A 72,089-nucleotide genomic window follows, 5' to 3' on the forward strand; every position below is an offset into this window, starting at 1 on the left:
CATCAAAGCAGCTTTCAGATGGTAAAGACGAACAACCTGGCCTCTATTTGAACAGCTAGCAGCTCTTCAAACTGTCTAATTCTCAAGCTTATTAAACAGAGAGAGAGCTAAGAAATAGAGGACATGGCAAGTTTTAGGAAGAAGTGCAGAGAAAGGAGATCTGGACCGTGGGTGCTTCTGCCCCTGACCAGTGTCTCCCAAACATCAGTGTTCCTACCTTTAAAGTAAACCATTTCTAAGTGTTACACCATTGCAGCCTGCAATTTGAGTGAATCATGATTTGGCCAAGGAGGCATATTATGCTTTAAGAGAACGATGTATCAAGTAGAGATTTGTCAAAAAATAGGGAGAAGGAACACCCGCTGGAGAAGAACTTAAATAAAATAACACAAGTAAATGGGTTTTTAAATAAAATTTAAATCCACTGGAAAAGAGCTCAACAAAAGATAATTTAGTAAGTAGTCAGTCATAATCTTTATAATCTTGTTCTTCTGACTTATGATATCAACCTGTTTTTATAATATTATTTTTCATTAGTAACACAAAATAATTGGAAAATAACTGAAAACAGTTCTTGGTATTTCTCCTACCCCTCCCCACCTAAATTTTTATATGAAAATCTTATGGTCTTTCATTAAGACACTAAAACAATCAAAATAATGAAGTAGGAATTGCTAAAAAGGTTGATTCTATAATAGATTAATAATTACCTTTGAGGAACAAAGGTAATTTGTTCCTCTGTGTTGAGGGTAATGTGTGAAGAACTAAACATCAGTACGTGTCATTAGCCAGTAATCAGTCTTGAAGTGGAAGATAAAATGCATCATCAAACAATATACAATAATAAAGTGAACTATACTAGCACTTCACAGAACAAATAATCAACAAACATATGAAAACACCCATTGCCAGAGAAACACAGTTTAAAACAATGAGACATCATTTTTCTCTTATTAAATTAGGGGAACAAAAAGAAAATCAAAAGATTGATAGCATCTAGGGCTGGCCAGGATATATGAAACTGTCACTTTCATACATTATTGGTAGGAGTGTAAATTGTAATAGCCTTTTTTCAGGAGAAGAAGGAAATTATAGATGCTATAAATTTTAAATGCATGAATTCTAAGGAATAGATAAGAATCTCAGTAACTATATCTGAGATATTTTGCTGAATCACAAAAACTCAGTCTCAATCAATTCAAGGTTCTTCTCTTTCTCCTGGAGTATTTCTAAGGCTGATGTCATGTTAAGATGTTGGTGGGGGATGGTGGGAGAGGCGTGATCCACATGGCATTCTCCAAGGAAGCTATTGGCTCAAGTCAGCCTCAGCTGTAATCCTAGACAGGTCCCTGACGAGATGCCCCTTGTTTCTGGTGACATGGTTCCTTGCAACTTCCTCTGCTCCCTTCATGCCATGCTTGAGGGCCTGGGAATAATTTCACTGCTTCTCCGCCAAGCTGGGACCTTGGAATCTTAGCCACATTGTCTCTGGGTAGATGTGTGTCTGTATGACACACAGAATTTCTTCTCTAGGACCCCTACCACCTACCCAGGGCTTCCTCTCTGAGATTACAACCTGAGAAACCATAGAGGACGGCCAGCTGCTAGGACCTTACAAATGCCTCCACTGTCTTTACTTCCCCTCCATCGCTCCTCCTTCTCCACCACACCAGGGAAGCTTTTTCTAACCTGAAACCGAAGTTCTGCAGTCTTTCATGGTGTCTCTCCCACACACCCTGTCCTTGCCTGGGGTTTTCTTCATTCCCGTAAGGGTGTTAGTTTTTGAAATCCAAAGCCCTAAAGACTTTATAATTTCTTCTCTCTGATTTCAGAATTAGAACATTCCTCCTCAGCGACAATACACGTAGAAGACCTCAGCTGCTTAAAATGTGGCAGAGGCAGGAGGAAGAGAGAAAACACATTGGTAATATTTCTCAAATATCAAACTTATTACCAAACCATCCACTACTGGAAATCTATTTACAGAAGTAATCCCATAAATGTGTGAAGAGAGAGGCACAGAGATGATTATTGTAGCATTGTTTATCATGGTGAAAAATTAGAGATAACTTACATGTCCACCTGGAAGGGGTATAGTTAAATACGTCACAATAAATCTTAAAAAGAATGTGCATATCTTTCTATACTGACTTGGAATGACCTTATGAATATTGTGAAGTGAAAAGAACAAACTGCAGAATGATCATAAACATGATGTGTTTTCATTCATTTAAAAAACAGTACCCTATTTCTGTATGTATTTGTTAGAATTAGCACAGAAAAAGACAGCAAACATTAGTGGTAATAATTTCAAAGAAGTGAAATTAGAATGAGGAATAACTCTTTCTTTTTTACCTTACAACTTTGAAAATATTTGATTTGATTTAGCAAGCACCTACTACCTTTAAAGATTTTTTTAAAGGTTAAAAAAAGATACACTGTAGCACAAGTTAATTAACCCTAGATAGGACTTTTCTATTTTCAAAGCACATATAATCTTTTGAAGAATTAGGAGGTAACATACAAAAGGGAGACCTTCCATTTACTGGGTTTATGGTTTAGTCTCAAAAATTAATCACTTAAGACCTGACAATGATTATAACAATTATTTTATAAAACCCTAACTAGAAAGTAGATTCCTGCTGTGAAATACAATAGATCAAAATTTAAACATAATCATAGCAATTTAAACACCTTATCACTCCCTGACAGGCTCTATGACTCAAATAAATGTAGGAGATATTATTTCTAACAAATGATAAAGTATAAATATGATCCAAGTTAATATATGTGCTAATTGTTCTTTGCTATAATCTCCAATTCACATCTTCCATTATCCGCAAAATTAACTGCTTTGTCTTGAGTCAAATCTGGGAATAGCGTCTTCTGCCATGATACCATTTCATTATAAAAGGAATCTGATTATTCTGAAACCCAGACCCAAATTGAACACACTTGGCCTGACCGGAAGTGTTATGATGACATAGCAGAGGATAAAATTATGAGCTCGGTGGAAATGCTTGGCAAAGCATTATGGTATAACTATTTAATGAACGATGTTGATATCACAGTTCCTGAACAGAGTCTCATATGTTGCACGTATAGATAATGCAAAAAGAAGACCACACAAGATACTATTTTTGCTTCAAATGTAAAGATACTATCAAATAAGAAAATAGCGATAGTTTTGAACCACCTTCAAATGAACCTTCTCATTCCCGTAACTGCATATCAATATAAAAAGTTTAGATCACCTCAACAGAAAGGGTTTTTCAAACATTTCTAATGATTATTTATTCAACCAACATTTGTTGAATGAATACTATGTACCAGAAACAACTAGCATTTATTTAGCACTTACTATGTCCGAGGCACTGTTCTTATTTCATAAAATATCTAATTTAATCCTCATACCAACTGTAAGAGGTTGGCATATTGTTTTTCAGATTTTACACGGGAGGGAACTGAGGAGATGAGCATCTCACCCAAGTTCACACACACTGTCATTGAGATTTGAACCCAAGTGGTCTGACTTCAGAACACTGCTTTTAACTCTACAAATTCAGCTAGAAAGATAACACATTCTAGTGAAAGAAACATAAATGTTAATAATAATAATTGAAATGCAATGTAATGCTGTGGGATCATAAATGTAGAAATGAATAGAGAGAAACCACAGGTGTCAGGGTTGAGTTTATAAATATTATGGGAATGTGTGCGGGGGAGAGCTGGAGAGCAATTTCTCTGCTGTTTGGAACCCATGTGAAATACCTCTTCATCAATCTAAATTACAGACATACAAATCTATGAATTCTAATCTCCCAAACTGGGTGTTTCAAAGAGTACTTAATATCTAATTTTAGTAGACTGAAGTACCAACTAAATTTCTTACTTTTGTAAGAATCACTTTGTAATCCTGAGGGAAAATATTGCAACATTTAATTTGATGGAATCAAACTCTACATTGGAACAGCATATTTACGTTTAACCCTAATATGTGAGGGCCTAAAAGATTGACCCATTGACCTTTGAAACTCTGCCCTTCCCTCTTTAGAAATCCTGCCAATACATGGAATTTTCACTTTCCTCTAATTACTCTAAACACACACACTCATTTTGCATAGATGTTGGTGTGTCATTGGCAAAATTCACTTGTTATGCTATTTCTATTTATTATCCTTATACCTGACCTTGTCCCAAAATAGGCATGAATAAGATGCCACATATGTCCTCTAGCACTTCAGGAATTAAGAGCATATGTTCAATAAAAATGGAATTCCCATGCCTTCAGACTGTAATCCAGGAAAGATGTCCATTGTAATGTGGCTATGAGTTCTTTCTCAGTCTCAGCTTTTGTCCAAAGCTTGATTAAATATATCAAGATAAAATTCAGTTGTACAACTCAGAGCTTTTAAAGGCTCAGTATATTAACCCATTCCAAAATCTCTACAGAACAATGACCCTGCAAAAAAGTCAAGTCACAGAGACAGGTGAGAGAATAAGCATTTCTATTGAAATTAAAATAAAAAAAAAACAATGAGTTTTCATTATGGGCCCGGTACTGGGAACACAGAGATGAATATGACATAGGCCCTGCCCACATTTATCACAAAACCAAAGTTTAGAGGAGGTCAATTGGTCTGCTTTATGTTAATCAGTTTTTAGAGTATATTTTTTAAGTACCTCCTTAATTCATGCTTATAATCCCAGGGACTCAGCAGGCTGAGGCAGGAAGATCATTTAAGATCAGCCTGAACAACCTAGTGAGACCCTGTCTCTACAGAAAAAAATTTTAAAAATAAATGAGATAAAAAATATTTTTTTAAAAAGGAAAATCTTTGTCAAATAAAGACATCAACAGCATCTGACCCAAGACCAAGGGCCAGATTCCTTCCCGCAGAATCCCCAGGGAACTTTTTCTTACTATTAGATGAAACATATTTAGCCAATATGTGGGTTTCAGCCAAGGTAGTATAAAAAGACGAGTCCATTAAATGTAACATCAAATCAGTCACTTATAAGGTAATAGAATAATCATCAACACAACAATGACACTTTCAGGGAACAACCGTCTGCTGGAAAAAAAAAAGAAGAAGAAGAAGAAAGAAAATTTAAAGGTCATTTCATTTCAACTGAAAAGCTGAATTGTAAAAATTATGGTTGGCAAAGTGATATCTATTCAATCAAAATAAAACATAAAATGATCCTTACTAGGCCAACAGCAGCTGTCCAATCATAATAAACAAAATTCCTCAGCGGATGTCTTTTTCTGGACTCATGTTTTCTTCGCCTTTTATTTTTTCCTCAAAATATTAAATGGAAAGACCCAGGGATAGGGGTGAAGAAAGAATGACATTTGGGCCCTGTTCTTATGCGTGTGTTGGATTATCTGAGACACACAGATAAAATTGGATGTAAGCCTTAAAATAGTGCAGAGTGTCAATTTCAAAATAAATAACGATAATGGTATTTTCAAGATCAGGTCTTTATTCATGCTCTGTGCCAAAGCATTTAAATACCCTGTGCTACTCATAACATAATGTGGGTGGTAAAAGAAAAAAAAGCCAGCCCTACTTCGACATGTTATTCCTAAAGAGTCTATTCGTGTCAGTGCTGCTAAGATACAATTAATTTATATAACCCCAATATCCCAATGCTTAAATACAAGCACATGAAGCAAAACATTCCCTTATTTTGAAAAGAGAAGAATGAACATAAACTCTGCTTCATACAATTGCCCACAGCTATTTTAGATAAATAATGCAATAATTTTAATTAACAAATTATTCTAGTAAACCGTTTTTATCAGACACTTAGCTCTTTTTATAAGTCTGAAGTTTGAGCCCACACAGGCTTTTTTCCCACGGGACTTAACAATTGCAGTGCTGGCAGTTTTGTAGAATTTGAGATGATCCAGGCCTGGCCCTCCTTAATTCAGTCTAGATGGTGACGCTTATCATATAGTTAAATGATTAGTTTCAGGTATTTTTTTTGACCACACATGTCATCTGTGTTGCTGTACTCTGCTTTGGAGATACTTTTTTTATGTAAAATTTACCTTTGGGCCATTAAAATCTAGTTAGCTGAAAACATCAAAAACATCGAAAACTTAAACTTTTTATCTAATGTAGTTGATATACAAGGCTCTTCTATTTCTTTTGAAGAACTCTAAATAACAATGAATCAAGTTATTTGTTTTCAATAGCTCTTTTCCAAGTGAAAAATAAACTCCGTTAAAATAAAATTCTCAAAACAATTCAGTATCTAACTCTTCAGACAAATGGCACATTTGAAGTTCAGTTTGGAACATTTTTCAAACCAAAGTATATTTTAGTTACACCTGTAAATAACAGGAAAGAACTCTAGTCTTGGCTTAAAACTGGATTGCATTTTAAATTTTAGAGCTGCCTCAATAATTTGAGTTTATTGATTAACTACTGAACCTTATCGACAATGTATTAGAGACTCTAAAAAAAAATTTTCTCAGAAAACATATATTTTTTCTTATTTGTTTTTGAAAGAAGGCTTATGAATTTAAAAAGCACACATGACTATGTGTGTGTGTCTATACTTGACAGTGAGAGAGAGAGAACACCCATGAGTGTCCAAAACATGTATTTAAATATCACCAGTTACAGAGGCATTCCCTACACTTAACATTCATGCATAAGCTTTGTGTACACATTCAGGTGGGGCCAACAGAGTCTTTGTGTAAAACAGGGCAGGACTGCTGGGAACTGCTTCCCCCTGTGACAGGTCATGCTACTTGGGTGGACCACATCCAAGAGAAATCAGATAGGGACAGTATGTGAGATGGTATCATAAAGAAGTCAGAACTGTAATTTCCTTAAGGCTCCAACATGTGGGGATGAGACAGGAGAAAGATAGCTCCAATTCCAGAAGTTACTACCAAGAGTAAAAGGTTTTATTTCTTGTAAATGTTTATTTATTCTGAACTCCATCTTTCTTTCTTGTTTCTGATAAAGAGCATCTTGCCACTGACACCAACTTAAGCAGAAGCACTTAAGTAACACAGTATATACAAAGGAGAAGTCAGCGTTCACAGCAGTGTGAGGGGTTGCCACATGTCTTGATTAGTTGCCATGTGTCTTGATTAAAACAGAAAGAATGAAAAAGCTACTAGTGAAGGCTCCAAGCAGCAGGATTATTTTCTTTCTTATATCCCACCCACTAACACGGTGTGTGTGTGGAGGTGTGAGAGTGGCAATAGTGCACACACTGAGCTGTCTGGCGGAAGAATGCTAAACACTCCTTATCCATGAAATCCCAGGGGAATGCTATGGTTTGGATCTGGTTTTGATATTTGTCCTTTCCAAATCGCACATTGAAATCTGATCTCCAGTGTTGGAGGTGGGGTCTGGTGGGAGGTGTTTGGGTCATGGGGTGGATCCCTCATCAGTGGCTTGGTGCCCTCCTGGAGGAAATGAGTGAGTTCTTGCTCTGTGAGTTCCCTTGAGAACTGATTGTTGAAAAGACTCTGACACCTCCCTCCCCTGTTTCTCTTGCTTCTCTCTTGCCATGTGATCTCCACACTCTGGTTCCCTTTCCCCTTCTGCCATGAGTAGAAGGAGTCTGCAGCCCTCACCAGAAGCAGATGCTGATACCATACTTCTTGTACAGCCTGCAGGACCATGAGCCAAGTAAACCTCTTTTCTTTACAAATTACCCAGCCTCAGGTACCTCTTGTAGCAATGCAAATGGAGTAGGACAGGGAATAAATCCTAAAGACCAAGAGTTGGGCAAAGGAAATGCCATGGTATGGTATAGTGGAGAAGGCAGGAATACTCAGGTTTTAGTTTTTACCAGTTAATAGGTGTATTAATGTACACAAGTGAATTTGTGGCATTTAGCCACTATTTCCTCTTCTCTACTATAGAGATGATGGTGCCTACTTCATGGGGTTCATTGTAGGAACTGAGTGGCATAGCGGCCCTTAGTAGGCATTCAGTGGATGTTGCCTCTGCTCTCCTGCTTAATAAACAAAAATTATTAAGAAATCTAAAAATAGGGACAGGTGTAGTGGCTCATGCCTATAATCCCAGAACTTTGGGAGGCCAATGTGGACAGATTGCTTGAGCTCAGGAGTTCGAGACCAGCCTGGGCAACATAGCGAAACCCCATCTCTACAAAAACTACACAACTTAGCCAGGTGTAGTGACACATGCCTGTAGTCCCAGTCACTCAGGTGACTGAGGCAGGATTGCTTGAGCCAGGGAGATTGAGGCCACGTGAGTTGAGATTGCGCCACTGTGCTCCAGCCTGTGTGACAGAGTCAGATCCTATCTCAGAAACAAATAAATAAAAGAAATCTAAAAATGATCACCTCCTAGCATAAGACAACTTTACTAAAGAACTTCTCAGGTGTTTTTCATAGAAAAGGTATCGCTTCCATAAATGATTGCTTTAACATCGTAAGAATTTAGTTTATTCCGACTTTACAAAGTTTAGTGGCTTCACATGGATATGTTTGTTCATCCCCATGTTTGTTCTATAAAGACAGGAGCAATGTCCCTGCTGTCCTATTTGCAACCCAGCTCCGAGCTTGGCACATAACACAGGTTTTTATGAAGTATTACAGTGAATAAAATAAATGAAATGAATGTATAACCTACCTCCACTCCCAACAAGGGGAAAGGCCAACAGTAAAGCCTTCAAAACTCTTCTTATTTCAAAACAAAAGACTGAGACAAAGGTAAGTCAACATGAAGAAAGGAAAGCTCATCTCTGCCATATTTCTGGAAAGCACTGTTACCGGTGCTCACCTATTGTCTCGCAGGCAGGTACCTGTGTAGCCATGAATCCCCCACTTTTCCACTTTATCTTAAAAATAAAGGTATATGCTGGGCATAGTAGCTCACAACTGTAATCCTAGCACTTTGGGAGGCCAAGGGAGGCAGATTACTTGAGGTCAGGAGTTCAAGACCTGCCCGGCCAACATGGTGAAACCCCATCTCTACTTAAAAAAAAAAAATGCAAAAATTAGCAGGACGTGGTGGCACAAGGGTGTAGTCCCAGCTCTTCAAGAGGCTAAGACAAGAGAGTTGCTTGCACCCAAGAGGCAGAAGTTGCAATGAGTTGAGATTGCACCACTGTACTCCAGCATGTCTGACAGAGCGAGACCCTGTCTCCAAAAAAATAAACAAATAAATAAAGGTATAGTGGAAAGAGTATCAGAGCTAGAAATTTGAAGATCCAGCTATTAGTTCTAGTTTTATCCACCACATGATCACTTGGGTAAATCATGTTATCTCTGTCAGTCTTATTTTATCTCATTTTTGAAATGGGAATAATTCTTTCCTATATTAAATGTGTACTTTATGAGTTCACTGTGAGAGAGGATGAGAAAAGATATACAAAAAACCTGAAACACTGCACAGTTCTATACAAAGGTAGCAAAACTGTCATAATTAACATGTGCTTAGAAGTGAGCACTATGGGGGCTGGTGCAGCAAGGGCAGACATGAGCATGCCTAGTCTAGGTCATAATACCAATAGAGCTATTCTAGAAAGAAAGGTCATTTTGATACAGGAGGCAGAAAGACATTATTTAGGCAGATGGAGGGCAAAAGAGTCCTCAGAAGAGCTTCTTTTCTAACAAAAAGCAGCCCCCCCCCCCAAATCATCTCTTTTCTAGCAAAGAGCAGCCTGAAAATTTGAGCTGCAAATGTAAATACGGAAGTTAGAAGCTTACACGGGGGAATGCTGGCAGCTGAGCCAATAAGAAAGGACTAACTGGGGGCCAGGTGTGACCAACATGGAGGCTCCATCCTCCCTTTTTTTTGTTACCACAGGGGTGTACAATAAGAAAGAAATGGGCAACGTGGAAGAGCTCAGGCAGAGAACCCACCTGCATAATAAAAGAAAAGGGTAGGGGATACCACAGATCGCACTCTATGCAAATAGCACATCTGGCCTAACCAGTCTTTCATGCCCTATGTAGATCCTACACCATCTCCTCACCAGCTCATCTATGAAACCCCCTGCATTTCACCATGGATTTGGCAATCTGCACCTGGCTCAGAGGGTCCCATGCCCACAGAGCCTCCCTCATTGCTACCACAGCAGTCTGAGATCTACAGCAAGCCTGGGGGAGGGGCACCCACCTTTGCTGAGGCTTAAGTAGGTGTACAAGGTGGCCAGGAAGCTCAAACTGGATGGAGCCCACTGCAGCTCAAGGAGGCCTGTCTGCCTCTGTAGGCTCCACCTCTGGGGACAGGGCATAGCTAAACAAAAGGCAGCAGAAAGCTCTGCAGATGTAAATGTCTCCGTCTGACAATTTTGAAGAGAGTAGTGGTACTCCCAGCACGGAGTTTGAGATCTGAGAACGGACAGACTGCCTATTCAATTGGGTCCCTGACTCCCGAGTAGCCTAACTGGGAGATATCCCCCACTAGGGGCAGACTGACACTTCATACGGCCAGGTACACCTCTGAGACGAAGCTTCCACAGGAACTATCAGACAGCAACATTTGCTGTTCAGTAATATTCACCCTTCTGCAGCCTCCGCTGTTGAAACCTGGGCAAACAGGGTCTGGAGTGGACCTCGAGCAAACTCCAACAGACCTGCAGCTGAGGGTCCTGATGGTTAGAAGGAAAACTAACAAACAGAAAGGACACCCACACCAAAACCATATCTGTCCATCACCACCATCAAAGACCAAAGGTAGATAAAACCACAAAGATGGGGAAAAACAGTGTAGAAAAGCTGAAAATTCTAAAAATCAGAGCACCGCTCCCTCTCCAAAGGAATGCAGCTCCTCGCCAGCAACAGAACAAAACTGGACGGAGAATGACTTTGACGAGTTGAGAGAAGAAGGCTATAGATGATCAAATTTCTCTGAGCTGAAGGAGGAAGTATGAAGCCAGTGCAAAGAAACTAAAAACCTTGAAAAAAGATTTGACGAATGGCTAACTAGAATAACCAATGTAGAGAAGTCCTTAAATGACCTGACAGAGCTGAAAACCATGATATGAGAACTATGTGACAAATGCACAAGCTTCAGTAAACAACTTGATCAACTGGAAGAAAGGGTATCAGTGATTGGAGATCAAATGAATGAAATGAAGTGAGAAGAGAAGTTTAGAGAAAAAAGAGTAAAAAGAAACGAACAAAGCCTCCAAGAAATATGGGACTATGTGAAAAGACGAAATCTACATCTGATTGGTGTAACTGAAAGTGACGGGGAGGATGGAACCAAGTTGGAAAACACTCTGCAGGTTATTATCCAGGAGAATTTCCCCAGCCTAGCAAGGCAGGCCAACATTCAAATTCAGGAAATACAGAGAACACCACAAAGATACTCCTTGAGAAGAGCAACTCCAAGACACATAATTGTCAGATTCACCAAAGTTGAAATGAAGGAAAAAATGTTAAGGGCAGTCAAAGAGAAATGTCAGGTTACCCACAAAGGGAAGCCCATCAGACTAACAGCAGATCTCTCAGCAGAAACTCTACAAGCCAGAAGAGACCAGGGGCCAATATTCAACATTCTTAAAGAAAAGAATTTTCAACCCAGAATTTCATATCCAGCCAAACTAAGTTTCATAAGTGAAGGAGAAATAAAATCCTTTACAGACAAGTAAATGCTGAGAGATTTTGTCACCACCAGGACTGCCTTACAAGAGCTCCTGAAGGAAGCAGTAAACATGGAAAGGAACAACCATTATCAGCCACTGCAAAAACATGCCAAAATGTAAAGACCATCAATGCTAGGAAGACACTGCATCAACTAACGAGCAAAATAACCAGCTGACATCATAATGACAGGATCAAGTTCGCACATAACAATATTAACCTTAAATGTAAACGGGCTAAATGCTCCAATTAAAAGACACAGACTGGCAAATTAGAGTCAAGACCCATCAGTTTGCTGTATTCAGGAGACCCATCTAACATGAAGAGACACACATAGGCTCAAAATAAAGGGATGGAGGAAGATCTACCAAGCAAATGTAAAACAAAAAAGGCAGGGGTTGCAATCGTAGTCTCTGATAAGACTTTAAACCAACACAGATCCAAAGAGACAAAGAAGGCCATTACATAATGGTAAAGGGATCAATTCAACAAGAAGAGCTAACTATCCTAAATATATATGCACCCAATACAGGAGCACCAAGATTCTTAAAGCCAGCCCTTAGAGACTTACAAAGAGACTTAGACTCCCACAAAATAATAATGGGAGACTTTAACAATCCACTGTCAACATTAGGCAGATCAATAAGACAGAAAATTAACAAGGATATTCGGGACTTGAACTCAACTCTGCAACAAGGGGACCTAATAGACATCTACAGAACTCTCCACCCCAAATCAACAGAATATACATTCTTCTCAGCACCACATCGCACTTATTCCAAAATTGACCACATAATTGGAAGTAAAGCACTCCTCAGCAAATTTAAACAAACAGAAATTATAACAAACTGTTTCTCAGACCACAGTGCAATCAAACTAGAACTCAGGATTAAGAAACTCACTCAAAACCACTCAACTACATGGAAACTGAACAACCTGCTCCTGAATGACTACTGGGTACATAACGAAATGAAGGCAGAAATAAAGATGTTCTTTGAAACCAATGAGAACAAAGATACAACATACCAGAATCTCTGGGACACATTTAAGGCAGTGTGTAGAGGGAAATTTACAGCACTAAATGCCCACAAGAGAAAGCAGGAAAGATCTAAAATTGATACCCTAACATCACAATTAAAAGAACTAGAGAAGCAAGAGCAAACACATTCAAAAGCTAGCAGAAGGCAAGAAATAACTAAGATCAGAGCAGAACTGAAGGAGATAGAGACACAAAATCCTTTCAAAGCATCAGTGAATCCAGGAGCTGGTTTTTGAAAAAAAAATCAACAAAATTGATAGACTGCTAGCAAGAAAAAGAAGAAAAGAGAGAAGAATCAAATAGACACAATAAAAAATGATAAAGAGGATATCACCACTGACCCCACAGAAATACAAAATACTGTCAGAGAATACTATAAATACCTCTATGCAAATAAACTAGAAAACCTAGAAGAAATGGATAAATTCCTGGACACATACACTCTCCCAAGACTAAACCAGAAAGAAGTCGAAACCCTGAATAGACCAATAACAGGCTCTGAAATTGAGGCAATAATTAATAGCTTACCAACCAGAAAAAGTCCAGGACCAGATGGATTCACAGCTGAATTCTACCAGAGGTACAAGGAGGAGCTGGTACCATTCCTCCTGAAACTATTCCAATCAACAGAAAAAGAGGGAATCCTCCCTAACTCATATTATGAGGCCAACATCATCTTGATACCAAAGCCTGGCAAAGACACAACAAAAAAAGAGAGATTTAGACCAATATCCCTGATGAACTTTGATGCAAAAATTCTCAATAAAATACTGGCAAACCTAATCCAGCAGCACATCAAAAAGTTTATCCACCATGATCAAGTGGGCTTCATCCCTGGGATGCAAGGCTGGTTCAATATATGCAAGTCTATAAATGTAATCCAGCATATAAACAGAACCAAAGACAAAAACCACATGATTATCTCAATAGATGCAGAAAAGGCCTTCGACAAAATTCAACAGCCCTTCATGCTGAAAACTCTCAATAAATTCGGCATTGATGGAACATATCACAAAATAATAAGAGCTGTTTATGACAAACCCACAGCCAATATCATACTGAATGGGAAAAAACTGGAAAAATTCCCTTTGAAAACTGGCACAAGACAGGGATGCCCTCTCTCACCACTCCTATTCAACATAGTGTTGGAAGTTCTGGCTAGGGCAATCAGGCAAGAGAAAGAAATAAAGGGTATTCAAGTAGGAAAATGGGAAGTCAAATTGTCCCTGTTTGCAGATGACATGATTGTATATTTAGTAAACCCCATCGTCTCAGCCCAAAATCTCCTTAAGCTGATAAGCAACTTCAGCAAAGTCTCAGGATACAAAATCAATGTGTAAAAATCACAAGCATTCTTATACACCAGTAACAGACAAACAGAGGGCCAAATTATGAATGAACTCCCATTCACAATTGCTTCAAAGGGAATAAAATACCTAGGAATCCAACTTACAAGGGATGTCAAGGACCTCTTCAAGGAGAACTACAAACCACTGCTCAATGAAATAAAGGAGGACACAAATGGAAGAACATTCCATGCTCATGGATAGGATGAATCAATATCGTGAAAATGGCCACACAGCCCAAGGTAATTTATAGATTCAATGTCATCCCCATTAAGCTACCAATGGCTTTCTTCACAGAATTGGAAAAATCTACTTTAAAGTTCATATGGAACCATAAAAGAGCCCGCATTGCCAAGACAATCCTAAGTCAAAAGAAAAAAGCTGGAGGCATCACGCTACCTGACTTCAAACTATGCTACAAGGCTACAGTAACCAAAACAGCATAGTACTTGTACCAAAACAGAGATATAGAACAATGGAACAGAACAGAGCCCTCAGAAATAATACCACACATCTACAACCATCTGATCTTTGACAAACTTGATAAAAACAAGAAATGGGGAAAGGATTCCCTATTTAATAAATGGTGCTGGGAATACTGGCTAGCCATAAGTAGAAAGCTGAAACCAGATCCCTTCCTTACACCTTATACAAAAATTAATTCAAGATGGATTAAAGACTTAAATATTAGACCTAAAACCATAAAAAACCCTAGAAGAACACCTACGCAATACCATTCAGTGCACAGGCATTGGCAAGGACTTCTGTCTAAAACTCCAAAAGCAATGGCAACAAAAGCCAAAATTGACAAATGAGATCTAATTAAACTGGGCAACCTCAAGTATTTTTGAAAGTCAATGATTCTTCATAAAAATGAGTTCTGTAAAGAGCCCTCAGACTTTATTTCTACATCTACAACCATCTGATCTTTGACAAACCTGACAAAAACAAGATATGGGGAAAGGATTCCCTATTTAATAAATGGTGCTGGGAATACTGGCTAGCCATAGGTAGAAAGTTGAAACTGGATCCTTCCTCACACCTTATGCAAAAATTAATTCAAAATGGAATAAAGACTTAAATGTTAGACCTAAAACCATAAAATTCCTAGAAGAAAACCTAGGCAATACCTTTCAGGACATAGGCATGGGCAAAGACTTCATGACTAAAACACCAAAAGCAATGGCAACAAAAGCCAAAATTGACAAATGGGATCTCATTAAACTAAAGAGCTTCTGCACAGCAAAAGAACTACTATCAGAGTGAACAGGAAACCTACAGAATGGGAGAAAATTTTTGCAACCTACCCATCTGAAAAAGGCTACTATCAAGAACCTACAAAGAACTCAATCAAATTTACAAGAAAAAAACAAACAACCCCATCAAAAAGTGGGCAAAGGATATGAACAGACACTTCCCTAAAGAAGACATCTATGCAGCCAACAGGCACGTGAAAAAATGCTCATCAACACTAGCCATCAGAGAAATGCAAATCAAAACCACAATGAGATACCATCTCACACCAGTTAGAATTGCAATCATTAAAATATCAGGAAACAACAGGTGCTGGAGAGGATGTGGAGAAATAGGAACACTTTTACACTGTTGGTGGGACTGTAAACTAGTTCAACCATTGTGGAAGACAGTGTGGTGATTCCTCAAGGATCTAGAACTAGAAATACCATTTGACCCAGCCATCCCATTATTGGGTATATACCCAAAGGATTATAAATCATGCTGCTATAAAGACACATGCACACATCTTTATTGCAGCACCATTCACAATAGCAAAGACTTGGAACCAACCCAAATGTCCGTCAATGATAGACTGGATTAAGAAAATGTGGCACATATACACCATGGAATACAATGTAGCCATAAAAAAGGACGAGTTCATGTCCTTTGTAGGGACATGGATGCAGCTGGAAACCATTATTCTCAGCAAACTATTGCAAGTACAGAAATCCAAACACTGCATGTTCTCACTCATAGGTGGGAATTGAACAATGAGAACACTTGGACACAGGAAGGGGAACATCACACACCAGGGCCTGTTGTGGGGTGGGGGAAGGGGAGAGGGATAGCATTAGGAGATATACCTAATGTAAATGATGAGGTAATGGGTGCAGCACACCAACATGGCACATGTATAAACATGTAACAAACCTGCACATTGTGCACATGTACCCTAGAACATAAAGCATAATAAAAATAAATAAATAAATAAATAATGAATAATTGACCCCTTATTTAGCATATCATCAAAAAATAACCATAAAAATGGGCAACCAGCAGCCCTCAGGGCTGTTCTGCCTATGGAATAGCCATTCTTTTTATTCTTTTACTTTCTTAATAAACTTGCTTTCACTTAAGAAAAAAAAAAAGAAAAAGTTCTAAGTCAGATTAGCATATTATAGTTGGATATGAAAAATAATACTTCTAATTTGCTTGACAATTCTTAATGTTACTTTAAAAAACAGATTGTTTTTTAAGTTACTTTTAAATATCTGCCCCCTCTCACCGAACTATCTTGTTTGGATTGTTGTTTTATACTTTCTGTGAAGAAAACATGTGCTAAGTGAAATTTTAAGCCTAACACCTATCTCAAGAGACAAGAAATTCTAACCCCTTTGTACAAAACTACCAGTCTCATTCTATTGATTTATTCTTCAATAGCACAATTTAGTGACATGTTGAGCCAGCTAGCATGGATTCACAAGTGCTAATTTTGTGCTTATCTTGCCAATTCCACTTTCATCAACACTGGTAGTGTGAGAATTTATACCATAGAAACTGGCAAGTTAACAAATCAGGGGGATTTTTCCTCCTAAAAGCCAGTTGTTAAGTATTTACCAGCACACTAACTTTCATGATTCTCCTGTCTAGTTGTTTAATTTTTCTATGTCTGGCATTCCTTCTTCCACAATCACATTTCCAAGTCTCCTTTTCCTAATTACTTTAAGATTTCTATTTTCTAAATTGGTTGATTCAAAATATTGGTCTAGAAAACAGATTGAATCATTTTTGCCTTCCATAAATCTTCTTTGGTCTTTCTTCTTACTTCTCCTTCTGTATTTTAAATTTTTCCTCAACTATAATAATAGTTAACCTCCTCTTCTTATACACTATCTCCATCCAGCCTCTCCTTCCTGAGCCTTTCCCTTAAAACTGGCACAGTAAAACTAAACACCCAAAATAGAATCACAGTTTAAATCCTTTTTGTTTTCATACACATAACCAGTGCTTAAAAATTATTTGGGGAATTACAAGTAAATGAAAGGATGTGCTTTTATCTGCTTTATATTTTACATGCATCCACATTTTGTCATATTTCTCATCTAGGAATTCTTAGAGGGAAGAGACTGTCTTGTGGATTGGCTAAAATACAGTAATAAACCTTATTAGTCATTCCCATTCAAGCCCTCCTCATTAACAATGATAGACCTAGTTGGGAAATTGATGTCAGTTGAAATCTCATTATAAGTGTGATTGGACATTTTCACCATTTGGCAAACTTGATTCAGCTTCATAACTCCCTAGCTATTACTTAGATTAGTTACATAGACTCCATGAGCCTCAGTTGTCTGTAAAATTGGAAGAATAAAAGTAATGTCCATTTCGCAGAACTATTGGGAAGGTCAGTGATGATAATCATACAGCCCTTGGTACAGTACTATAATCATTATTATTATTCATCTGGAAAATGTTGTTACATGGAAGCTATGTTATTTTGCAGCCTACTGAAGAATATCACTTTCTAGATAAATTTTTCCTATTCTTTATCATTAAAACGTACTGTGAAATGATCAAAAATTGATTTGATTTTATTACACAATTATACATGTGAATTTTTAAAAACATTTTTTAAAATGTGATTTTAAAAATGCAAGACAAAGCTTATTCCCCAAAGAGTGTTAAATATGCCTTCAGGCTTTTAAAAATGCAGATAGTTGTAAAAATGAAATCATATTATACGTACTGTTTTGTAACCTACTTTTGCCACTCATCATACCATGAACCTCCATTTCATCAACAAATGCAGTTGTGGAGCAAGATGTTAACATTCACAATGTGTTCTGATTTATGGCTGTCACACCATCCATCAGAGAGAAAGTCCAAACATGCAGCTTTTAGGAAAATGTCCGGGATCCCTTTCCCAGTTGCCTAATGGAGAAAGTCATTGGCCAGACCGTGCTACCTCTTCTGAAAAACTAAGTGGAAAGCGATTAGTGTTGGATACTTGTCAGATCTTAATAAAGGGGGCAGGGGGCAAGGGGCACAGGGCAGAAGGGAGTGAGATGAACTAGTAGGATATAGCCCATTGGCTCTAACACAGAGTCAAAATTTCCTTAAGAGGCTCTTAGAGAAAAGAATCAAATGTGGGGATTTGGTTCCACCTTCCCCACCCCCTGCACTCCCACAAAGGGGAGGAACACATTTCATAGCTGTGCCCTAAGACTAAGTGTAATGGCCATCTCCAGCAGATTGGCAGCACAAGGGCTATTTTTGTTGCCATTTGGCCTGTTCATCATTTTTTTTTTTCTGGGTTTCTGAAAGGAAGGAGGAAATCTGCAGGTGATTAGATTTTTAGGGTAAGCCTCTAGGCTGGTGCTAATTTAGGGCAGAAACTAAACAGCACAAAGCAGCAAGAAATGTAGCTCAGCTCTATTCACCCAATTCTCTAAACCATTTTTCCTTACAGTTTGTTTCAAGACATAAAAGAAATAATTTGAAATGTTCAATGTGGTTGAGAAGAAGTAGGTAAAATTTTTCCTAATTTGAAAATTAATGTTAGAATGATCAGATGTTTCAAAACTGCTGTGTTTTGAGTCTGTGTGTGGGAGTTTTAATGAACTTGGTCTTTTATGCAACCAATTGCTGCTAGCAGCAAAACATGAGTTATAAGAAGGAATTTATTTTTTAATCAGCACATCAAAAGATAGAAAGCTATTATTACTCAGAAAAGGAAAGGAAATGGGGCAACTGGCTTATTTAGTAGATGTGTTTTTCACATCCTTTTGGATGTAAGCACAAAATTGCCAATGGTGTCTCTTAGCAAAATTGAGTTGAGACACTTAGTTGGAAAAACCAGCCATAATATTACCCTTTCTTAAATTCCCCCAAATCACTCATTGGCACCATCTTGGACAACTGCCTTGACTCCCAACCCGTGTCTCTGCTCACTCGTTCCCTTCTGCTATTTGGCTCGAGAGCACTCACGAAAGAAAGCAGAGAAAATACTTGTTACTCTGAGCATGATTCACTTCCATAGCAGAGTCCTGTTTGTGAATTGCTGGTCCTCCTTCTGTGTGGTCATCCCTCCCTTCTTTGCAGCCCTGGGATCTACAGCAGAATAACTGCTTTAGGACCAAAGGGGTTTCTATTCTTTCTTAAGAGTTACCATTTCCTCCCAACAAGAGTGGTTAATGAAAAAACCTCGGAATGGTTGTATTTGTTGTGCTTCAACATTAAGCTGCTATTTAAAGGGTTTAAAATTAGGTTGGTTTCTGTTGCAGCCTTTCCTGTAGCCAGTTAATGACAGGATTCTTTGCCACACTGAGGCCAGAATGGGGATGGCACATGCAAGAAGCAAGGAAACCACTGATTACAGGCCAGGGAGCTAATGTGCTTACACAACATGATTGTTTAAAACACTTTGAACATTGTTTTATTTGTTTTTAACCATCCTTTACTCAAGAATTGTTTCTCTAGGGCACAGCACTGGGCCTCGCATATTTCTTAATGAGTAAATGGATTCCTAGTTTTCCCTGGAAAGGCTGACCAAAGTAATAACAGGCTTTTGCTTGGACAAATCAAAACTGAAGTTTGGGTTGGGGAAGCTCTATACTCATCGCTGTACTTAAAATGTGAGGGATTTCTGTTGTTCTTCCTGGCTGGGCTACTGTGACCCACTGATGATAATATTACAATTCAGAAGAAACTCAATACACTTTTTTAAAATTAATGAAACCTGTCAAAATGATATTTTAACGAAAAATTTGCCAATTGCATTTGCATAAAGTGCAGTCAGATTTAAATTCCAACTGTAAATATGCAACTTGACTTTTATTAACTCCAAACGTAGAGAGAATAGAAAAAATTGATTAATTATTACCTCAGCTTCAGGTCTACTAATTTCTACCCCTTACACATACTCCACCACCACCATCAGCACCATTACCACCATCACCTGCCTCCACTCACATCCAGCTTACTTTCCTAGTTATCTTCCCCACCTGCCATCTCCTCTCAACTCACATTGCCCTGTCATTGTATCAGTAAGAAATTCTTTTTGCTTCAGAATCTTAAAATGCACATAAAATATTTAGTGTCATTCATAGGACTGAGCATCAAGAACTCAAGAGTTCTGACTTGCTTCTCTATTCCCACTTGCTGTATACCTTTAGGCATGTCTCTAAATCTCTGTGTCTCAGTTTGCATCCCTATAAAGTAGAGACAATTTACCTGACCTATTTCATAGCGGTGTTGTGTTGAATAGCTAATTAGTGATTATAAAGTATATTGAAAACACAGTGTACTAGATAAATACTCATAAATAATAATGACATTATAGAATTGGAAGACTGCATTAACCCACTTTTATGTATAAAGAAATTAAAATGCAGTAAAGTTTTTCAAATCATATCCAATGTTACAGATGATAGAAAGAAAATTCTTGCTTACCTCCTTAACACTTTCATCATCCTGCCTCATTGACAACCAAAGGGGTAAGAAGCCTAATGTGCCTAAAGTGTAGCAACAAGACCAAGTGAGAGCAGTAGGGATATTAATCACTGATCTTCTGTTTTATTTTACATTTTATGGTGAAGAAAAAAAGTCAATAAAGATATCAAGCCAATCAAGAACTTTCTATGGCTGTGGCAAAGCTGTCACAAAACTTAAAGCTAATTCACATACTTAGTACACCAAGAATATTTTAATAATCCTTGAACGCTGATGTTAAGTTCCGTTCCATTGAATTGTCCCATAAAATAAGAGCTTAAGACTTGTCATGGTGGCTCATGCCTGTAATCCCAGCACTTTGGGAGGCCAAAGTGGGCAGATCACTTGAGGTCAGGAGTTCGAGACCAGCCTGGCCAACATGGTGAAATCTCGTCTCTACAAAAAATACAAAGATTAGCCAGGAGTGGTGGCATGTGCCTGTAATCTCAGCTAATCTCTGAGGCAGGAGAATCGCTTGAACCTGGGAGGCAGAAGTTGCAGTAAGCCAAGATAGCGCCACTACACTCCAGCCTGAGAGACAGAGAGAGACTCCATCTCAAAAAATAAAAAACAAAAACAAGAGCTTAACCCCACTTCTGTTCCCTCAAACAGTATCCAGTGCTATAGTCATTTCACTACTTTTGAAGGAGGTTTACTCCCGAAAAATGAATACAGCCAGACATACCTAATCCTTTCATTCACCAACTTTGCTGATGATTGCCAGAAAATGTTGTCATAACCACTCTGATGCATGACCCACCGTCTGGTGTGAGGACTATGTTAATGACAGATATGATCTTAATTCTATGGTAAGATGGAAAGAGAAAAAAAATTTAAAAGAACAAGACATTTCCAAATTATGCAAAGTTTAAGCAAAGATACAAAATTACTCTGACTCATAAAAACATGAGATTTAAGCAGAATTAGATGTTCTTATAAGGCAAAAAATGTGGCTACATTTGAAACAAAAATTAGGACCAATGGACTGGAAAATTAAAGACTATAAGCCAATTGTAATACTATTAGGTTGGCTCAAAAGTAATTGCGGTTTTTACCATTGCTTTTAATGGCAAAACTGCAAGTACATTTGCACCAACCTAATAACATAAATATATTAATAAATGTTCTGCTATATAATTTAAACATATTATAGAATTTCATTCTCACAACAACTTTTTGAGAAGTTTATCCATTCATTTAAACATATTTATTTAATCTTCTGGTTTCCAGTAGAAGACAGTAGATGTCAAGAATCACTATTTCTGCTATAGCAACTTTAAAACACCAGGTACACTGTGAAAAGTTGTATTTTAAAAGACCTTGGAAAATCAATGAATCAAAGAGAATTTAACAAGCCATAAAGGGAAGAGCCTTTCTGAGAGGAGCAGTCTGTGACTGACCATTTTCTTCTGAATTGGAAAGATTTGCTAATTCTAGACATGGGCTGATGACTGGACTTGGCCCTCACAGAGGGGCTTCACTGGGAAAATAAGAAATCAGCAAAACTTTTCCTGATCATATGTAAACTTACACAGTTAATTTTCTCCACAGTATGCTAGCTGAGTTTTGAAACTAGGAAACTTCTGTAATGCAAACTGAAATATCCTCTAGTACCATTGTAGTTAAGAGACAAAGTCCCATTTGAGGATGGGATTTGCTTCAAACACAGGGCTGGACTCTTCCTCAAGACATTTGCCAAAGTTGGAAGCAATTGAAGCAGGAGGCCAAAGATCAAAGTCCCAAACCTCTGAAGGACAGACTGAATCTCAGTCTCTTAAGGCTAAGATGATGGATACTTTGAATAAAAAGACCTGGAAGAACATGCCTAAGAAACAGAGGTGAACTGATTCAAAGTAAGTCTATATATATATCCAGTTCTGACTCACTTTAATGAATGTGGAAATGAGAAGACCAGCCCCTAACACTACCTTTCTAACGTGGAACCCTCCTGGAAGATGATATTATCCGGCACCTCTAAAGATTTTTGTGTATAATATTTGACATACAATTTAAAATTTCTAGGTTTGTGGAGAGACTGGAAAATGTGGCTGATAATCAAGGAAATAAAACATAATGGTAGGAGATCTTAGATGATTCAGATTAAAATTAGGATATAAGGGCTTTGAAATAATCAGTTCCAATATATCAAAGAAATTAAAGGAAAATAGATGAAAAGATGGAGAATTACAACAGAATATTGGAATTTACTATAAAGAACAAAATTAACAATCTATAACTACAAATATAATAGCTGAAAATAAGAACTTGAATAGTGGCACACTGATGTACAAAAGACAGCATAATTGAACTAAAAGACAGATAAATAGAAAATATCCAAATTGAAACACAAAGAAAAAAATATTTTTAAATACAGCTGAGTATAGGAAGAAATGTATCCAGTGTAAATGTTGAATTTACATGCCATTGAAATCCTAGAAGGAGATAAAAATGGAAAAGGAGAAAATGAGGCAGAAGCAATATCTGAAAAGGTAATATCCAAGATGCAAAGCTGATTAAAAAAAAAAAAAATCAACCTGCAGATTCAATAGTCCTAAGGAGTCCCAAGCAGGAAAATACAAAGAAAACTATACCTAGGCACATCATGGTCTAACAGCTGAAAACCAACAATAAGAAAATATTAAAAAACAGCCAGGGCTGAGTGTAGTGGCTCATGCCTCTAATCCCAGCACTTTGGGAGGCCAAGGTGGGTGGATCACTTGAGGTCAGGAGTTCAAGACCAGCCTGATCAACACGGTGAAACCCCATCTCTGTGAAAAATACAAAATTAGCCCAGTGTGGTGGCAGGCACCTGTAATCCCAGCTACTTGGGAGGCTGAGGCAGGAGAATTGCTTGAACCCAGGAAGCAGAGGTTGCGTGAGCCGAGATTGTGCCATTGCACTCCAGCCTGGGAAACAACATTGAAACTCCGTCTCCAAACAAATGAACAAACAAAAACAGCCAGAAGAAAAACAACAACAACAACCCCACACACAACCTTTAAGGAAACAACAACAACATTGACAACTGACTTTGCAACACAAACTAGAGAATCCAGAAGAAAAAAGAGTAACATCTTGAAGCTGCTAGAAAAAAAATTTCAGCTATCCGAAGGCATTGACATATAATTTAAAAGGCAATGCAGGGCATCACATAGTGAGGCAGCTCACAACAGACAGCCAAACTGGCTTTTTAGCAGATTCACGCTCATAATAATTAGCCCACTCCTTCGATAACTCATCAATCCATGAATGGATTCATCCATTCAGGAATCAGAGCCCTCTTGACCCAATCACCTTCCAAAGATCCCACCTCTCAACACCGGTGTACTGGGACCAAGTTTCCAACACACTTTGGGGATGCATTCAAAACACAGTATATATGATAGAAGTAAAATATGTGACAACAATTACCCAAAGGACAAGAGGAGGGAAATAAATGGAGTTCAAGTATGGTAGTGGTCTTGCATTATTTAGGATGTGATAAAGTTACTAATTTTGGATAGACTATAGTAAATCAAAAATGCATAGTTTAATATTTATGATAGCCACTGAAAATTAATAAAATAATCTGTAACAAATAGGCCAATAAAGAAATAAAAATGGGATAAGGAAAATTTTTATTAATCTAAAAGTGGAGAAGAAAGGAGGAATGAAGGAATAAAGAAAAGATGGGGCAAACCAAAAAATAGTTAAATAGATATCTGAATTCCACTGTATTATTAATTACATTAACTGAACAACAAACTGCAAAATCTAGGAAGAATACGAAAACTACTGGTCTGCGTAAAAGGAATAAGTCTCAATTATATGCTATTAACAGAAGGGACAATTTTACTCTAAGGATACAAAAAGAAAAGTTTGCAGATAAAAGAATGAAAATGTATTATTTTACTTTTTTGAGATGGAGTCTCATTCTGTCACCCAGGCTGGAGTGCAGTGGTGCGATCTAGGCTCACTGCAACCTCCATCTTCCAGGTTGAAGCAATTCCCCTGCCTCAGCCTCTGAGTAGCTGGGATTACAGGTGCCTGTCACCACACCTAGCTAATTTTTGTATTTTTAGTAGAGATGGGGCTTTGCCATCTTGGCGAGGCTGGTCTTGAACTCCTGACCTCAGGTGATCTGCCTGCCTCTGCCTCCCAAAGTGCTGGGATTACAGGCGTGAACCACTGTGCCTGGCCAAATGAAAACATATTCTATTAAAAAATTAACACAAAGAAAGTTGCTGTAGCTATGTTACTATATGACATAGTAGACATTAAGGCAAGATGTATTATGACAGAAAAAGTTGAGCATTTCATATTGATTAAATGGTCAATTGAACAGAAAATTACAGTGACCCTAAACTTGTATATACAAAATAACGTAGCTTCAAAGTACATAAAGCAAAATTTGACAGTGTTAAAGAGGGATCAAACATATATATATGTTTTCATATATATTAAACATATATATATATTTAGCAACAGATAAAGTGCTGAGAATAGAATGTTGGACAGGGAAACAAGGTCTTGCACTGAAGGAGTCTACTGTGTAACATAATAATGTTTTAACAGGTAAACATTTCCTACCACATTTGAATAAAAGTACTGTTCTAAGCACTATCATCATTCTAATTTTAAACAGAAGTTGAAGAAGTCTAATTGAGACATAATATCACTTGACTAACAATTGACAAAGTCAGGATAAGAAATAAGATCTTTCTGACTTAAGATGAGCTTTTAACCATTATATCAGCATTCAAATTCCAGAGACAATTCTCTTTTCAATTGGGAATGTATATAGAATGGTCAACATTTTATTTATTTAAATAAGAGCTTTAAAAAAGTAACTACTATCTGTTGTCACCATGATTTGGGTACAAAAAAATATGAAGGATATAATTTCAGGTGGAAAGATAGCAATCCTTCCCTCCAAAATGATATTTATCAACATTTTACTGACATGTATAAATAAACAAATAATTTCTCCCTTTACTTTATCACAGACCAGTGAAAAGTTTACAACAGATCAACACTAATTCATTCTCTGGCTTTAGGGAACTGACCTAATGAACTATCAAAGGGTAAAATGCAATCAAAATTACATCATAATGCCTCAGCTAATGATAATGTAGTCAAATATAACATAAGACAACTTAAAAATACAAAGAAATACAGATTGAGGCCTACTACCTAATGGAAAGAAAGACAAACAATTTCCAAGCATTTATTCATTATTCAACATATCAAGTTCCTGCTCAGTTAGGAGAATAACGTTTAATAAGACTGACCTTAACTCTGCCTTCATGGAGCTTATTAGGTTTCATAGTCTGCAATCTTCAGGGTATACTATCTAGTGGAAATCAGGTAAACTATTGGAACAGAACTTTGCCGTTTATATTACTCTGGCCACTTGAGCAATTGCTTGCAGTCTCAAAAGAACTGAGCTATGAATATCACTAAAATAATCACACTAGTTGAGCCATGGATTCCAACACCACCCAAAGCAAAAGTCCCTATATATTTACATATTTTCTATGTGTATATGTGTGCATGTGTGTGTATGTCATTTGCTCCTGTTTCAACTGTCATCTCGCTTCTCTAACTTGTCATTCCAGCCTTTCTGATTGATTCAAATGTCAACTTCATCAAATAGTAAATTCCTATATAGACTTGAGTTTACTCTAAACTCCCTTATTTTGATGTCTATTTTGTGTCAACACCAAATTGCACTAATTCCTATAACTATATAATATATTTTAAAATTACTTAGTGTAAGTTCTCTCTTAGTGATATCTTTTCCAAATTTCCTTTGAAATACACATGTATTCATTATTCTGTTGGGTTTCTTGCTGGAATTGCCATTAGTTTAAAAAGTAATTCATAAAGTCTTAGCAATGTTCTTCCTGAAAATTTTTGTTACAGGTACAGAAGGTTATTTTTTATTAACTTTTTGCAGACATTTTATTATTTTTTTAAAGATAATGATATAATATTAAGCTAAAATTCCATTAAGATAATTCTTCCTTGTACCAGGCTGAAGCAGTTCAAATACAGACACCCAGTGACTAAGGGCTTTTGTTTTCTTTGAGAGAAAGGTCCAAACTGGGGAAGGCTTCATGTCTTTTCTCACAGTCATGCCTGATCCTCTCCACCAAATCTGCACACAAAAGAGGCTCTCTCTGGTACCCTGCCCTGACCCTAATCCTTCTCATGACCATCCATAAAAGATCTAAGGAAAAGAACCTGTCAATGAATATGAACCCCCATACTCGACCTTTAGAAATGCATTAATATTTTAACTGATTTCTTCTTTTCACTTGCATCTTCCTTCTATGCTTTGGCAAGCATAGGTAGGTCAATCATGGCATCCTTTCTTTCCAGGGGGCGGGTGGTTGTGAAGGTGCCCCTATTTAGATTTCGGACCACCTAATTGTTCCATAACCTCAATTCTCTGATGGCCTCAAGAAAAGCTGCAGTTTTATGGTTTATCTGACTTTTTCTCGTTGTCTCATTATAGAGGTAGTGTTCCTTCCAGCTTTCTACATTCCAGGCAAAAAAAAGACCTCTGCCTCATTGTTTTGATGGATACAGTCTCTCATTGCCTCATAAATAACACAAAGATATTTACATTTAGGCTATATTTGCTGATACAGTTGTCCCTTGGTATCTGTGGGGGATTGGTTCCAGGACCACTGCAGACATCAAAATCTGTGGATGTCCAAATTCCTCAGTAGTACAGTTGGCCTTCCATATGCATAGGTTCCGCATCTGTGGATTCAGCCAAGAGAGGATCGAAAATATTTGGAAAAAAGAAAATTCCACAAAGTTTCAAAAAGCAAAACTTGAATTTGCCACACTTCGAGTAGTACATTGAATCCACATGAATGAAGTGATATCTAGGGATTGTATTAGGTATAGGTAATCTAGAGATGATTATGGGACGATGTGTGTAAGTTATATGCAAATATTATATTATTTTATGTACAGATTTGAGCATACTCAGGTTTTGAAATCCACAGCATTTCTGAAACCTATCACCCACGGACACTGACAGATGACTCTATTTGCATATATAAATACACATATCCTCCCCTATACCTTAAATAATCTCAATTACTTATGATACTTAATACAATGTGTTATGTAAATAATTGTTATATTGTGTTGTTTTTATTTGTATTATTTTTATTGCTGTATTATTTTTATTATACTAATATTATTTTAAAATATTTTTTATCCATATTTGGTTGAATCATGGTGGCAGAACCCGTGGATACAGAGAACTGCTTGCCATTTAGCACACTAGTCTGTTGGATGTACTAAGGTAAACTTATTTTTAAATCAATGTCACTTATCTATTAAAATAAACATTATGTAGAGCCACAGTATACAAAAGAAACCAAAGAGAAGCTGCCTCACTGAACAAGGTTGAGTGATCAGACCCACCCTCTCTACTCTTGTGGTGACCGCAGTGCTCCCTACATCTCAAAGAACATGGTATGAAACATTTTGCGTCACTGAAATATACCTTAGAAACTGGTCAAGAGGAACTGAGAACTAAGCTTGAGCATAGTCATTTCCAAACTTTTCTTGATTCCTCACCTCTATGTATGTATATGTACAACCAAGAAATATTTTAAACATAGGATATTTTTAAAAATATAATAGAAGTTCTTGCGCTGTCTTCCCACCTCTCATTGGAGTATCTCCCACATTCTCTGGAGGACAATCACCACCAACTTTTAGCAAATGTTTGTCAGATTTACTCTCTGCAGTAGAAGTAGACTACTTCCTCCTTCCATATGCCTCTGTTCCTCTCAGTCTTACAATACTGGGCCTATTGATTTCTCCCAAATGTAGCCCAGTCCAATCTAAAGAACTGGGCCAATAGGGTCTTGGATGCAAAGGAAGAAAAGCAGCCTGGATTCCCTCACTGGTGGAATGTAGAACTGAATTGACTTCCTTGGGGTGGGCTTCTATATTGTGCCCTGTGATATTCCTGCTTTCTGACTAACTGATGCTGACCACGCCTCCCATGCTTCTGAAATTTTATTCCATTTCTCATTGATAGCCACTGCTGGTAAGATGGAACTCAAATGGGAATTTCTGAACACAATTCAAGGAAGGAAGAAGGAAAAAGCAGGTGAGAGGGACAACAGATGAGAATGAGAATTCCTTTTGACATCAGCTAATTCCGCAGATTTTATAGAAGAGACATCTGTAAGTATACTACATAAGTCTGAAACCACTTGTCTTAGAATTTTACATCTACTCAGTTTATCATTGTCTATTTTACAATGGAAAAAGCTATAGTTAAAATAAGCTGGAGACTTCCTGCTATAGTTTAAGATGCATTACAGGTCAATCAGGCAGCTCTCGCAGAAAGGATGTACCCAAAGTGTGAACCATAGAACAGACTACTGTGCAAAATGATTGTCAAGGACAGCCTAAATAATAGATGCTATGATTTCGGAAAAGAGTAAATTATAAAGTTACAACAGGAGAACAATATCTGTCAGTCATAAATAGGTAATATTTTGGTTTAAAGCCACTTAGGAAATGGAAAAGACTTTTCAGATTAGTCTTATCCTGAAACTTATTCATTTCCTCCAGAAGATAAAGAAAGATATCATTGTATTCACCATGGCAGCACTGGGAAAATCAAAGGCAGTATGTATCAGTGGTCAGAGCTGGCATGTACAGTTGTGCACTCTGTTCACTGAACAACTCTAAGGGGACTAATTTCCACCAGAATTGTATGCATACCATATGACTACATCATGGTTCATATGTGTGCTATTGACTTGAACAGAATATTTTGGAATCCTGGCCTGCCCTCTACTAATCCTATAATCTTGGGGGAGTTATTTAACCTCTCTGTGCTTCTATTTTATTATCTATCAAATAATAAGAAAAATTTCCCTTATAGGCTAGTTGTGAATATTAAATGGAATAATAGTAAAAAAAAGGTTTTTTCTACTTTTTTATTTAATTTTTATTATTATTATTATTTTTGAAATGAGTTCTCGCTGTCGCCCAGGCTGGAGTGCAGTGGCGCAACTTTGGCTCACTGCCTGCAACTCTGCCTCCCAGGTTCAAGTGATTCTCCTTCCTCAGCCTTTTGAGTAGCTGGGATTACAGGCGTATGTGACCACACCTGGCTTATTTTTGTATTTTTAGTAGAGACGGCGTTTCACCATGTTGGCCAGGCTGGTCTCGAACTCCTGGCCTTAAGTGATCTGCCCACCTCAAACTCCCAAAGTGCTGGGATTATAGGCATGAGCCACCACACCAGGCCATAAAAAGTTTTTAATCCAGTGCAGTGGTCAGAATAATAATTCCCCCAAAGATATCCACGTCCTAATCCCCTGAACCTGTGATATGTTATATTACAGAAGGAAATTAAAGTTGCAGATGAAATAAAGGTGGCCAGTCGACTAGCCTTAAAATAAGAATATTATCCAGGATTATCTGGATGGGCCCAGTATAATCATGTGGGAAGCAAACAGGAAAGCAGAAGAGTGGGTCAGAGAGAGAAGCAACAAGAGAAAGAGGGCGAGAGATTTGAAGCATGAGAGGGACTCAACCTACCATTGCTGGCTGAAGACAAAAGAAGGGGCCATGAGCCAAAAAATGTGGGTAGCCTGTAGAAGAAAGGTGTCCAGTCTTTTGGCTTTCCTGGGCTACACTGGAAGAATTGTCTTGGATCACCCATAAAATACATGAACACTAACAAAGTTGAGGAACTTAAATTAAAAAAAAAAAAAAAAAGCAAAAAAAACTCATAATGTTTTAAGAAAGTTTACGAATTTTTGTTGGGTTACATTCAAAGCCATCCTGGGCCACACGCAGCCCACAGGCCGTGGTTTGGACAAGCTTGCTCTAGAAGCTGAGAACCTTCCTCAGCTAAAAAGCCAGCAAGAAAACAGGGGCTTTAGTCCTACAATTGCAAGGAGCAGAATTCTGCCAAAAATCTAAGTGAGCAATGAAAGGGATTCTTCCCCAGATCCTCCGGAAAGGAATGCAGTCTGCTGACACCTTGGCTTTAACCCAGTGAGATCTTTTTTGGACTTCTGATCCAAAGAACTTTAAATGCATATTATTGTAAGCCATCAAGTTTGTGACAATTTACAGTAGCAATAGAAAACTAAAACTATACCCATTTATGTGATTGCTACTATTGTTGTTGTTTATTCATTTACTCAATCTTTAAAAATATCCACTGAGAGTCTACTATGTGCTAGGCACTGTTCTAAGCACTGGGATACCACAAGAAACAAACTGGTGAGAGTCTTGCCATTCTAAAAATAGCCTCTCAGTACAATATAACCATATAACTAGAGCAAGGGGCAGGGAAGCACAGGAAGTAGCTGCAGGCAGCTTGCTGAGTATGCAGTTGGAGTATGAGTATCCTCCACATCTGCAGGATTCACATCTGCAGATTCAACCAATCACAGATTGAAAATATTTTTGTAAATGGATAGTTGTATCTGTATTGAGTATGTACAGACTTTTTGGTTTCGTCATTATTCCCTAAATACTATAATAAACACCTAGTTACATAGCATTTACACTGTACTATGTAGAAAATAATTTAGAGATAAAGTACATAGGTTGTATCCAAATACTATGCCATTTATATAAGACACTTGAGCATCTGCAGGTTTTGTTATCTTGGCAGGGGTGGGAGGTGGTTTTGAAACCAATTCTCCCATAGATACTGAGAGACAACTGTATTATCTAAGAAAATAAACCTTTAGAAATAAAGGTAATGAATGGTGAGCAATTGTGGACAAAGAAGTTGAGAATTCTCTAAATTCAGTTTCTTAAAGGCACTAATACCAGTAAGTGAAAATATTATAACAAAAAAAAGTATAGGAAGAGGATTATTTCACAGTTTGATAAATGAAGAATGTGGTCTAGTCAATGCAAAGACATTTCAGTAAGATTTTACATGGATAAAAGTGACAGTAAGGTGAAGCTATATTTTATATTGAAGAGTATTTACAGTTTATTGGGTGTTTAATTAACCTTAAGTTAATTGCTTCATAAAGTGTAAATAGTTCTCATTTTATTTTATGAATTTTTTCACTCCAAATCATTTTGCTTTAATTGAGTACACATTTTTAAAACTCCTCAGAACCATTATAGATTTCAATTCACTGAGTCAAATCACAGAATTATGTTTTGTCTAGTCTAAGCATTTGCATATGTGTTATGTCCTTGTATTTTCACAAACATTCTGTGAAATATTTTACCTCCATTTTACTGATCAGAAACCAGGCACAGTTAGAAAGTGAGGAATGATTCAAACAGATACTGATGGACATTTCACAGTTTACACTAAAATTTTGAACTTTGTAAAGACAGGAAAAGGGGTTTCATAGTGACCAAGGATATCAGCTCCTTTCCTCTGGAGCTAACTTCCAAGGTAAAAAGCAAGAAAATGCAGCACAAGTGATCACTTTCATCTCTACTAAAAGCTATGGAGATGCCTGCCAAAATAAAGAAACCCACCCCATTCAATGCTGCAAATCTTTCAGTTTAAACTTCTGGTGGCAAAGGAAACAGCACCAATTTGCAACATTCCAGTGCTCTGAGTTGGTTTCTGGAGTCTATGTTGGCTCTGCAAGGAGAATGAATTGATGTCATGGTCCTTCGTTACTTTTAATAAACTCTGGAATTAATAAAGGATCTTGAGAAATGAACTAATGGTGAAGGTTTGGAAGGAGGAAGTCGTCAACCTAGAAGTTAAGTAATCACAGGCTTACTGTTGTCTTATGTTGATGGAATATCTATGTATTAACACTACAAGGCAACACAAGAAGAATGTTTTCACCAGATATGTATACTTTTCTCTCTTTTAAATAAGAAATTGTTTTCTTTGGACAACTTGGCAAAAACTAATCATCTGTCAGTGATGCTATAATGGGTGGTTTGGGGACATGTTTTTAAGGTTAGGTTTCTTGCAAAAAGTGACACTTGAAGAAACTTTTAAGCAAGCAAGAGAGAATTACTTGATGGACAGAACATGATAGATTTATCTTAGGTCTACAAAAAGCAGAGGGCTCAGAAAAGAAGAAACCAGAAGGAGACCATTTTGCGCAAGTAAACTGTATAGTATTGTAAGCAGAGATTGAGGAAATTGATGCAAGTATTTTGAAAGCCCATGAGACCACCTAAACATTTGATGGTAGGAAATACTTCAATGAAAGCATATCCATTTTGTGCAATATTATATACCATTAAAATCATGTTTTTGAGGATTATTTAATGGTACTAGAAATTATTTATGATATAATGTTACTTGAAAGAGAAAGCAGGATATACATTTCATATTCAGGATAACAGCAGTTTTATTATACATATGCCCACCCACCAACATGCACACATGCATACCTTATCAGAAGGTGTTACAAATATACAAATGAAACATTAATCTGTCTTGAGCAGGATAGGGAATGTATTGATAATATAACTGAACAATTCAAGGATAAAATTGGCTTCAAAGGTTGATCCAAGTCCAAATGTGGTGCCAGGGCTCCATTGCTCACACTGTATTTTTCTGCTCTAGTTTTGTGCCTTTGCTCTCATTTGCAGGTAGGTCCTGCCCTAAAGCATAGAAAGGCTGCACGTACTCTCATTCAAGTTAGGTGGGGAAGAGGGTTTGAACAGGGTCCTGGTTTGTTTGTCTTGTTTCTTGTTCCCAACCCTGAACCCATCCCTGTAGCTAAGAGGGTATAACACCTCTTACCACCCTCCCCAACCAGAGGTGAGGTAAGTTCCAGCCAAATCACATGGATAGGAGATTCAGGTGACCTTTAAGAAAGGGGAATGGAAGGGTGGGTGGCGAAGCAACAAACAAATGTTTGCTACTCATACTCTCACACAGGGAATAATTGGAAGAAAGGATACCCCAATTTTAATTGGTTGCCATGGATTATACATATACACAAACACACACACATATACATATTTAATGTGGATTACAGATGATTTTATATGACTTCACAAGCTTATTTTTAAGAATATTCCAATAATTACATATGATCTGAGAAATAAATTACAAAACTCCCTAAAACCAAAGGTGCACATTTCTAGCTTATCAATAAAGCCAGGTCATTTATAGATTTATAGTTTTAAATACTTCTATATGGATGTATATTGTTTTATGCATATAGTTTTATAACTGTACATATAGTTTTATACGTTTTTATATGTGGACAGATAGATATACATTATTTATAAAATAATATACATTTTAAAGTTCAGGACCAAGTAGTAAAAGGTTCTGAAAAGTGTTTGAGATCATGGGAGAGGTAGTGAAGAGCGTGACTTCATCAAGCAATAGTGGAGAAATGTTATTTTTGCAGTATGTTTTTGATTAATGTTAATAGGTATCATTAATCATAATTAATATTTTGTAGCAAATGGTTAAATAATTATAGTCAGGAACTTCAAAAACTTTATTTAAAAAAAATCACTCAGAGAATGTCATGTACTGGCCTGTGCCTGGGCTTTCCCAAGCTATTTCTCCTCTAGTCCCACCTGTCTCTATGTCATTGTTAGCCCGTTGCCAATGGTCTCCCCACAAAAGAAAGCAACACACACACACACACACACACACACACACACACACACACACCCTAGTAAGGTAGTTTTATTGGAATTCTTGTGGACAAATGGAGAATGGAGGTCTATCACATAGGACGGCTTTATAGACATTCGCATTTACCCTTCTCCACACATTCCCAAAAAGTTCTCTCCCTTGGCAGCTGTCTCATCCCTTCTAGCTCACTCAACCTGTCAGTCTGCATCTATTTTTCTTTTCTTTTCCACCTCCTCCATCTCTTCTGCAGCCACATGGCTTCAGCCCCTACCACCCTAAGACACTTCCTCTAGGTTAAGAGTCAAAATGCAAATGCCTACAGGAGCCAGGTGGGCAACATAAAGAAAAGAGCAGAAATTCCAGGTACCAAAGACTAGCAGGGACTATGGCAAACCAGACAATGAATGCCTCATAAAGCACTTGGTGCCTGTAGGGTTGAGGATCCTGTATTCACTGGTTCCTGACTGTCAAAGAGACACTGGAAATAGGATCTTTAACATCTTTGAAAAATACCACATGGTCGGCTGGACGTGGTGGCTCACGCCTGTAATCCCAGCACTTTGGGAGGCCGAGGCAGGCGGATCACGAGGTCAGGAGATCGAGACCATCTTGGCTAACACGGTGAAACCCCATCTCTACTAAAAATACAAAAAGTTAGCCGGGTGTGGTGGTGGGCACCTGTAGTCCCAGCTACTCGGGAGGCTGAGGCAGGAGAATGGCGTGAACCTGGGAGGCAGAGCTTGCAGTGAGCAGAGATGGTGCCACTGCACTCCAGCCTGGGTGACAGAGCAAGACTCTGTCTCAAAAACAAAACAAAACAAAAAAAAAAAACCGCATGGTCAAGGAAAATGAAATGTATTTGCCAGCCAGATGAAACCCATGAGCTACCAGTTTGCAACCTCGTCCCTAGATCTCTCCATTTGTCTTCCTAAGTGGGCCAAGTTAGCCCTCTCTTGGTGTCCTTCATTTTATAAGCAAACATTAACCACTGCTCAGGGTAAATGTCAATGACTCTCACTTAGCGTGTGTGTGTGTGTGGGGGGGGGGGGGTGGCATGGCAGGTATAAGGTTATAGACACCAAAACTCTCCAACACAGCAGTGCATCTTACAGCAAGAATAATCTAAGGATCAGGAAAGCTGGTTCTACTTCCTATTTAGCCACTTCCTAGTTTTGCTCTTCTATCCCATGCCTATAATACCAAGGTAAATGCTGAAATGCCTTAAACACTAAAATTAAATGTACTATGTTGTACACATTTCCTTTCATGTCCTTTGTTTCCACTGGGGTGGAAATACACTAATGAGCCAAACATCATTCTATCATCAATGATTGGTGGGATCTGGGAGGTATCAGTGTGTGTCCAAGCTGCTCTGATGGACATTGTATGAGTGAGGTAAGACTGAAGAATCGATGCCCAGAAGCAATGGCTTAAAAAATTTTTTTTGACCACGTATCAGTCAGGATTTAGTCAAAAAAATAAAAATCGCATTAGGTCTTCAAACAGAGGAATTGGTTACTTGAGTATGGAAAGGCTGAAAGAACAGAAAAGGAACACTATAATAATATCTAGAGATAACAGCAGGAATTAGTCCATGCCTTGAGAAAGAGGGACAGAAAGTAGAAGGTGGGTTACTGTAACCAGAAGATGGAGGGGCTCCAAAGAGCTGATGTTTATAGCTTTGAAGAGGGAGTGGCATGTGACTTCTGTTGGTATCTCTGCTGCTAGAGGTCTGACAGAAGCTGAAAGGAGTTGAAAGAAGCTGCAGTCTGCAGTCAGTGCAGCTGCTGGAAACATGCTGAGGGAAACAGAAACATAGAAAGGAAGCCTCTTCTCTTTCCCTGACCTTCTCCTCCACCTGCAGAAAGAACCAGCTGGCAAAGGAGGGTCCCAATGCCAACATCACAGAGCAGTGTAGAGAGGTGTGGATTTGGAGTTGAGAGACAATAGGGAGATAACCGGCACAGATAGAGCCGCAATAAAAAATGTAGATCACATCAGGACTCGGCGCACAGCATTTGCATGCATGTCCAACTGAAACAAGCTTCACGAACCAATGGGATGCACTGTATCTTATTTTCTATTCTATTCTGTGCCATTTTAATTATTAAAATGCTGGTTACGCTCCCCTACGTGATTTCATAATCCACTAATGCCTTAGAGGAGTCTCAAATCTAAAAAAGAAGTGAAAGATTCTGAGGCTCCATGAACGCAAAGTGTATGTGGTCAAGATGAAGAAGGATGTGCATCAAATTCAAACAAAAGTCTGAGCAACTTGAAAAATGCAGGGAAAGTATGAGAAGATTTGATTTTCTAATTTCAGAGTAGTCTTTGCAAGAAAACAGAGAATATCATTGTGGTAAAGTCAGCAAGATCACATTTTAATTTTGACCCTGCCTTCCTCATCAACATTACAGATGTCAGTTTGCAAGTAACATATGACATAGATGTTTACATGCTGGGTGGTACTGAAATACTTAATGTCCTTTTTAGAGTCAGCATTTATCAGCATGGCGACACGTGGAAATTAGGTTTGTTTTCTTTAGTTGGTATTAGGAAAATCACAGTGCTGTCCACCGGATGGCATAAAAGTCACTAAAAACAGATTCTTCTTTTTATTTCTGGGGTAATTAATCTAAAAGAGTAGACTCGTATGGCCCAAAAACACAATAGGATTGCATTATTTCCTTTTAGTTATTATTAGCTATTATCTAGTATAAGTCAATCTTTCATATATATATATGTTCATTAATAATTCAAATACTGAATTTGATCTTTATGAAGAGATTTGGATATCAATACTATTACAAACACAAACTCTACCATCCCCCCAAAAGTAGACCAGAAATTTGGAGAGAAATCCAATTAAAATATGCTATAGCAAAGGCAAATTAAAAGCAACATAGATGGTTTGACTCATAGAGTTAATAGAGTCGTTTATGTTTAAAACCTGGAAGACTGGGCACGGTGGTTCACACCTATAATCCTAGCATTTTGGGAGGCTGAGGTAAAATTTTTTTTAAATATCAACACAAAAGTTTCCAACCATCCAATTAAACAGATAATCTGTTTACGTTGGGGAGGAGAAGAATGCCGTAACTCTGATGTGTGTGTGTTTATACATGCATGTGTAAAGACAGTGTGTGTAGGCCAGGCACGGTGGCTCGCGCCTGTAATCCCAGCACTTTGGGAGGCCGAGGCGGGCAGATCACGAGGTCAGGAGATCGAGACCATCCTGGCTAACACATGGTGAAACCCCGTCCCTACTAAAAATACAAAAAATTAGCCGGGGGTGGTGGTGGGCGCCTGTAGTCCCAGCTACTCAGGAGGCTGAGGCAGGAGAATGGCGTGAACCCAGGAGGCAGAGTTTGCAGTGAGCTGAGATCGCGCCACTGCACTCCAGCCTGAGCCACAGAGTGAGACTCTGTGTCAAAAAAAAAAAAAAAAAAAAAAAGAGAGTGTGTGTGTGTACATGCGTGTGTAAAATAACACCGGTATTCAAAGGAACAGGTACAAGTTTAGGAAGAACAGGCCATGTTCACTTGGTGGTATATACCCAGACCCTGTTTGTTGATGTCAGTAAACTTAGTACCTTTTTTCCTTGGGCCAGAGAAGATGTCATCAGACTATGAATCTGAATTGCTTTTTCTCTTTTTCTTATTGATATTTAAGAATATGAAAGAAAAATGTCTTTGTATCCAAAAGTATTGTGATGAAGCTTAGCTGTAAATTTCAAATGCTGGTATTTCTCAGCTGTTATGTTTTAACAAAATCTCTATCAGCCAACCTACTGCTCACAAATCAGCAATATCTCTTGTATAAAATAGTTCCTGAAGCAAAGAAAAAATTTAAAATATGCAATCTCTTTAGAGGTTTCACATCTTACTGTATTTCATTGGGTTTGTGACATCATTTTGTGCCCTATTTTAAGATCACATTAGAAAAACCAAAAAGGAAAAAAGATTGTATTAGATATGTATATATGTAAGTACATGATAATTAAATTTGACTTACCCCAAATGCTTTGAGATAAGGGATGACAAAATGAAGAGTAACAAAATCAGAGTTCAGAGTCATGTCCCTTAGAAAGTTACGGGACGTTTTGGGCTTCATTTGCCGTATCTGTATGAATTGTAATACTGCTTTTGTAAGTTTGTTGTAAGGATTGAATTGTAAAACATATGAAGGTCCCTGGCTTTGTTATACCTTAAACAATTTTCTGAGATTCACATTTATTGCTTTAATAGGATATCAAGAAAAATGAAGTAATTATCTGAGATGCAGAATGCTGTTGATCTGAGCATGGACATTTGTTCCTCCTCCCCTGAGAGGTCAGTTCTTATTTTTCTCATGAATCAAATCTATTTAATTCCCATGACCTCTCTCTGATTGGAAGAGTGTACTTACAGACAACAGCAAGGAATTATGGCATCTCAGCTATTATCACATTCTAATCATAGCTTCTTGCATTTGAGGCTTATGATACAAGGCAGAATTAGAAATGTCAGTTTCTTGAGGTTCAAAAATCAGTTTCATATTTGCTGTCTTGGCAGCAGCCAAAAAGGACAAATTAATAAAACATTATCTACAGTACTAAAAAATTGGGGGGTGGGCAGAGAGTGGAGATTTACGTCATCCATTAATCAGTGACCTAACCAGAAAAACATTAGTGAATGATTAAAGAAAGATGACCCTAAGGGACTTCAGGGGGATTCAGACAGGCTTTTGTCAAAGCCCCCAAATCTAATGTAATTTCAGGCTGGCCTCAAAATTCAATTTGTGTGGAACCTCTAAGTCATCTATTCCGCAACGACATACAGCATAATTGCATTTGAACAGCTTCCAGCACAGCACTGAGAAAATGTCTTGTTCCGGGCCCTCAGTGCCCACGAGGAAGGCGGTCCAGATGACCACACAGGAGGACGGGCTCAGTAACAGAGTCTGCTGATCCCACCTGCTGACCGTTGCCCTCCACAGGAAGCACATGTTTCTGCTTAATTCCTGCCAGCTTTTGGCTGTCAGGTAGGGCATCTGCAACAGGCAGTTCCCGAGGGCTGCCACCTGGTGCTGTCAGTCGGCTTCAGACCAACAAGGAAAAGGGGAGGCATTCATCGATGTGCTTATTTTTCTGTGTTTAGAGTATTTCTTGGGACTTAGAGTTTTCACTTGGCAAGTTAACTGGTCTCTTTAGTTAGGAGAGAAAAAAAGGAATTTTGCTTGCTTTCCCTTAACTCAGAGTTCCCTTCTTTGGAAAAGCTATTTTGTAATACCTGGTTCACCCTCATTAAGTGTCTGCAGCTTCTCCACAGTACTGAATGGTTGCTTGAAAATATACTTAAAAGTTATATTCTAATCATCATAATTTGAGAAATTGTCATTAAATCCCATTATTTTTTAATGTGTAGTTACAAACAATCACAAATAGTCTATTACAAAGTTAGTGTTTCAGTCCCGTTGGAAAGATTAGACAAAAATAAAACAAAAATAAATGTCGCAGGAGGAAGATGGAACATTCCTTAGAAAATACCATTTTTGGCTCCTGTCTCAGTAGTTTATAGCATGCAAAGAAATAGAAGATGTTCAGTGAATGTCAACAGTTAGATGGTATTTCAACCCCAAAAACACTGCTTGTTTTGATCCAAAATCAACTTATATTCAATTTTCACTCGTACCTTTCATTTTACATCTACAAATGCAGTACAACTTTCCATAAAGCCAATTTGATGTAGTGAAACTGATTGAAGAAGAAGCATGATTTGCTTTTACCAGACTGCTTTAAGTAGTAGCCTAACTGTGAATACGAATTAGCATTTGGATAAGAAGGAAACTACTACCCTGAAGTCTTAGTCCGTCTGGGCTGCTAGAACAAATGCCATAGACTGGGTCATACAGACACAATAGAAATGTGTTGCTTACAGGTCTGGAGATGGGGAGGTTCAAGATCAAGGTGCCAGCAGATATGGTGTCTAGTGAGGGCTCTCTCTGCTTCAATGATGATGCCCACTACTTGTGTCCTCATATGGCAGAAGGACAAAAGGCCTCCCTCAAGTTTGTTTTATAAGGATAAGAATCCCATTCATGAGGGTTCTGCCCTCATGACCTAAACACCTCACAAAGACTCCAATCTCTTACTACCATGGCCTTAGGGGTTAGTTTTCAACATATGAATTGTAAAGGGCACAAACATTCAGACCACAGCACCTAGTTTGACACAGATATTTTCATTAGTGGCTTTTTGTTTGGCTTATCCCACCCACTGATGACTGACAAAACTGATAATGATAATAAAATGTTTAAAGATGTTGGGTTAATAATAGTATCAGTAGTAATAGGAAAAGTTAGATGTACTCAAATACTGGGTTTAGTTTTTATATCTAAGCACCTATAGGGTTTTTTTTTTCTTTTCTTTCCAAAAAAGTATGTGCCCAAGCACATATTTACATTGCTGCTAGAAAAATTAGCTTTATCTCTTTAGCTTCATATATTTCCCATTGGAGCAAATCCTTCCATCATGTGATGTTTTTTGATAACAGGGAATATTTGAGGAGCATAGCCACCACACTATGGCAGAACAGACTGTTCTGAACTTCAAAAATATATTACTATGGAAATAGGTGTCCAAAAAGTCAAGTGGAAATTGCCATGAGTGTATGTCTTGTTTAATGACATTTTTAACGCTGGAAAGAATCACAGAATTCTTTGTGACAGAATTAGAGAATCCTATATCAGCATATTTGTGGACATTTTCTAGTAAACATAAGCACTCCACTGCCTTTATTTTCATGGCCATGTTTTTATTCTACCTGTGTATTTTTAGGAAGTTCAATAAAATATTTGCTCAGAAAGTATTCCGGACATGTAAAGGTATCAGGTGCCAAGTCATACAGAGAACTGGATGCAAGAGAGGAACAGGAAGTTGAATGGGTGAAAAGTGGTTGGGCAGAGAAGCACAAAAGGAATTTAAAAAAACGTAGAATGACCCTTAACTTAAGAATCAGAGGAATCAGACTATAAAGTTAAAAGCCGAAACTGTTTTCATAACTTCTTGTTCCCATAAATGGTGTCTTGATTATCTTAAACCTCTGGCAAGCTGCCTGTGCTCACTCATACTTTAGAGAGAGGCTTGACAATGAATGAAGGTGATTTTAGCCCATTAGTCCATTAGAAGGTTTCAGAAACATCCTCTCTGCACTTTTTAACTTCCCATCGGTGCCCTTACCATCGACTCCCATGCAAAAACTGGGAGTTCCTCTAGGTGTGTGTTTGACATGGGCAACCTCATCTCCCTCGGGGATGCTGAGGGAGAGAGAGAGTGGTGGCCACAAGAGGATGCAGCCACCATGTACCTAAGCATGGGACTCTAACTCAACAACAACTGGAATATTCAAGGAACTCCTTCAAGGGAAATTCTGTAACTACACATGTTTGTTAAACCAAAGTGATTTTTCTGAGCAGTGAGGGCATCTGCCAGGCTTACAAATTGGGAAAAAGTTTGACCTGCCCCTTGATACCTCCTTCTCAGTTTTTGGGTTGAGCTGCTGAGAACTCCCCTTGAACAGGTAGGACAGCTTGCTGTGTGTGTACAGCTTTTTCAAAGAAGTGTATGACTACAAAGATTTCCTAAGCGTCTAGGCATATCCTATATTCATGTTCACAGAAACAGTATTCCACATTGATCGTCTATCATTCAGCTGGTTCCAAAGTGCAAACACTCGTTTTCCTGTGTGCACCGTGAGAAATTCCTAGATTTTGTTTCAAGTATTTTTCATGGAAAGCAAAACAGTTTTGTTTTTTGTTTTTTGTTTTTAACAGAAGACATGTTGAAATGCCTTGAACTTGCTTTGGGTGTTTGATAGGATCGGTTTTCTGTAATGTTTCTTCCCACCCTCCTGTTCTTCTCTCATCTAAACCCCAAATCCTTCAGCCACTAGCCTGTTCAAGGCCCTGGTTTGATAACCCAGCAATTGGAGAGTGGAGTGGGAGGAGAGGCCTCATACCTTTGTTTTTCTGGTTCTCCCCAACACCCTGGTGGCCTACTTGGGTGTCCCACAAGCTCTCTGTGGAAAATAGTGCATCTCATTTAGCAACAATTCCACCTAGCACAAGTCTCTGAGCTATACTTAAACCGGTGGGGAGAGAGTGTTGGAATGAGTAAGGCCTGCATTTGACTGTACAAGAAGAACCATTTTCTCTTCATGGTGGTGGGCCACAAAGTAATTTCTGCTTCTACTTTCACAACCCACAGAGTAGAGGAAGTGAATTCATGCTTTTTTCCAGTGTGACAAAAATGCAATAGGTGTTCAAAGGTATGTTTTTAGGAGAAATTTTCAACAAAGTTATAAGGGCTTTTGTGAAGTTTTTTATATGATAAAAAGAATCGAAAAGAACATTTTTCTGTTTCCCAGGCTCTCTCATAAGGTTGGAATTTCTCTTTACGTGGAAGATAATGATGTAGCTCAGAGTATACATATCTTCCTAGCTGTATCAAATGAGCACACTCTTTATTATTTCTTTTTCAAAATAGCCACTGTGTTTTATGTTTTGTAGTATTTATGGAAAAACAGGAACAACTTGATAGTCCAGCCATTTAAGAATCTTGGCTATTTAGAGTGTGCTAAGGGATGTAGTGTGAATTGGCCAACGTTTTCACCTAGAGTACTGAGTTGAATATACTGTCTTCTTCAGTAATCAGTATGTAAAGTAATCAGTATTTAAAGTCTTCAGACAATTTTTTCTAAGTTGGGGATGACTAAAATGTAACATTCACAGCCATCCAAAAGAGTTCTGTGAAGTGAAAGACTACTCACGGGTTCTGGCTTCCTTCTAACATTTCAAAACCATCTTCTGCCTTCACCCTAGTGTTATTGACCTTCTTACCTTTGTGTCCCATGGTATTCAATACCTATGTCTATCATTTAATTATATTTTTATATTTCTTATAGCATTTTATTGTATAAATTACTGTCCTGATTTGTTACATGTTTGTCCTGAATTTAAAAACATAGAGCCCTGAAGTTCCATAATAGTATCTCAATCACCTTAAAACTTTCGGACCAAGGACATACCTAGAACTTAGCGATAAATGTTTGTTGAAGGAAAGATTTAATGAATAATGGGAAGTTGGAGCTGATGTAAAACTATCTACTTGAAAGGACCCAAAAGAATAAATGAAGGCACTTTTTGCATAGAATTACAAGAAGAGAAAAATAATTTCTTGGCCTTATATGTATAGTTTCTAAATAAACTTTTTGGAGCAACAACAATATCCATATCTTTTACTAAGATGGAGACCTGAAGTATGGCAGTGTTAGGGGAAGACAGGCTAGTCTGGTGAAGTTAGAGCCTGTGCTTAGCGTAAGAAAGGAACTCCTCTGTGGTCATTTTAGGCTTTGTGCTCTGGGCTGTAGTTTTCCCCTTTTATGTATCACCCTGTTGCTAAAAGGAAACTTTGATTTTTTTTTTTTTTTTTGGTAAAACGTTAAAAACTTGAGTGTACCAAATTTACCTAGTTTGAATGTGATACTGGTTGAAAGAAAAAAAAAATGTCTTCCCTTCTTTTCATAAACTCAGAGGACTGGGCACAGAAATAAACTGCACAATCAGTAAGTGCTGTGGTCTGAAAGTTTGTGTCCCCTCCCAAATTCATAGTTAAAACTTAATCACTAATGCACTAGTCTTAAGAGGTGGGCCTTTTAGGAGATGATTAGGTCCTGAAGGCAGAAGCCTTATAGATGGGATAAGTGCCCTTATAACAGAGGCCTGAGGGGAGTTTGTTCACCCCTTCTGCATGTGGGGATGCAACAAGGAGGTGTAATATCCAAAGCAGAGAACCCTCACCAGATGCTGAGTCTGCTGGCATCTTGATCTTGAACTTCCCAGCCTCTGAAACTGTGAGAAATAAAATTTCTGTCATTTATAAATTACTTAGTGATATGGTTTGGCTGTGTCCCCACCCAAATCTCATCTTGAATTGTAGGTCCCGTAATTCCCATGTGTCGTGGGAGGGAGCTGGTAGGAGGTAATTGGAATCATGGGGGTGGGTCTTTCCCATGCTGTTCTCATGATAGTGAATAAGTCTCACAAGATCTGATGGTTTATAAAGGGCAGTTGCCCTGAACACTCTCTCTTGCCTACCACCATGTAAGATGTGACTTTGCTCCTCCTTCGCCTTCTATCATGATTGTGAGGCCTCCTCAGCCATGTGGAACTGTGAGTCAACTAAACCTCTTTCCTTTATAAGTTACCCAGTCTTGGGTATTTCTCTATTAGCAGCATGAGAACAGACTAACGCACCTAGTCTAAGGTATTTTGTTGTAGCAGCCCTAATGGACTCACAGACATTTCAGTGAAAGCCTAAAACCATAGGAGACTTCTTGGACATCAAGTTTCTAAAGACATAGGAGAGCAAATTTCTTCTAAACACAACTAAAATAAAACTTAAAATTTGTGTTTAATATGTATATACTACATCACTGCAAATGTGGTATTCCTTTAGGATAGCACTCCCGTTTGTAATTAAAAATTTCCAAAATTAGGCATCCAAAACTAGAAGAGGTCTACAAATGGCAAAAAGCACTCTGTTATCCAAAAGAGAGATTTTATAAATAGAAGATTTTGTATATAAGCCTATTTATCTACAGCCTAGTAAAGAGTTGAACACTGTCTAGAGAATGTGACCTAAGTAGGCAAACAATTCAGATAATGTAAATTGCAGTTTGAGGCCTAAAAAATACAGAAAACATGTTTAGTCTAAAAAAATATGAAGACCTAAAATGGCATGCAAATTCTGACAAAAACTTTTCTAGGACACGGCAATATGGAAACACTGAAGTATGAATTAAAATCAAAGAGTTTTTTAGTTTAAAATGGTGTGTCAAGAAAGCAGCTCCTAATATAACTTGCTCCAAGCAACCATTCAATACCTACAGAGAACTGCCAAACAAAATTAGTAATCTACTGATAAAGTTAGGAAAACATTTTCTTAAATGCGGCTAATCTAAAAAAAAAAAAAAAATTCCAAAGTTTACTCATGTTTAGAGCAGCCCTATTTACCCCGAAGGAAGAACACTGTTGTGAAATTTATTTCAGTGACCCAAGGCCCTGTATCAACAAATAAAAGGGACCATTTTCCTTCTCCATGACAGTGGTGTTTTTTGAGGAATTATAATCTTCCCACCGTTAGCAGCTTCTATAACTTTCTAATTGATCTTCCTCACTTCTATCTTAGCCCTCTTTTATCTACTCTTCCCCCAGCAGGCATAAAACACGTCAAAGTCCTTAAAATTCTCCAATAACTTCCCATTGCTCTTAGAACACAGACACCTTCACTTGTCCTAAGAAGCCCTGAATGTTCTGCCCAGCTTACTGCCTCCACCTTGTCCTGAATTTAGCATACGCCTCTCTGCCTTTGACATCTTAAGTTTTCAAAAACTATATTTCATGGAATTTTGGAATAATATAATTAATTCATGTGAATTAATGTGCATACCTCTCTGTCTTTCATTCACTAAACTCTAGCCACACTGCTGGATAGTAGTGAATAAATGCTGAGTCATTGGAAATAAAATTATAAGATAATTAAAATATTCTTAAAACAAGAGCAAAATGTATCAGCTGTTATCAAAGCTCAATATAAAGATAAGGTCACTGTTATAAATGCTTTTATTAAAAAACAAAGACCAAGAGGAAATTGAAAACATTGCCCACAAAATAGAAATAATAGAAAAAATACAACGCTATTTTGTGTCAATTAACAGATCTATTATATTGTTTTCCATTTCTGATTACTCAAAAAATTGTTAAAGCTTATAAAGCTTAATCAAGGAAAAAAAAGTAAAGCAAACAGCAAATTTAATATGGAAAAGGAGATACAGGAATAACTAGGAATCGATTTTTTAATTTTTAAAAATTTTAAATTGTAGAGAGTACTGTGTATTAAAAATGTAAATCACAATAATCTGTGCTGATTTGACAGACTCTAGAACACTACCTGGAAGATGGAGGGGTTCAGTAAGTATTTGGTGAATACACAGATTTCATAGGAAAATATTTGTTGTCTCAAGAATTAGAAAGCCCAAAGAGAGCAACAACCCTGGGAAGGGGGAAATCCTTTCTATTATCAAAGAATTATCTCAGATAAATTCCCAAGCCTTGTCACTCAGTAAATATTTATTGAACACATTCTATTATGCCAAGCATTATTCCAGTGTAAAGGATGATAAAAATATCAGGACCCCCAAACTTCTTATGCAAAAGGGAAACTTAAGCCCGGGAGGTTGAGTCATGCAACTCCCTCTTCCAAATGAATATCTGTCCCTAGCAGGATGCCTCAGCCAGATCCCCATGGAAACATAAAAGACCTCAGGCACCTGCTGAAGAACTGCTTCCACAGATCATTCATAACTAAATTCTCTGCTGGCCTCCCATAAACAAGGACTTGCTCTTTGTAACTTTAGATCTGTGATCTGCAATCTAAGTCTAGCTCCTAAAACTAAAGTCTGTTCAATTCCACACTGATAATATCTATCATAATCGTATCTTCGCAGGTGCAGAGTGAAGACAAGACTCATTTCCTCCACCTACCCATAGAGGTCAAGAGAAGTGGCTCTTCTGTTATTAATACTTCCTTTTTCTCTGCAAACATTCACCTTATCTTGTGTAAAATGTAGATTTACTGGGCACTATCTAATGTCTCATAGGAATACAACCATTTGCCTTATAGTCCCTTTAAAGAAATATGTAAATCCTAAACCTCCTGAAAACCTCTCTGGAGAAACAGCCACAGATTTGTCTACAGATTGCTCAAACGCACCCCAAAGTTGGCTTAACACACCTCAAAAATTAAGACTTTTATGTCATTCATTTTTGTTGTCACTAGACTGTGGGAATAACCATTAACCTTCCCCCACCTCAACCCAAACCTGTCCTCTTAAAGTTTCATTCTTCTGCTGATATCAAACAGGTGGTGCCATGTATAATTAAGAAAACTAAAACAGAGTGAGGAGAATGGGACCTGGGGAAGGGGTGTATGGATGGTTATTCCTCTGGATTGGGGAGAGACTCTTTGGTAATATCTGAGCAACTAAGGAGCAAACCATGCAGATAATTAGGAAAGATTATTCCAAACAGAGGAAAGAAAGAATGTGAAAGGGTCCTGAGTAAAAGAAGTGCCTGGAGCTGAGTGAGGGAGGCAAGAATGGTGAGACCCAGGTCTTGTGGGGCCTCAGGGGCACTGCACTCTGGGGAAAAGGAAAGCCACTGCATTGATCTGATATGATCTAACCTAACATTGAGGTACACACTGTGATTGTGGTCTGGACAATAGGCTTTAGGGTACAAGATAAAAGCTAGAGGAGCAATGAGACCATTGCTATATAATCCTAGCAAGAGACGATGGTGGCTGAAACAAAACTAGTCACAGTGCAAGTGGCAAAACAGTAGGACTCTGGGTATATTAGTGGCCAGATTCTGAATTCATGATGAAGATGGAGCTGACAGGATTTCCCAGTGAATGGTAGAACTTATACTTTAAGATATTTAAAACATCTTATATGCTAATGAAAACAATGCAATAAAGCCTTGGTTCAGCTCTGGAATCAGCAACTAGGACTATATAAAGATGTAAAACAAAAATAAAATTCTAAGCCCCATAACAGATTGAATGACTGAATGACCAACCCTATCCCCCACTCCCACTTCAACAAAAGAGATTCAAAAAAAACTTGAAAACTAATTCAGGTCATGATGGGAAGGGGGTGTTATGCCCCATCACACTTTTCTCCCTTTGGATTTCAGGCACAACTGACCAGCATTAACATTAAAACAGAGATCTTAAGACTGACAAAACAGACTGTAGCAATAAGATACCAAATTCCAATTTGGCTCTAGTACAGTATCATATGACAGGCAGCAGGCCCTGAAGGAAATCAAAGGATTTTACTCCAAAATAGATTTATTTGGCATGTTTTCACATATCCCTGAAAAGCCATTTTGTGGGGGAAAATTTGCATCTGTAATTTTTGTAAGGAAAAGTTTGCATCTGCAAAGAATTTCTGCTGACACAGCTAGATCTTTCCCCTTCCAGACCCTCCCAATCCTGAAGAGATTAACCTAGAGTCTAGCACCTTTTAAGGGTCTAACTAGGAAATATTTGCCATCCGTTTTCTCTAAACGTGGCCACCTATGAGACCTCATCTACATAATAAGAATCTTGGTCTCCACAACCCCTTATCTTAACCCAGGCACCCCTTTCTTTTGGATAATAACTTAACTGTTTGAACCAATTGCCAATCAGAAAAATCTTTGAATCCACCTGTGACCTATAAGGTCCCACTCTGAGTTGTCCCACCTTTCTGAACCAACCCAATGTATACCTCACGTGTATTGATTAACGTCTTATGTCCCCCTAAAATATATAAATCAAGCTGTAAACTAACCGTCTTAGGTACATATTCTTAGAAACTCTTGAGACTATGCCTCAGGCCATGGTCACTCATATTTGGCTCAGAATAACCCTCTTGAAATATTTTACAGAGTTTGGCTGTTTTCGTCAACAAACAAATGACCTATTAACAGATGCTGACATATATTTTTTATTTTATTTTATTTTTGACCTCTGAACTTTTTATTGGCCTTCTGCTCCCCAAAGGGTACCCTGCTTCTGCTGGCTTAATGTCTCATCCATGGGCTCCACAAGGTCATTGATGACACCAATGTCACTCAGCTGCAGCTGGAGACAGAGATCGAGGCTCTCAAGGAGGAGTTGCTCTTCATGAAGAAGAACCACAAGGAGGAAGTAAAAGGCCTACAAGCCCAGATTGCCAGATATGGGTTGAGCCTGGAGGTAGATGCCCCCAGATCTCAGAACCTAGCCAAGATCATGGCAGGCATCCTGGCCCAATATGAAGAGATAGCTCGGAAGACCTGAAAGGAGCTGGACAAGTACTGGTCTCAGCAGATTGAGGAAAGCACCACAGCAGTCACCACGCAGTCTGCCAAAGTTGGAGCTGCTGAGATGTTGCTCACAGAATGGAGACATACAGTCCAGTCCTTGGAGATCGACCTGGACTCCATGAGAAATCTGAAGGCCAGCTTGAAGAACAACCTGAGGGAGGTGGAGGCCCATCATGCCCTGCAGATGGAGCAGCTCAATGAGATCCTGCTGCACCTGGAGTCAGAGCTGGCACAGACCTGGGCAGAGGGACAGCGCCAGGCCCAGGAGTATAAGGTCCTGCTGAACATCAAGGTCAAGCTGGAGGCTGAGATCGCCACCTACTGCCACCTGCTGGAAGATGAGGAGGACTTCAATCTTGGTGATGCCCTGGACAACAGCAACTCTATGAAACCATCAAAAAGACCACCACCCACCAGATAGTGGATGGCAAAGTGGTGTCTGAGACCAATGACATCAAAGTTCTGAGACATTAAGCCGACATATATATTTTTAAACTGACTATATAAGCTTGGCTTTATAAATCAGATCAGTGGAGAAAGAAATAACTTCAATAAATGGTGCTAAGATAATTGGATACCTATTTTTAAGTCATATTCTCAGGTATTACATACACAAAAAGATGGTAGATGGAGTCATAAATTTAATGCAATGAATTTTTTGAAATGACTATTATTGATACCTAGATGAAAATGCTGGTGAATTTTTAATCGAACTCGGTACGAATAGAACTTCCAAGTTCAACAGCAACAAAAGAAATCACAAAGAGGGAAAAAACACAACAAAGTTCAATGAGATGAAAACATAGAATGTCTACACGTCAAAGATATATTAACAAAATTAAAACCAAGCAAACTAAAAAATTTTGTGAGAAATGACAGATAGTCAATGTTATTATCATATACAAATTTACTATAAAAACAAAAACATAAACCAACCTCAACCACCATTATGGGAAAAAGGTTTAAAAGCCAAATATAAAAAATAGAGTTCGTAGGAGCTCTTCTAACAATAGTTCTTCATATTGCCATTGCTGATCATGATTAATATTTTCATAAAATTCTCAGCATTGAAAATATCATTCAATTTTCCCAGATAGAAGGAAGATTTGAAACATAAAACTGAAACAGTTAATTAAATAATAATACATTCAAGTGGTCAGGTGAGCTATGTCTTGGACATATGGGAAGAATTGCATTTTAGAAGAAATATCCAAATAATGTTTGTAATATGAAGGTCTTGCTGCTCCCTAAATAAAAGATCCCAATATATTGCCCTAGACAAAAAGAGCAGATAGCAGATATTAATGCTGTATATGTCATTCAAAACAACAGTGAATAGTCCCTGGAATATTATATGCAGTACTCATGGTCACTGCACCTCCAAAGAGAAAGGAAAATGGACACTCTCAGGGGCTGGGAGGCTTATGAAAATAAACTTTAGAAAGCAAAATTCTTTCTCACAGGTGCAAAATTAAAATAATAATAAATGTACTATATGTTTCCTGTGAGCTAAGCAGTATGTTAAATTATTTAAATATGTTATCTCATTCAGTGCTCCCAGCCAGCCTAGCAGAGAGGTGCCCTCGCACACTTGTTACAAATGAGAAAATGGTCTCAGTGCTTGATTTCACACAGCTGGTGAGAGAGAGCAGAGCAGGGACTCCAAGGTAGGCCTGGCTGACTGCAAAGCACATCCTCTTTGTAGTCAGGATCATTAGGCTGAGCAACACGGACTTTTCTACCACATATTAGACTTGGGGAACACTCGTTGAAATGAAATTGCTCTAAGATTGCTACCTGCACCTTCGCTGACCATGCTCTCCCGGGTGGTACTTTCCGCCGCCGCCACAGCGGCCCCGTCTCTGAAGAATGCAGCCTTCCTAGGTCCAGGAGTATTGCAGGCAACAAGGACCTTCCATACAGGGCAGCCACACCTTGCCCCTCTACCACCTCTTCCTGAATATGGAGGAAAAGTTCGTTATGGACTGATCCCTGAGGAATTCTTCCAGTTTCTTTATCCTAAAACTGGTGTAACAGGACCCTATGTGCTCGGAACTGGGCTTATCTTGTATGCTTTATCCAAAGAAATATATGTGATTACCGCAGAGACCTTCACTGCCATGTCATTAATAGGGATAATGGTCTATGGAATTAAAAAATATGGTCCCTTTGTTGCGGCATATGCTGATAAAATCAATGAGCAAAAACTTGCCCAACTAGAAGAGGCGAAGCAGTCTTCCATCCAGCAAATCCAGAATGCAATTGATATGGAGAAGTCACAGCAGGCACTGACTCAGAAGCGCCATTACCTTTTTGATGTGCAAAGGAATAACATTGCTATGGCTTTGGAGGTTACTTACCGGGAACGACTATATAGAGTATATAAGGAAGTAAAGAGTCGCCTGGACTATCATATAGCTGTGCAGAACATGACGCGTCGAAAGGAACAAGAGCACATGATAAATTGGGTGGAAAAGCACGTGGTGCAAAGCATCTCCGCAGAGCAGGAAAAGGAGACAGTTGCCAAGTGCATTGCGGACCTAAAGCTGCTGGCAAAGAAGGCTCAAGCACCCCTGGTTATGTAAATGAATCTATCCCAATTGAGACAGCTAGAAACAGTTGACAGACTAAATGGAAACTAGTCTATTTGACGAAATCTTTCTGTATTGATGTCTACTGAAGTTATAGTTTACCCTTCCTAAAAATGAAAAGTTTGTTTCATATAGTAAGAGAACAAAATCTCTATCGGCCAGTCAAATGTTTCTCATCCTTCTTACTCTGCCTTTGAGTTGTTCCATGATCACTTCTGAATAAGCAGCTTGTCTTTATAAAAACTTGCAGCCTGACTAAAGATTACCAGATTATAGTTTAAATTTGCAATTAATTCTACCATCTTGCAATAAAGTGACAATTGAATGAAAAAAAAAAAAAGAAAGAAATTGCAGAGGAAAACCCAAGGCCAACTAGTCTAATCCGTGACAGCACCAGTGGAATTCCCTTTCTTGGAGGCAGAACACGACAAAGCAGGACAAATTCCAAAAGGGAGTCATTCATTTATTTATTCATCTCACCAACAAATATTTATGAAGGTCCTACTTTCTTTATGCCAAACATTGGGCTAATAGCACTGAATGTCAAATTCAGAATGGATTTTAAGGGCAGAAAGGAATGCTTAGGGTGTGCATTCTCACCTTTTTTAGATTGAATTCATGAAGGACGAAGATGCTTTAAAAAGAGAAGCTTTTTCATGAACTGGCATTGTGAGCGTGATAAACCACATATCTTACCCACATCCTTCTGTCTAAATATAATCTATGTACAGTTTGAGAGGTGGACCATTTGGACTATAGGTATGGCTTTCTGAGCACTTGAAGAAAATAGCATTAGTTCATAATTTCAAAATGGTGTGATGCAGCCTACTTTTAAAATGTGAAATCTGCTGAGATTCTTTGTACAATTATTCCTATATTTCTAGTGATTAACAAAATAATTTTAGAGCTAATTTATCTTCTGCCATGGCTTATGTTTGCAGTGCTTCCCAATCTTTATCTTCAAGTTTCTCCACTGGCTCTTTCATACCAACTTTGAGAGTTTTGTTGTATGCCCCTTACAATGCCTAGGAAGGGAGGATGGGTTTTCTTTATGAACATATGAGAGAGGATTAGTTGGGGTAGAGGTGTTCTTAAAAGCATTATATTCTATGCAACCAAATAAAAGCATCAGGATATTTTTCATGATTAAGTATCACCTTATAAATTATAGAGAAGTGAATTCCATCAATTGAAATTTGATCCTGGCTTAACAAAATTTTCCAACTTAGAAATTTTGTGTCTGTATCATAACCAGCTTATTTGAAAAATAATGGTTTTGGGTTTACCAGCTGCCAAAAGTCTAAGTGTAGAACAACAAATTCCCCAAGGGACAGCTCTCCCTCCAGTCATTATGAAAGTGAGGCTGGAGCCCAGGAGGGAGGAACAGATTGCATTGCCCATGAGCATGACCTAGTGGCTGGTTCACTGAGTGGCATTTATGGTAGGAATAGAAAAGGCTGCTGGTCTGTTTTCCAAGTGTCAGGGTAAGTGATGTGTATGCAGCTGTTGTTCATGGAGACGTGAAGAGCAGGAAAGAACAGCATATTAGAAAGCATAAGTTAAAAGAGACATTCTTAACCTCCCAATATTAAGCATTTGGTACTCTCTACTGACTTCAGGGACCAGGACCCATCAAAAGCACTTGTTTGCAGAGGCAAACAATGTTCTTACTGATTCTTCACAAGGAACCAAAAATGATAAACTTTGCCTCATACTGGCTCCCAAGTCATTGCAGGGAGTTTATTTAGACTGCAAGACACTTAACAGAGCTTACCATGGTAAGCATGACTTGCCATACACGCTTCATCAGGGGATCACTGGCCAACATGCAGTTATATTACTAAATAATTTATTGTCAGGGGGATACATCAACCCTAGAGAGAATTTGAGAATGCTATGCTATGTTTTGCAGCCAAACATGTATCATATATGCCTGAACATTTCTATATTACTTTGATAACACAGCTCTGCATGCCTATCAAAAGTTTAATTAAAGCTGACTACAGTGCAAATTATCTAATGCTGTTTTTGTGAACTCTCAATAGTGTTTCATCTTAACCATATGGCTACTAAGTGGCAGTCAATATACGGTTTCCATCAGGTTTTATAGAACTAGATATTCTGTACCTGGAATTATGAACGTACTACACTTTCCTATAATCTGCTCTCAACAATTTTCAAGGGAAAAGAAATAGTAAGGTCAATGATGCTAAAGTTACAGCCCTGCTTAAACAAGCAAATAAACAAGTAGATCTCAAAAGCCCAATTCAAATGCTGTGCCACATACATTAGTATATTATCTTTACAAGCCTCATCTACATAAATTTAAATAATTGTTGGGCCATATTGCAATATATATTCAAATTCAATATCAAGTAGTAAATCCGTGAAATGCTAAGATGTTTAAAACATTTTTTGTAAATGATCACATCTCTGCTTAGAAGTGGAACAGCAACACTGAAAATGCTGGTGATAAGGTTTGATTTAACAAAGGGATCTGGACCAGGAATGCAGAGACCTGGGTTCTACTTTCCTCTTTGTCACAAATTTGTTTCTTGATTCAGGGCTTTGGGTTCCTGTTCTCAGATAATTATGGGAGAGGAGAGACATGTAACGTTTTGTATTCATTAGAACTACTTATATTGCAAGGACAGAAACTACTTAAGCTCAAAAAATATTTAAAGGACAGTGATTTTCTGACATGGGGATTGTGAGAGTCCAAAGTAAAGCAGGCTTTGGGGTGGCTTCTGCCTCCGTCTAGGTGACCCCAATTAGAGACCAGATTCTCTTCTTCTCTCCACGCTGGAGGTTGGCACCAACCTCAGTCATCCATGTTCCTGGTCACCAGATGCTGCTGACATCTGAGGATGCACATTCAGAGACAATGTGTCTGCCCTACATTTTAAGCAAAGTACTTGCATTTTTACTCTGATTAGACTGACAGGGACTGCTACCCCAGAAGCATCTCAGCTGTGTGAGAGATGCAGCTACCCCTAAAAATTTGCCATTTGTTATCAAGAAATACAAAGAAATTGATTCTAAGTAGACAATCAACAAATATCTAGTTTGTAAAAAGTGAGGGGTTTCGTTTTTGGTTTTTTTTTATTCATTCCCCCAGTTTTGATTCTCTACTATTCTAAATTCTATGGGCCCCAGAAGTTTTTACATTTAAACAACAAGCATTGACTTCGAATCTAAATCATGGTTCTTGCCCCACCTCCCGGCAGGTTTTAGACTGGTTAAAGGAAAGAAAGGTGAAACAGTTATTTTATTAACAAAAGGACAGTGCTATGATTTGAATGTTTGTCCCCTCCAACACTTACCTTGAAACTTAATCCTCAGTGTGACGTATTGAGAGGTGGGGCCTTTAAGAGCTGGGGCCTTTAAGAGGCGGAGCCCTCATGAATGTATTAATCTATCCACAGATTAATGGATAATGACTTAATGGGCTATCTGGAAGTGGTACTAGTAGCTGTAAGAAAAGTAAGAGAGGCCAGAGCTAGCACACTCAGTCCTTCCCCATGTGATGCCTTGTGGCTCCTTGGGACTCTGTGGAGAGTCCTCACCAATAGCAAGGCCCTCACCAGCCACCCAGTAACTTGAGAGGCTAAGATGGAAGGAGACCACTTCAAAAAAAAAAAAAAAAAAAAAAAAAGCCCTCAGCTCACAAGATTCGCCCTCTCAACCTTGAACTTCCAAGCCTCCAGAACTGTAGGAATTAAATTTTGTTCCTTTATAAATTACCCAGATTCAGGTATTCTGCTTTGAGCAACCAAAACTAGATTAAGACAGAAAGATTCTACGAAAATAAATAAATCAGAAACAAATAGGCATGGGGAAGATATTGTTGGAGAAATGGGGGGAGAAGTATAAGGCAATGACCTGAAAAACACGGAGAAAGAAGATAGACAACAGGCTCAGTGAGGAAAGGGGGAAGAAGACGATGTACAGAAGGGGATTGGGGTCAGATTGTGAAGAGCCTTGTGTACAAGTATGGGGAGTTTGAAATTGATCAATGGAAATCAGGTATAAATATGTTCAGATTTGTCTGGAGAAGCGGACTCCACGGTTGTGGTTTTCAAAAGCCTGATAGTATAACTTATGGACATTAATATAGGTGGCCCAATTATAGTAACTCTGAGCCCTCCATTACTGCAGAATCTCAGTCCTCTCTGTCTCCCATATATGTGCATCCTTCAAAGCCTCTCCAGTGTTTTTCTGAGGTTTCAGCATTGAACCTGTTGCATTGCAGACTGTCAACTGCAGTCACCAGGAGCACTAGTCATATTCTCCTCCCCAGCTCTTGCTTCTGCATGTCCTTATCCACTGTCCAAGAAGCTACTTCAGGAATCTTCATTATCAATGATGCTAGCTCACCTATCAAGAAAGGGAACTGCTGGTCTGCAGGGCTCTGGAGTGGTGCTGGATTCCATGCAAGGGACTTAGAAGGGTTGCTGCCTTAATTCTTGTCACCAGGGCTCTAAAACCATTGCTTGTGCCCCAAAATGAACAAAGTGAGACTCATAGAAATGCTTTCTTCAATCCCTGTCTGCTTAATCATGGGTGTTAAATTTTTTTTCAAGAGACATGGTAGGATCCAAACATTGTAACTTCATCTCCCTCATCTTCCTCAAAAGTATATGCACACACAAAATTTGCTCCTTCTGCTCCAGCAACAGAGCCATATCAAGATGCAGGCAGAGATAGAGGGAGAAGGACATTGGCCCTTTATACTGAAAGGCTGGGTTCTCTGACATTTTCACATACTGATTTACCATTTATGTTCAATCCAGTGTGTGACACATCAAAGGACTTGGGTGTTACTCATTGGATATATGCACAAGCAAACCATGTAAAGAATACACTAGTGACAGAAGAGAATAGTGATTCAGAGGCTAATCATTGTTGGAATAGTCTTAGGAGCACTAAACTAAGATACCAGCTGATGAGGGTAACTTTGAGAAACATTTCTGGGATGGAATCATCAGATATTTGCAAATGGATTATCCTCTTACACTTTTCAGAAAGAACAAGGGAGAAAAACATAGGTGCAGGCCAGGTGCAGTGGCTCACGCCTGTAATCCCAGCACTTTGGGAGGCTGAGGAAGGCAGATCACCTGAGGGCAGGAGTTCAAGACCAGCCTGACCAACAGGGAGAAACACCGTCTCTACTAAAAGTACAAAATTAACTGGGCATGGAGTAGCATCCAGCTACTCGGGAGGCTGAGGCAGGAGGATCACTTGAACCTGGGAGGCAGAGGTTGCAGTGAGCCAAGACTGTGCCATTGCACTCCAGCCCAGGCGACAAGAGCGAGACTCTGTCTAAAAAAAAAAAAAAAAAAAAAAAAGCAACCAACAAATGTCCAGTACAGGTTTCCTTTACTAACTCTGATCTTCTATTATACAACCCTAAGTTCCTTGGTTCTCACTAAATATATGCCAAACCCAGAGCTACTATTATTGAGACTCTCCATCAGTACAGTTGGAGATGCAGGAGATTCTAGAAATCCTAGAAAATCTTCAGAAAGAGCAAAGGTCCAAGTACCTGAAACAGAGCCAACAAGAAGGATCAAGATTTCCTGTGGGGAGGCATTACTCATGGGAAATTTAGGGAACTAGGTTGTGTAGAACCAAGAGTTCAGGTTGCAAGAAGTAAGCATGTATGAGAAGAAATATCAAGAAAAATATTAATAGCTAAAGAGGGATGCTTGGGTAGATGATCTAGGTTTAAATAAGAATGACAATAAAAATAGTAAAAACAATTACTACCTCTCATTGAATTCAAATATGGGCCAGGCAGTATATCATCTGCTTTATGTATGATACTATATTTATTTCTCATAACTAGGATGTGATTTAGGCATTCTTATGTGTTTTAGTGATAGGAACAGAGACTGAGAAAGATGAAGAATTTTGTCCAAAGATGATTTCAAAACAGGGCTTTTTGACTTCAAAATATGATCCTGTGAAATTTTTACCTTCATGCTTCAGATGCCAAGAAAATTTAAATTGCTATTAGTGTAGAAAAACAAAACATCACTAAATGCCGCTATCCCTTGTCAATCAATCAAGTCAAAAGTAATTTACAGGGTATAATCTTATCTGATTCTAAAAAATATATATATTTTTATATATTTTATATATACTTTTCTTCTTTTCCATATGCTCTTCTGTCATAAAATTCTTCTTTTTTTTTTTTTTTTTTTTTTTTTTTTTTTTTTTTTTGAGATGGAGTCTCGCTCTGTCGCCCAGGCTGGAGTGCGGTGACTCGATCGCAGCTCACTGCAAGCTCCGCCTCCCGGGTTTACGCCATTCTCCTGCCTCAGCCTCCCAAGTAGCTGGGACTACAGGCGCCCGCCACCTCGCCCGGCTAGTTTTTTGTATTTTTTAGTAGAGACAGGGTTTCACCGTGTTAGCCAGGATGGTCTCGATCTCCTGACCTGGTGATCTGCCCGCCTCGGCCTCTCAAAGTGCTGGGATTACAGGCTGGAGCCACCGCGCCAGGGCAAAATTCTTTTTAAAAAAAGAAAAAAAGATTACTTGGGATATCATAAGTGCTTTCATTATACTTGTTCCCAATTCAGAAAGATAAGCCTTGCCTGCCTGTTGACCCTGAGTTTTCAAACTCAGTGGCAAAGGAATTGATACGTGAATTTAATTATGAATTATTTCCTTTTTGACAACCAAATCTTATGCAGCTTAAAAAATCCTCTATACTATTCAAATATTCCTTGGAAATATAAGAGGCTATTTGATACAGAAATTTAAAACTACATGTTAGAGAAATGTACTAGTAGCAGTAATAGGCTTGGCAGTGAATGAGAATTAAAGAATCAAGAGTTTCTCACTTCAGACATCAGATCTAATTTCAGATGTTGGATCTATACTATTCAAATGTTCCTTGGAAATATAAGAGGCTATTTAATACAGAAATTCAAAACTACATGTTAGAGAAATGTACTAGTAGCAGTAACAGTCTTAGCAGCCAATGAGAATTAAAGAATCAAGAGTTTCTCACTTCAGACATCAGATCTCACTTCAGATGTCAGACCTATGTCGTGACTGAATAGAAGAACTTGTAGATTACAATCAACAAGGTGAATGTAAGCAATGTAAACAGACACACATGATTTGATGGACTGCAAGACTGAAATAACAAATTCCTTATTAATTAAATTGATATGGGAGAGGGACAGGGAAACACTGGGTAGAGAAAGGCGGGGTTCCTCCCTAGGGTTCCACCCTGGGGCTTGTGCCCACAGACCTAGGTGAGGACAGGCACTCCTGTTTTTGTGCCCAAATGTTGCATTTTCCAAGATTACCCTGGACCACCATGCCCCCCGCATCTTGTGCCTGTAAAAACCCCAATACCATAGCGGTTGCACACATAAGCGGCTGGACATGGAGAGGAACACATCCGCAGATGAATACACAGACACCAACAGTCCATCGACGACGGAACAACGCAGATGCCCAGGGAAATTTGCTGAGGGCAATTGGAGGAGATCTCGGCCCCTGAGCAGCCCAGCTCCAGCGGAAGACCACCTTCCCACTCCATCCTCCTTTTGGCTCCTCATCCGTCTGCTGAGAGCTAATTCCACCACTCAGTAAAAAACCTTGCAGCCGGCCGGGCGCGGTGGCTCACGCCTGTAATCCCAGCACTTTGGGAGGCGGAGACGGGCGGATCACGAGGTCAGGAAATCGAGATCATCCTGGCTAACACGGTGAAACCCTGTCTCTACTAAAAATACAAAAATTAGCCAGGCGTGGTGGTGGGCGCCTGTAGTCCCAGCTACACGGGAGGCTGAGTCAGGAGAATGGTGTGAACCCGGGAGGCGGAGCTTGCAGTGAGGGGAGACCGCACCACAGGCACTCCAGCCTGGGCGACAGAGTGAGGCTCCGTCTCAAAAACAAAACAAAACAAAACAAAAAAACACCTTGCACCCATCCTCCAAGCCCACATGTGATCCGATTTTTCCGGTACACTAAGGCAAGAACCCGGGATACAGAAAGCCCACTGTCCTTGTGATAAGGCAGAAGGTCTTACTGAGCTGATGAAGACAACCTGCCTGAGGATGGCCAAGCTGAAAGAGCACACTATAATGCACGCCCGCTGGGACTTCAGGAGCTGTAAACACTCAACCCTAGATGCTGCTGTGGGATCTGGGGTCGGAGCACACGCTCCCCACGACCTGCCCATCTGCCTACTCCCCCTAGGGGTTTGAGCTGCTGGGCACTGAAGAAGTGATTTACCCCCCAATGTATGCCCTGTGAAGGGGATTAGGGAACTTTTCTCATTTCAAAACTAACAATCTACTTCTGGGAGAGTAAAAAGTGAACAGTTTATTAATTTGGGGAAAAGGTACTTCATTGATCCACCTTTTTGTTTTTTCTCAAGCTTAAATCACCTTTAGCTTTCTGACTCACCATTACCTCCAAATTAAGATTCAAAAGCAGGTGAAGAGGCTGGAAGGTACCTAGAACCCTTGAATGTGGGCCAAAAACCACACACAGACGGGTGTGAACCCAGTACATACTCAATTTCTTTACACCCAGGTAAGCTGAGACTGTGGAAATGTGGGGGAACACTGGAGCGTGTAACTTTGGATCAAATAAGTTCTCAGAAATTTATTTGGATTTGCAATCATTACAGAAAGAGGAATTTCTAAGGACATGGGGATCCACTTGAACAGGTTGAGCCCTTGCAGAATTGTGTAAAACTAAATTTTCATCAGTGTTCTCTGGGGGCCTCTCAGAAAGACTGCAATCTTCTGGATGCCTGCATTTTCTTCCATGCATTTCAAGACACCTGGAATAAATATTCTTTAAAAAGGAAAAAAATGGTCAAGGTTGAAACAAAGCCCTTAAAGCATCTGTGTATCCCTGGAATTCCTAAGGATTCAGAGTGATCCTGTTGTGATCTGGAGACTCCATGAGTGTCGTTAAGCTGGGCAATTTGAACTCACTACAAAGAAAACTCAGTGGTCCAGCCCCCAGACTCTCAGACTTTGGGGTGGGCCCACTGATTAGCTCTGGACTAAAATGTCCATTCTGTATTCCTGGATGCCATTTTCATGCCTCACCTTAATGTACAATGAAAGACATTTAGTTATGGCTCCATTCCAAGGAAGAGGCCTTATTAACTTGCTGCCCAAGTCCAAGTTAGAAATGCACATATATATTCCCAAATGGGAATACCTGGGTAACCTTGAATCAAAGAGCAAATTTCATGGTAGCAAAGCTGGGGGCTGACTTTTAGCTTCATCTTCTAGAAAACTATCCAGCCATGTACATCAGCTAGAGTTTTAAACAAATACTGAAGGAAAAGGGAAGAATTTTAAAGGAGAATGAAACAACCACAACAGGACAAATAATCCTGAATCACAAATGAGAACGCTCCCACTGGCAGAGACACAAAGGTAATATTTTCACTAGAATGAATAGTCCTAGAAAAATTTATTCTCCAATATCAGACACAACCAGGCCTTTTCCTTCCATATGAGACATGAATGTCTCCTTTTTCCACTTCATCGTTTTCAGTTATCCAAACAAAATTTTAGCAGCAGAAAAAATAATGAATTTAGTCTGTTTAGGTCCAGTATTTCCTCGTTAATGTATCAACTCCCTGGCAGTAGTCAAACCATGCACTCTTCCTCCAGAATATTTCCTTCTCTTTTATCACCTTTAGAATTTCAATGTCACTGAATAACTTCTATTTAATTTTGTCCCAGTGCAAGAAGCAGACTCCTTAAGAGCACATTAATTTCATCCTGACTGAAACTTTGGGAGACCTTGTATACCACAGAAGCAGACTGCTGTTTAAAACTTTCTTTTTTTTTAATGTGTGTCAGAGCACTTTAACTTCAACCACTCTGCTAAGAGGCTGTTGTTTTAGTTCAAAGTGTACACAAAGGAGAGGATCACCACGTATGAACTAATATTTGCTTAACTGTCTTCATTTCCTCATTGCCCTGCAATTCAAGTGCTCTGTATTCCTTTCTTCAGCAGTCATAGCATTAAGAAAAATTGTGTTGTTCCTAAGCCCAGCATATGCCAAAGAGTCTAGTATTTGCTCTAGTGTTTCTCACAACCATGTGTTAAATGATACTTTACTTTCATAGCTAAGTGAGTCAATGTGAGGTGAGATTAAGGAGCAAGCGACAAAGGATAGAGTGAGGCCCGGGAGGTTAGTTCAGGTAAGGTCTCTCCCACCGAGTTGCTACTCCATATTCCAGAAGCTGGAGTGTCCATTTCTCCTCCCTTATGTAATTATTTTGAAAATTAATGACTGCCACCCTGGGTGGTAAGATTAAAGTAAACTTCAATAGAAAACCAATACCAACAAAAGAAAGAGACAGAGATAGAGACAGAGAGGGTGGGAGAGAGAGAAGTGGGGGAAAGAAGAAGAAGAGGAGGGAAAGGGAGGGGAGGGGGGAAAAAGATAGAAAAATTGTCCCTTTCAGAAGAAGATGTGGAAATCCACCAAGGGCAGCCATCGCAGCAGCTCAGTGCTCTCTGCTGTGGGCAATAGTTGGGTTTGATCCAACGCTGTCAATTATTCACTCTCAAAGCTTTCATAAGACTTGAAGTTGCAACACACAGCAGCAGTATCAAAGTTTGAAGTGGAATAAAGAGAGGAAGAATAACATCCCAACTCCTTGAATGTTACTACATCTCTGCATTTGAAAAGATTTCAAAGTGCCTTCCTTTCTGCTTATTATCCTTCAACCACCGGACTTTCATTTTTCCCTTCACTTGTCTCCTCGTCTCTCCTTCCATAGACCCCACCACACAGCATATCTAGTGGATACTGTCTAAACTGTGGAGGGTAGTGGAAAGAAAGAAATAAGTCCTGCTTCTTCACACCTCCCTACCAGCTCCTTCTTCCATCCTTCTCACCAGATGTCCTAGCCATGTGGGCTTGCAGCCAGTGGCTTCCCCAACACTAGCTCTGATGGTAGCCCCCGTAGTTTCAAAACCAAGATTTCCAGTGTCACTTTGCCCTTTTGCCCATTTCAGAAATGATGTTTAGGCTTCCTAGAGCTCCTAAAGGTCCAAATGCTATATCTTCTTTATCCATCCCTTCATTGGCACTGCAGCTTTGATCCATCTAATGAACTGGACTGAGAGCAAAGCTGCTGACCCTCTCAGTGTTTGGTAACAGCATTACTTACTGGCCTATCAAAACAATGTCTGTGTATACTTGATCCCCAGAGACTCCCAACCTTCCCTCAGTGTTATTATACAATAAAGCTCTCTTTATAAGATTGGTTTTCAGTTTACTGTTTGAAATCGAGAGGGGTAAGGCAAGTCGTATTTGCCTTCACAGTTTCACACCATTCATCTCTAGAGGGAGCATGTGTCTTTTTTTGGACCATTGGACATTGTAGAGCAGAGCCAGGAAGTACAAAACTGTGTTCTTCTTCTGCCCATCCATAAACCATGCTCCATGCCCAGAGCCAAGCAAGGGAGCAGAGAGCCCTGCTCTCCACAGCAGCTAAGCCTGTGGTCTCTCCTCCAGGCCAGATTTTGGGAGGCACCAGTCCTCCCCAGGGAACAGAGCCTAGAACTATAGTGAGCTACCTCTGAACATAAGTGTTTTACTGTCCTCCTAAGGCCAACACCTCTCCACCCCCCTCCAAAGTCCTTTTGGATTTCTTCCCTTTACAGGCCCCACCGAGATGTCTCCCCACTCAGTCAACATAGCAGTTGTCTCTGGCTGGACTCTAAGAGCAGTAAATAGGTCGATTGTGACAAAAAAGTTTCAGTCGTTGCAATTGCTTCTTGCTGCAGGTGAGAAAGAGGTTCTCGGGTGAGGTTCACATCAGGTTCTGTGTATTACTACAGTAGATCTTACCTGTGGATTTGTTTTTTCTTCTTCTTGTTCTTTTCCTCCGGCCCCTGGTCCATTTTTGCAAACGTAAGAGTGTCATTTCTTCAACAAACAAAGGATTTCCTCCACACTCTCATAGATTTGGTAAAACTCCATGGTTTTAATACTTCTTTTCTCCACTTAGGAATTCTTTCCAAAAAAGCACTACACTACCAGTGCTATTGGATGGCATGCAATGTCAGGCTTTTTTTTTTTTTTTTTCCATTTCATTTTATTTTGAGTTCAAACACTAGCAAAACCTGAAGCCCATAAGCCCCATTCCCTGTCTACGCCTGGGCTTTCACAAGGTTGTATCCTAGTTATGTAGAGATTGCACATCTAAGTTCTTTTCTTGGATCTGCTCTTTTATTAAGAAAGAAATAGACGAGGAGTCAAAATAATGGCATTAGATTTTGCTACTGGCTGGTTAATTCTTTTCTTTGGGGAAAGAATGTTGCAGAAATAGATTGACCAGTTTTTTAAAGTTTTGAAATGATCTACAGATATAATAACGATTTATTGAGTGCTTACTTCAGGCATTGGGCTATGTGTGTACTGCTTTATTAATCAATTCAATAATTAAATTGAAGGTATTAATCCTACACCCATTTTACAGATGTGTAAATAAGCTCAGACTAAGTAAACTGGCTAACGTCTCAGACAAGAAAATATCAAAGCAGAAATGAGAATATAATCCAAATCTATGCTGGTAGCTTCCCTGCAAAAGAGTTACCCTTAATGACAAATTTACATTATCTGAGTTGTCCAAACTTCCCTAAAGTTTTTTGTTCATTTGTTTGCTTTGAGATGCAGCCTCACTCTCTCACCCAGGCTGGAGTGCAATGGCGTGATCTCAGCTCACTGCAACCTTTGCCTCCCCTCCCCTCTTGGGTTCAGGAGTTTCTCCTGCCTCAGGCTCCAGAGTAGCTGGGATTACAGGCGCCCGCCACCACACCCAGCTAATTTTTGTATTTTATATTATTTTCTTTTATTTTACATTCCAGGATACATGTACAGAATGTGCAGGTTTGTTACACAGGTAAACATATGCCATAGTGGTTTGCTTCACCTGTCAACCCATCATCTAGGTTTTAAGCCCTGCATGCATTAGGTATTTGTCCTAATGCTCTCCTTCCCCTTATCCCCCAACCCCCAGTGGGCCCCGACGTGTATTATTTCCCTCCCTGTGTCCATGTGTTCTCGTTGCTCAACCCCACACTTATGAATGAGAACATGTGGTGTTTGGTTTTCTGTTCCTGTGTTAGTTCCTGAGGATGATGGCTTCCAACTTCACTCATGTCCCTGCAAAGAACATGATCTCATTCTTTTATATGGCTGCAAAATTTTTGTATTTTTTAGTAGAGACAGGATTTCACCATGTTGACCAGGCCAGTCTCAAACTCCTGATCTCACGTGATCTACCCTCCTTGGCCTCCCACAGTGCTGGGATCACAGGCATGAGCCACTGTCCCCAGCCACCTAACAACATTTAAGACAACATAGCTACAAATATTATCTTTCTTGCTAGCACCTCTCTCTACGTTTTTAAAAAAACTGGACTGATATTTTTTCACAGAGTAAAACAAAGCCTCAGGATAATTCAACAGGCTTCTAGTCCTCATGCTGAATACACGTGAGTCATATGTTGACTCCTGTGGCCTGCCATGTATCAGTGTCACAGCCTCTCCCACTACATCAGACCAACAGCATGACAGTTGCCAAACTTTCTTAAAAAGTCACTAAAGTGTTTCAAACACATTACCTGGCATGCTAAATGTTAAACATAGTATTGCTGTAAGCGTTTTTTCCACTTTAGCATTTGCTTAAATTCCTTTCATTCAACTGTACTTCTTATGACACAACTTTCATAAAGCTGTACAAATAAGAGAGAAATTATTTCAGACAGCCCACTTAATCAATTTCCACTCTTAAACCATCCAAATAAATCTGAATTTATATTTAAAAGATTTTTAATTTTTCTCTTCTTGTCAGTATCAATTATTAATATTAATAGTAGACATTTGCACAGTTCTTTCAATCACCTTTCATATGTATAATCTCATTTAATCTTCATAACATCCCTATGAGATAGATATTATTATCTTATTTTGCAGGTGAGAAAACTCAGGCTCAGAAAGATTAGATAACTTTCCAATAGCCAAAAAGTGACAGAGTTAGCAATCAAGTTTAAGTCTTCTGACTCTAAAACCAATGCCACTACTGTTACACCACACTGCTGGTGCCAAATTGGCAAGTACCTCCTTTCTAAATCTTTATAAGGACCTCTATCTGAAATCAATATATCCCCCTCTTTTTTTTTCCTCAAGGAAGGACTTCTAGAGTTAGCAAAGAGAGACAACTCTTAGATTCATGTGTTCAAGTGCCTTAGGGCACATTACAGAGATGAGGCATTATCAATGTGTGTGTGTGTGTGTGTGTATGTGTGTATGTCGGGGGAACCAGTCCCCAATATTTCAACATAGGTTCTTTCTATTTTCCCTAAGTGTCTGCTGGTCTGATAAATAAAGAGAAAGAGTACAAAGAGAGGAATTTCACAGCTGGGCCACCGGGGATGACATCACATATCGGTAGGTACGTGATGTCCCCTGAGTCGCAAAACCGGTAAGTTTTTATTAGGGATTTCAAAAGGGGAGGGGGTGTACAAACCGGGAGTAGGTCACAAAGATCACCTGCTTCAAAAGGCAAAAATGAACAAACACTTCACATGCTTCTGAGGTCAATAAAGATCACAAGGCAAAGGGCAAAGCAAGATCACAAGGCAAGGGCAAAATTAGAATTACTGATGAGGGTCTATGTTTGGCTGTGCACACATTGTCTTGATAAACATCTTAAACAAAAAACAGGGTTCAAGAGCAGAGAACCGGTCTGACCTCAAATTCACCAGGGTGGGATTTTTTCCTAACCCAAATAAACCTGAGGGTATTGCAGGAGACCAGGGCATATTTCAATCCTTATCTCAACCGCATAAGACAGACACTCCCAGAGCAGCCATTTATAGACCTCCCCCCAGGAATGCAATTCTTTTCCTAGGGTCTTAATATTTAATATTCCTTGCTAGAAGAAGAATTTAGCAATATCTCTCCTACTTGCATGTCCATTTATAGGCTCTCTGCAAGAAGAAAAATATTGCCTGACCCCACAGGCAGTCAGACCTTATGGTTGTCTTCCCTTGCTCCCTAAAATCGCTGTTATTCTGTTCGTTTTCAAGGTGCACTGATTTCATATTGTTCAAACACACATGTTTTGCAATCAATTTGTACAATAGTGGTTCTGAGGTGATGTACATCCTCAGCTTATGAAGATAACAGGATTAAGAGATTAAAGACAGGCATAAGAAATTATAAGATTATTGTTTGGGAACTGATAAATCTCCATGAAATCTTCACAATTTATATTCAGAGATTGCAGCAAAGACAGGCATAAGAAATTATAAAAGTATTAATTTTGGGAACTGATAAATGTCCCTGAAACCTTCACAATTTATGTTCCTCTGCCACAGCTCCAAGAGGTCCCTCTGTTCGGGGTCCCTGACTTCCCACAACGTGAGTGTGTGTGTGTGTGTGTGTGTGTGTGTGTGTGTGTGTGTGTGTGGTTTTGTCATGTTTTATTTTGTTTTGGATGAAGTTGATTCCACTGACCCAATCATTTATGAAGTTCAAGTCTAGGCCTTTGCTGAAGGTGGCAGTCTATGAAACATGCTGCTACTCACAGAAGGCAATTTGAGAAATTTAAGTCACCAGCATAGTAGACATAATAAACTATGAGAAATATATACAATTTAGCCATTTTGTATTTTGGAATAAGGAATCTCCAAGCTCATGCAATGTAGGTTTAGAATAACATGTGTTTGTTCAGGATAGATCCTTAAATCTTATAAGATAGAGTAAAAACCAGTGAATTCTGATCAAGAAATGAAGAAACATAGCAGTATGGATATAACTTTTAAACTCTCGTAACAGTCTTCACTCCTTATCCACTTCCTTGTTACCTACCACCTCCAGGAGTGACCAACAAGTTCCCACACCTGTCATGATGCCTGAGGACCATGACTAGTGATGTGTATCCTCCATGCATGTGAACAGTGCTGCTCACACCAAACAGTCTAGGCCTCTGGAGCTGTTTTTTCTAATGCAATGACACTTGATCTCTGTTCATCTACACTATCTCTCCCAGCCATCCCCTCTGCAACTAAGGCATCTGTGGACATTAGTAAGACTGCTGGTAAAGGTAGAAGCACAGTCTCTGTTGGTAGACTGTATCAAACCTAATTAGCACACTCAGAGAACAAATGATGCTGAAATCACCAGCTTAGTGTTTTTTCACCAGTCAAGACACTTAGGAGGTGTTGCTTCATGGTAACAGGGGGTGACTTCGAATCATCACAATTTTTCTGCTTCCCATCAATAATTTTCACCATTCATCTAAAATGAAGCATGGAAGCCAGAGTCAGGCCAGGCCCCCAGAGCCCACCACCAGACTGTGTTTAGCTCCACAACAAATGAAATGTGCTGTAGTGGGCAAGTCACTGAAACTGCCACGACACTGAAATTTCTCAACTGTAAAATGGAATAACAGTACCTGCTTTACAGGTTGTTGGCAGGATTAAATGACTTGATATCATTACAATATCATCACTCCCCTTTGCCCAAGGGATAAAATCCAAATCCCTTAATGTGATTTTAAAACTCTTAATTCACTCTGCAGTTTCATCCCTTGCCATATCCACCCCTTAAATTCTCTGCTTGAGCAACTGAGTTTCTTTTCCTTCCTTAAACATGCCACTATCTTTGGCACATACTGCTCCTCTTCCCCTTCTGCATTTTTAACTTTGTTTAGGTGATTATTTAAGTTTTGGACTTGACATCAATTCTTCTAAGAAGCTTTCTCTGACATTGCCTCTTCCCTTCCCCCAACCAAATCTACACTAGAGTATAAGTTACTTTTTGTATGAAAGCATCTGTTTATTCACTTAACAAGCATTTCTTAAGTACTAGATTACTGTTCTGGATTTTGGATAGAGTGAGCAAGAGAGACAAGGGCTATGCTATCATTCTCAGTTGGGAAGCAAGAAACCAAGTAAGTCAGCTAAGGAGTAAGCAAGAGAAATTTAGGTAGAACAAGTTCACAATCCTTTCTCCAAAACCACTGGGACTAGAAGTGTTTCAAAATTCAGAATTTTTTAATTTTATAAAAGTAATGCAGTTTATACTATTTGTTAAATCGACAGGGTCTGATGGAGCATCTCATAATCAAACACATTAATATGTCTGCAGTAAAATATTAATATATAACATTCACGATAAATTGAATAAAAAAAGATTATAGCATCATATCATTTGGTGCTCATTGGTTTGCACCAAAATTATGAGGGGAAAACCTAGTTTTCCAGAGATATTTGGATTTGGGAATTGTGGATGAGGATGATGGGATAGAGACAGGTTTGTGAGGAAAAGAGAATCCTGAGTTTAGATCAACTAGGAAGGCGTCTCCTGAAAGGCAGCATTGGAGCTGAGATATGAAAGGTTCAAAGAGGCCTGACATGTAAAAGCTACTCAAGCAATAATTAATTCCCCAATATTCTGCCCCTTACTTTTGATCATAAACTTCAACATTGTGAAGATCATGTTTTCCTAATCCACTGTTTCATTGTGTCCACAGCACAGACAAAAGTGCCTGGCTCAGAGTAGATGCTCAAAAAGACATTTGTTGAGGTAATGAAAATAATTGATTAACAAAATAAAACAAGGTTTGCTTTTGTTGTTGTTGTTGTTGTTGTTTTGAGATGGAGTCTCACTCTTTCACCAGGCTGGAGTGTGTGCAGTGGTGCAGTCTCGGGGCTCACTGCAACCTCCACCTCCCAGGTTCAAGCGATTCCCCTGCCTCAGCCTCCCGAGAGGCTGGGACTGCAGGCACATGCCACCACACCCAGCTAATTTTTTGTATTTTCACAGAGACGAGGTTTCACCATGTTGGCCAGGATGGTCTCGATCTCCTGACCTTGTGATCCACCCTCCTCAGCCTCTCAAAGTGCTGGGATTACAGGTGTGAGCCACCGTGCCTGGTCAAAACAAGGTAACTTTTAAAGTGTTAAGTCAGGGAAGACTAATATATTACCCGTGAAGATCAAGATCTTCCTAAAGACCACAGAAGAAGCTAGTAAAATTGACACTCAGCAGTGTTCAACTTCACTGTTTTGCTTTGTTCATTAACTTATCACAGATTACCAGCAGTACCTCTCCAGCAGCAGACACTGAGGAATGAAAGGCCTCACTCTGGGCTTCTTGCCAGAGTGGGGCACTAAGAAGTGTTTGGTAGGAAGCAAAGCAGCCGCTGACATGCAGTCATAACTAACAGTCATGCCAGTTTTAAATGTGCCTGCTCCCCAACTTGGGCCCACACCCTTCTCTCTCTCCCAGCCTGATGGGCCCTCCCTTAGGGCCAAGGCACTGTAAACTACTCAGCCTGTCCTGAATAGGAAGACATTGCATGGCTCCTCAAAGCATAATTATATGTGCCAAACTTTACATCAGAGAAACAGTCTACATGAGTAAACCCGCTTCCCAAGAGCCACCTCAGATCTTCTCATCACTTCCTCCTACATGTTCTATTTAGAGGTTTCCTAATACTGTAATTCCTTCAAGGCTCTTCTTGAAACCCTGCAATATGACAGATACATAAAATTGTAAAATCAGAGGACTAAAAGAGACATTGAGAGGCAATCTGAGTCAAATCTTCTCTGTTTCAGATACAGACACATTTAAACAAAATGCAGGTGATAAGTATCTACCACCTATATTATTTTAAGCCTTGAAGACAGAAATGTTATAAAATTTCACAAGAACCCAAGTTATTGACAGTAGTGAGGGATTTACTTCTCATCCCAATAAAGATCATAATGTAGCTTTTGATTAGAAATAACATTAAAGGTTTAAAAAATTATTGGAGTCTTGAAGGAAGGAATTAATGATAAATGGCACTAAAATCAGTGTATTTAAATATTTTGTGCTCTTGCATGTGAGTGTCTTCAAGTGATCAGTGTCTAGGGTCTGATAATAAAATGATAAGGAGATGGCTCATGTTGAAGAAAGAATAAAGTTTATTGACTCTTTCAGTTTTGGAAAAATACTACTGTGCAATTTCTATCCTTTTGCCCTACAAATATATTAAGAAAAGCAAAGGTTTTATCACAAATGAGGTCATCAGTACATCTGGAAAACATTAGTGCTTCCTCCATAGGCCTCTGCACTGATGTCCATTGACGTTGCTAATAGATTGCATTAAGCAGAGCACCTAGGTTTCATCCCTCTCCCTCCCTTATACCCTTAACCTCTTAAGTTCTCTTCTACCAGAGAACCACTAGTTATAGTACATTTAGGGCTTCCCTCTAAAGAACTGATTGTTTTCAATTGCTCATTTAAGATGCTCATACATCTGTATATCAAGACCATTGTCCTTTTTAAACAATTGCTGAATTATATCCAAACTATAAAAAGTCAACATACAAAGGCCCAACAAATAACAAATGACCTACATCAGCAGGTGTATTGAGTAAGACACTACAGCATACGCAAGGCATTATGGCATGTCTTGCGCAGATGCATGGGGCATTAAGATGCAGTCATGGCCTTCAGTGAAACACTTCTCCAGTGAGACAAAGACTCCAGTAGGCATGGCTCCCTCCATGGCAGCCTGTGATAGGTACAAGGGAGAGACTTGACAACACGCAATGAAGTACAGAGGAGAAAGAACATGCTTACGTCTGCGGGAGAAACAGTTTCATCAAGAAAGTGGCATCTGCACTTAGCCTTGAAAAACAGTGAATATTTTCACATCCTTTGGATTGCAAGAAGAAAGTTGCAACTCAAATAGGCTTCAATAAAGAAAGAATCGTATTTCACATGACAAGAAGACCAGAGACAGAGAAGACCCTTGGCTCAGCAGAATTCACTTCATGAATCAGGTAGTCTCCATTTTCTCCCTCATTCTTGGTGACACTTTCCTCTTTAGTTTGGTAGTAGTAGTTCAGGTATCACATCCAGATATAGCCAAGTCCAAATAAAGAAAAGGAAGAGTCACTTTCATTGGAAAGATAAAGTCCTTAGCAGCAGGTTTCCTTTGCACTTATTGACCTGGGTTGGACCATATAGTTTCTTTAACCAATCTGCAAAGGAAAGGCAGTTACCAAAATTGGACTAGACTGCCTCTCCTTTGCAGTGGAAGGGATTTAGGGGAGACACCACAATGGACAGTATGTGGTTAAATAAGCAGAAATGGAGTTTTGGGCATTCCAGTGGAGAGAACATCACAAACAAAAGCAAGGAGACAGAAATTGCCAGGCACGATACTAAGATGACCACA

General features: G+C 38.8%; 2 pseudogenes; both read left to right on the forward strand.

Annotated features, from left to right (window-relative positions):
- The first annotated feature begins 23,109 nt into the window (after positions 1-23,109).
- On the forward strand, positions 23,110-49,721 carry LOC106998513 (keratin, type I cytoskeletal 18 pseudogene; annotated as a pseudogene).
- A 1,312-nt stretch (positions 49,722-51,033) lies between these two features.
- Positions 51,034-52,186, forward strand: LOC701105 (ATP synthase peripheral stalk subunit b, mitochondrial; annotated as a pseudogene).
- The last annotated feature ends 19,903 nt before the right edge of the window (positions 52,187-72,089 follow it).

Source organism: Macaca mulatta, chromosome 5 (genome assembly GCF_049350105.2).
Source record: "Macaca mulatta isolate MMU2019108-1 chromosome 5, T2T-MMU8v2.0, whole genome shotgun sequence".
NCBI classification, from domain to species: domain Eukaryota; kingdom Metazoa; phylum Chordata; class Mammalia; order Primates; family Cercopithecidae; genus Macaca; species Macaca mulatta.